This window comes from Calonectris borealis, chromosome Z (assembly GCF_964195595.1).
Source record: "Calonectris borealis chromosome Z, bCalBor7.hap1.2, whole genome shotgun sequence".
Lineage (NCBI taxonomy): Eukaryota > Metazoa > Chordata > Aves > Procellariiformes > Procellariidae > Calonectris > Calonectris borealis.
The window spans coordinates 21861179-21933093 of record NC_134352.1 but is presented as its reverse complement, the minus strand read 5'-3'; the positions used below and the strand labels follow the sequence as shown (position 1 = coordinate 21933093).

Here is a 71915-nt window from a genome sequence, read left to right as displayed (position 1 = left end):
TTTAAGCAGCACATGTGCTTTTCCTCAACAGTAACTTCAAGCAACTCGACATGCCATATTGGGACCAAACTGTGGCAGGATATAAACTTCCTTTGAAAGTGGCGTTCTGTAGTGCAGTACTATCCACTAGAAATGTTTTGAGTTGCATCCGGAAGCTTTTCTGTGGCGTTTGTTTTGGGGGTTTGGTTTTCCTAACTTTTTCTTTGACATGCTTCTTCATGTAGGCTAGTTTGGAGGATTATGAAGAAACAGTAAAGGCGGCTAAAGAGGCATGGAAGGTCTGGGCTGATGTAAGTTAAAAGAGACTTATCTTTTATAACATATCTCTGGCAGGTAAAGGCCATTAAATTGTCCTGTCATGTGGAGGTGTAAAAACATGTTCATATTGTGTATGTTGCATTAAAGCAAACATCTGCAATGAGGACCTCAAGAAACAAACCCAGACAACTTGCGCACGTTACCATTGAGGTACAAAGATGAGGGCATTGACTTGTGGAAAAATGTTTGTTTTGAAAAGACTGGCAAATTTACCCAGGTTTGTGCCTGTAAGCCATTGCCAACAGGTCTGCTGAAGTTCAGAAACCTTGTAGCGAGCAAATTATCCCTGTGGGTGTGTTTAATTTCGTGTTGCCGCATGCTTTTTCCTGCGAGAACTCTGCAGAATATTTGGATACCTAACTTGTGGTGATAAGTCTTGTTCTCATGGGGTGAGGAAGACTGCTGGTTTTAAGTGTGCTTTTTTTGTTCACCAGCTGTCCTGGTATTTCACAAAACATCTACATTATTCCAAAACTTTAGTGTTACGTGGTTGTGTCAGACAATAGCTAAGCTATTTTTCCTTATTAAGCTGTAGTTCTCAGTGTCCCTGTACAAGCTATGTCTAGTCATCATCCATTCTCCTGCTGGCCATGCCAGGCTTGGTTTTTGTAACTACCTGCCACTTCTTTGATACAAGCTGAAACCTGAATTTTGTAAGGTATTCGGCATTCTGTGTTTTATCCAGCAAAGTAGTTTGCCTTCCCTGAAGAGAGTAAAGTTTAGGACAAACACACCAGCTTCCTCAGCTTCCTCAGGATATATTAGTATGTGTTCTTTTGTTACAATTTGTGAATACAATGTTGGTGAGTGCATGCCAGCTCCTAATGTGTTTGGAAATAATCTGAAAGCAGTCTAACAGATGTCAAAGAATCAACAGATCAAATGCTTTAAAGTCTTGTCTCAAAGCTCTTTGTTTTTAGTTTGTGAATTTTGGTTTTTTTAATGAGCTTATCTGAAGGATTTTGCCTGTAAAGAGGTATGCTTGCATGGTTTATCTGTTCATCACTTCTGTCTTTCCAGCTGCCTGTTCATCAGCAGTTTCTAATCCTGTAAATCCTGTTACATGTGTATGGTTTGTTGTTGATCCTGGCTATTGATTATCATCTAACATACTGATATCCCATTAAAAAAAACCCTAATAATATTTGGTATATGGGTTTAATTTTTCCATGATTTAGGCTTCTGTGTGTCTCAGCATCTGCTAATAAAATAAATGTCAGCAGCCATTGTCATACTGAAACAAAAAGTTTGAAAATGCTTTTACAAAAAATGCTTGTTTCTTGAGGTGCAGCTAATTGTTTGGGGGCATTGTGTGTAGTGTAGCTGGACAACAGTAGCAGAACTAATAATCTGAATGTTTCTGGCAATATTCAGTGGGACTGAAGTTTTGAACAGACATAAATGTGTGCAGTGTTACTAGTCTCTGTGAGGCAGGAAACAGTCTCTTGTAAAGCGGCGCGCATGATAAAAATGAATGAGTAACGATGTCTTGGGAAGATAGGGGAAAAAGCGCAGCAATCGGTGGTTTCTTACTTCAGGGGTAGAAAAGTAGCAGTATATATGCAGCAGAAGTCACAGGTGTTCAATCTCAAATAGATTCTTCTGTTTTCTGTTGTTTTGACTAGATTCCTGCACCTAAGCGTGGAGAAATAGTGCGACAGATTGGTGATGCCCTGAGACAAAAAATCAAAGTTCTAGGAAGCTTGGTAAGGTGTTTTAAGAAGCAGCTTGACTTCGTGGGGGTGGGGGGGACAGGTGGGAGGGTGTGTGTCAAAACTGTTTTTCTTGGTTTTTAAAGTACCACTCTGCAATACTAGCCTTAGTAATTGTTAAAATGGTGTTAGTTCTGTTAGCTTGCTTAAAGAAATTTTAATTAAAAAAAAGGAAAAGGAAAAAAAAAAAGTGAGATTGCATTCTGGAATCATACACTGAAAATGATAATGTATAACAGGAAAAGAAAGTGTAATTCATTCTGAGCCTGTACTCTGGCCGGGAGGAGTGTCACAACTGTTGCCCCGCTGTTTTCCCGGTTGCCTGTCAGATAGAGCACTGTCTGATGCTAAAAGTGTCCTGAAAAAGACCTTCCTCTAATACAGAGCTTTTAACCTTGAGCTCTTTCTGGTGATCCGCAGGATTTTGCGAACTGACATGTGGAGGTATAAGGCTTCAGAAGGTGAGATGGTCTTAATGAGACCTTCTTGCAGTGCTGTGCAGGACATAAAGGTTGAAGCACCACTCCTTTAAAACACTTGTTAGTTGCTAGGGAAGAAAAGGAGGCAAGTGGAGAACTTGCCACTTTCCTTTTACAGGGCTTGCCTATATGGGCTGCTATTCAGAAACAGCTGTCAGTGAATAAATCTATGTGTAGTCAAGCCCATATTGTTAACCTACAAAACTTTGTTCTGCTGTTTCCCTTGATGTTCCCTCATCAGCAGAGTTTCTGGGGTGGAATTAGAGTGCTAACATACTTTGTATTCCAAAATGGTACAGCTTCCCTGGTGAGTGAGGACAGTCAGAAGTTTGCTGTATGTTCCTCGGGCAAAACCTGTTGCTCATTGCCAGAGCATTTTTGTAGTTTTCACAAACAGATAATAAGTCTGTTCAGCTCTTCCAGGATAGGGGGTGAACTTCAGGATGAAAGTTGTGCAGTAGGTATCCAGATTGTAGGACTTTTCCTGGCATTAGGATATGTAAAAGAGAACGGTATAGCAACTCACCTTTTCATTTGCTGTTGGAAATTTCCAGCCTTGCCTCACAATGTCCTTGTCAAGTATCCAGATGTATCTCTACTGCACTTACAGACTCACTGCTCTGTTTCTTAGTAAATATGTCTGATGCCCCTCCATTTCTGGTCACAGATAGGGGCTATTCCTTCTGTCTCGAGATTACCACGGACATCATAGAAATAACTAGAAATATATTTAGTCACCTTTGTTTTAACCTTTGCATGGGGAATAAAATCTTGTGGCAATCTTTCGAACCTCATTCCTCACTTAACAGCTTTTTCAAGGTACTATCATCAATCTAAAGTGGTAGGTGATACGTGCGTGGAAGTTGCACCTAGGTATCAGAGCACGACTGCAAAATTAAGTGGAGTAAATGAGTGACTTCTCAGTTCCTAAGTTAGTGAGTTTTCTCAATTTTGGAGGAAAATGTCTTCGAATACCAGCTTATTCTCATTGATAATCTGTCTGCTGTGTACATCTAATATGCTTTTAACAGAAGGACATAGTTTAGGATTGACTTCAGCTAAAAAAAAAAAAAAAAGATCCTAAATGTCCCAGGTTACTAAAATACTAAAGATGTGTAGACATTTTCAGTGTATGAAAAATGTAAATGACCGTTTTCTTTTGCTGGAGCAGAGTAATCCCTCTTTTCCAATTTATTTCACGCCTGGTCCACAAATGTGTGCAAACATCCTGATGGAAATTCAGTGTTTCATTGATCTAAACCTATGAACCTCATTACTGTGGATATTCCTTTCAGTAGATTATTTTTAATTTCCTCTGTTAATTAATTTCCTCTTCTAATTTCCTCTTATTGTATGGGAGTGTGACTCCTATCTAGTGTTCTTTCTTTAAGCTGTGAATAACTCAGGAAGAAATGAATCCCTTCTAATGAACAAAATGTGTATTAAATCTTACTTGGTGTACAGATATACCTGACATCAGTGGGAGACAAAATGTATTGGGGCTGCAAGGGAATTTTTTAGAAAAGAATTTTGTGTTGCTCTTCATTTTTTCAGGTCTCTTTGGAAATGGGAAAGATTTTTGTTGAGGGTGTTGGGGAAGTGCAGGAGTATGTTGATGTCTGCGACTATGCTGTTGGTTTGTCCCGAATGATTGGTGGACCTATTTTGCCTTCAGAAAGTAAGTATGTGTGTATGTTTGCTTTTTTTTTTCTTTCGTACAAATGTAGAGATGGAGATGTATCTTAAATATACAGTGATGTAGTGCAGCAAAATCCCTTTACTGTGAGTTATTTAGGAAGCATGTTGTCTAGGAATAGATGTGCTGGTAGGCAGTAGCGCTACCTAATGAAGTATCTAGCCTGTGGTATATAGCAAGAGAGGCAGTAGATTTTTCTCTGCACTTTTTGAAGCATTAGGTTCTCCTTGACTTATTTGTTAATGAAGGTGCCAGAAGAAAGTATGTAAAAAGTTCAGCAGTGTACTTAGAAATGAGAGACCGTTTTGTCGGTTATTGATTAGCAAACAATCACCATTCTGTTAACCAAAGTTAAAATAGTAAAACTTCATGTTGTCATGTTATTAGGTTTTTCCACGATCTAGCGAACGTTGTTCCAGTAAGCTGCAGAGCACATATAATACAGCTTTCCACAAGGTAATGCTCTGATAGACAGAGGAGTGATGCTAGGCCCCTTGCTCACATGGTTTCCTTTTTAAAAAAACATTAAATGGATGCAAATTACATGATGTTGTGTCTTTGCCTTCAGGACCCGGCCATGCCCTTATAGAGCAGTGGAATCCCGTTGGGTTAGTAGGAATCATCACGGCCTTTAACTTCCCCGTAGCGGTTTATGGGTGGAACAGTGCAATTGCAATGATCTGTGGAAACGCTTGCCTCTGGTAAGATATAGCTCTCCAGTGTGCTAACAGTATTTTAAAGTTAGAGAGCTATTATCTCAGGCATGAAATTGTTATCAAATATATGGTGTTTCTGTATATCTGATGCTATTTCATGTAGGCTTAATTTCTATTTATTTTTGGGTTCACTTGCAGTGAAAGAGCTTTGTTTTATTTTGTGGTAACCTCTTTTATGAGGTATTGAGATTCAGACCTGTCCAGGACTTAGCCAAATGGCCCTTTAATAAAGAACCCAGCTTGATGTCCTCCAGCAGTGGTAGCGAACAGTTAATATTTTCAGAATTGGTACAGCTAAAATTAAGAATAAAACAAGTAGCTTTACTTCCTCTCCCTGCTGTTGCTTCGTTTTCTTGTACCTGCTTCACTCTAATGTCTGGCATAGCTCTTGTTCATGTGGATTTCAGTAGAAGCTCTGAATGCTCAGCTGTGGAAAGAAACGCTTGAGTTCCTGTCTTAACATGCACCTGAAAACCAGCCTAACCAAAGTGTACTTTATTTGAGATACCATAAAAATTGCAAATTTGAATTATTTCTTATTCTTGAAGAATTGAAAAGAAAATAATGTCTTTTCTTTTTTTTTTTCTTTTCAGGAAGGGTGCTCCTACAACATCCCTCATTAGTGTTGCTGTTACAAAGTAAGTTCTGATTTCTTTGCTTTCTGTTTTGCTTTTTAAACAACTTCTTTTGTGTTTGAAGTAGTGCTGAGTGGTCAGACGAGCTGCTTTCCCCGTGTTACCTAAAAAGTAACAGTATATATAGGATGTTACTTATACTGTTGGCCAGTTTTTTCTGGGACCAGGGCTCTGCTTTTGCTGAAGTATGGCTAGCTATGTGGTTTGCTTCCTTGTAGAAGATTAATTGCTGACGAAATTCAGCTTCCCTCAATCACACACTCATGTTTCAGATTCATCCCTTTTTTTGGGAGTCTCAGCCCAACATCAGCACCCAGTTTCTTGGCAGATTCTTCTGGCTGGCTGTGTAGACCTATGTCCTGAAGATGCCTTCACACAATCTTTATTATCCAAACTTTGTAACACCTTAGCATGTGTTTCCAGCATTCAAAACTCATTCTTGATAAAAAGGAGAACTCCGAAGAATAAGTGTTATAGTGATACTTACTCTAGGCTTATTGTTATTTTGCTTACTATATTAGCATTTTAAATACTTAATCTATTGTGTTCTACGAATACCATTTATTTTTAAATGCTAAGTATAAGGCCCCTTCAAAATAACTAATTAGTAAATCTGTAGCTTTAGTATTAACTCCTGAGAACAATGGCCCCAAACTACTTATGAGTATTTTATGTAACTCCATGAAGCTATATCAATGTCTCTTCCTAATGGTGAAAGACTGTATGGCCAAGGTTTTTACATGCTGATCTAATGCTTGTCTGTGCCAGTTGTGTGGACACATAGTGAATACTTTTGAGAGTTTTACTTCTGTGTGAGCTATGATTGTAACACCAAAGTCCTTGATGAGAGAAGCGTGTTATTTATTGTACAAACTACATGTCAATTAACTGCAAGACTCCTGCTTTTTAAAAATCTGTAGTTTTCATGTACATGGTCAGACAGTTTTAATAGTTCATTCCCTATTATATGCACCTGTCGGAAATCTCTGAAATTTTTACGTCTTTGATTCTAGGATAATTGCCAAAGTCTTGGAGGATAACAAACTGCCTGGAGCAATCTGTTCTCTGGTTTGTGGTGGAGCAGACATTGGGTACGTAACATTTCTTGTGCTTTGTGAAGATGTATAGAGGATAAAGAATATTCTTTGAGGTACTTCTCATAAAGTTATTCTGATCTCCAGGAGTTCCCAGTACATGCATGTACCTGTTGCCATGGTTTTTATCAACTGCTCTGGAACTCTGGCCTTGCTGTAAACATAATACATATTCCTAATTGCTGTTGTGAGATCAGCTGCTAACAAATAACTTATCAGATAGTTAACGAAGAGACATGACTAGGTTTATATTCTACTTCTGCATATGCTTACACCTAAAGAATACAGCTAATATTAAATTCTACTCGTCATGTTCTTAAGAGTTTTCAATTTCTAGCCTGCTGGCCTTTTGGACCACTTGTGGAGGAGAATACTTCCCCATTTTCCATGCTTACCTAGGACTCTGCACTTGCTCATAGATGCATACCTGTGCTTGGCAGCTGTACAAATCAAGTTGTTTTGTTTGATTATTACAATGTGGAAATTCCCAGTACAAATATATATTCAGATGTATCTTTTGAGCATTTCAAGAGAAGACAAAACAGATGATAAGCATAAAAAAAAGTCATAGGTATGCATATTTTCTTAGGCAACATAACAATTGGAGCTGATCTCACTACGTACTAGGCATTGAATTTCAAAATTGGTACAAGTGATGCTCTTATGGTCTGAAAAGGGGGAGGAAAACAGCCTTGGTCCTCTTTTCTGGTGAAGAAGAAGCTTTCCCGCCATCTGCTCAGTCACTTACCTGATGTTTTCAGAGAAGTGGCTCTGACTTTAAAAGATCTCCCTGGTTGAAGTTGGTTTGTGTGGAAGGTGCAAGCAGCTTTTCCAGCTGTCTGCTCTTCTGCTGAACATGGTGGTATGTCTCCCGTTGTGCAGGACAGCAATGGCGAGAGATGAGAGAATGGACCTGTTGTCCTTCACTGGCAGCACGAAAGTGGGCAAGCAGGTAGCCCTCATGGTTCAGGAGAGATTTGGTGAGTGTGTGGGGTCTCCTTCACTTCATTTCTTTCCATGGTTGGCAAAGGCAGGGGAGCCCCGTAGGATTCTAAAACACTTAACTCTTGTGTTTTAACTTGGTGGAAATAGGATGTTGAAACTGCTTAGAGGTAGGTACAGCATTTTTCAGTTAGTTCTGTCACAACTCAGCGTTTTTCCAGGGTATCCACAAATCCATGGTCCTACAGGTAATTCCTGGGGGGGGCGTTGCACGAATATAGTTGTATGGAGATTGTCAAGATGAGCAGCCAGGCCTGTGGTCTTTTGGCAATGTGTTCATGGAGAAATGCCCCTTCGCCTTTTACTCCTTATAAATATGGAAGAAAAGTTATTATTTTGAAGGTGCTGTTTTTGTTGCAAATTTAAAAGGGTACAGGCATGAGTCCGTGCACAGCTGCTGGATTCTAACTTTTTAGTTCTAAACAGAAAACCTTGTGAACAGGATTTTCTCATTTTATACATTTGAAATTTAAAAAAATAAAAAAAATCAGAACAGATTGCAAAGGTTCATCCAGAGGTAGATGGTGATTCCTTCTCTCAGATTTGAGGTAAAAGAGGTGCCAGAGAAATAAACAGGCCTGGTTAAATTTTATGTATGCATTTTGATCTCTGTAGCACCTCCTCCTCTTCTTTGTCTGCATCATCCTACCTGTGCTGCAACTTATTCTGTTTTCATCTTTTCCTTTCCAGTGGTATTTTTGTCTATTCTTTTAAGCTTCTTTCTGCCCTAACTGCTCTCCAGGTATCTTTCTTCACAGTATGTGACAAATGTAGTATTCGGTATAATTTTCTGCTTTGGCTAGAGTGATTAGTTGACAGGGATGCCTAAAACTTCTTGTCTATCCAGAAAAATACGTTTAATGAAACTTAGCTCTAGTTAGAGGTGACCTCTCTGAATGAGGTGCAGTGAATACACGTGATATAACTTGTTTTCTGTGTTTTTATTAGGTCGAAGTCTGCTGGAACTGGGAGGAAACAATGCCATTATTGGTAATATGCACTGTACAAATTTAGTCCTATAGATATTTGGAAGTTACTATACAAATGTTTGTAGCAAATTGTCGCTTTTTTTCTTTTTCTTTCCATGCTAGGGGTTTAAAAAGTATGTAGTAGAATGTTGGTTTTTTTCTGTCTTCAGTATTGTGGAGGAGTAGTGTATTAAATAAAAAAATGAAAGTTCAAGCTCTTACATGTATTCATCGTTGAAGTGAAGAAGGGAATGGGAGAAGCAGGAAGCTTCAGTAATGGGATGTGGACAATGCTAAATAAATTTATTTTAGGATAGTTCTAATCTTGTGAACACCACATCTTTAGCATTTTAGAATATAAGTACATCTATATAAAGTCTACATACTTGAAAGCAAAGCATGTAGGTATTTATTTTAGTCACACATTTTACAGGTTTAAATAGCTTAGGGTATGATCTAGTTCCCAGATAAACATTAAACATAAGTACTGTGAAGCTGAGCAATGTGGCAGAAAAAAAATATAAGCTAGATAAATACCTGAACTGTTGTCTGTTGTGTTGTAGCCTTCTGTTTCACCTTTCTCATATTAGGAACAAATATAATTGCCTATCTAGAATATTAAGCTCTTTTGAAAACCACATTTGAGCAGGTCTTTCTCTTTTCCTGTGCTGCTTTGCAGCCAGTAGCATAAACTTGTTTTATACTTAGAGAATTGTTTCCTTTTTTGTATGAAAGTCTTGCTTTTTCTGTAATTGGCTTTGAATGATGGCATAAAGATTGTTTGGTTGGAATCTGTCCCAAATTTGATAATAATTTTGGGTACTTAGAGAATTGTGTGGGACTGGTTAAGCTGAGTGATATTTTGGGGATCCTTTGAGGCTTATACATACTGGCTTTGCTTTAAACGTCCCAATGTCTTCTAGGCAGATGAATCTGTTCAGCTCATTTATATTTGACATTATTGTGTATCTGTGTGTTTTAGCTATTTTTTTTGCATGCCATCTGGATACACCTTACCATTGTTTCTTTATGCTGCTAGATGTCTTCTCAGTCAGAGAGGGACAAGGTGATGAAACGGCAAGAAATTGCTTGTAGTTTCTTGAATTAAGGTGAAGCTGAGGTTCTTTGCAACCTTTGTTGCAAAAGGCTCTCTTCACTTGTCCAGACCTACATTTATGTCCAATTGTGTTTGTCTAATTCCAAGTGTAAAATCAATAGGAGTTTTGAGGTGTTTCTGTGTATCTTAGTGTGCTATGCTAGTGCGACTATTCCTAATGCTTCTTGACCAACCTGTCAGTTTATTATATTGTTTAGTGTCTTATGTCTTGCGAACTGCCTGTTTACTTCAGTAACAGTTTTAATTTTTGCTAAGTATTTGAAGATGCAGATCTGAACCTAGTCATCCCATCTGCTCTATTTGCCGCTGTGGGAACAGCGGGTCAGAGGTGCACAACTGCTAGAAGGCTGGTGAGTAAATGTGTTGTCTGGTTTGGGTAGCTCAGAATTTAAACTTAATTCCAAATTAGCTCAGAAAATGCCTAACAATTCCTAATATTATGGAGAGCAACAAATAATCTTTGAAACACATTTTTACTTTGTCAAAAATCAGTATGATGGGAAAATAAGATGGTAGTTTGTCGTTTCACTACAATTCTAGCTCTAAAGAGTTTCTTTGTATGTGTTGCTAAATGTACCTGGTGCTAAAACTCAGGAAGATAAAACTTACCATACTTCCTGTATTTCTCTCTGTTTTCACTGCCAGAGCTTCTTTGCTTGTGCCTGCCACAAATTTTGATGTAGGGTTTAGATTTCAGCAAAGCAAGGGTGTGTGTGTTGCTTACTTTATTATGGATTTTTAACCAATCATTTTCAACAAGTTTAAAGATGTTATACTGTCAGCCTATGTCTGTATAATCTTTTCAGAGTTGGGTTGATTGGGTAAATACTCATCAAAATTGTTGTGCGCTAACTTTGGGTGCATAGGAGGGGCAATGATTCCTCAAACTATAGCAATAAAAATCACTTAAGTATTTGTCTTAAAACACTTAACTGAAGAGTTTACAGAACACATTGATCTGAGATGGGCTAAAATTAAAACAGGTTTTTGTTTCTTTGCTTCTTTTAAATCTTTGTGGTGAAGATTTTAAATCTTCATTTCATGGCATTGGTGCTGTTTCGAGGACTTGCTCACGTGTTTATTTTTAACTTTGGGATTTGCTGAATATGAGCCACACTATCTCCATACTTCATTCAGCCCTCTTCAAAGTGCAGTAGTACTTCAGGAATATTTACATAGGCTGACATGTCTTACAACCTTCTTACCACATTTTGTTTAGTTCCTCCATGAAAGCATCCATGATGAGGTGGTGGCGAAGCTTGCTAAGGCCTATGCCCAGGTCCGCATCGGTGATCCGTGGGATTGTAAGTAGCTATTTCCAACTCATGGGTTTAGGAGACAAGTTTCTGTTTGTTTCCTTCTGTTTAAATTCCAAAGAGATTATAGATCAAAACTACCTAATTTTAGTAGTTGACGAGGGAGTGGGCATGGCTGGTTTCGTTTAGAATAGAAACTCTGAAAGGGAGATGAAGAATCCAGCTCATCTTGGACTGATTAAATAATTACTTCCAAAATGTCATGATAAGAATATTTGCAAATGTATACAGTTTTGTTGAAAGTATGTCTTTGGATCTTTTGGTTTTAGCTGACACTCTGTATGGGCCTCTTCATACCAAAGAAGCAGTGAAAATGTTCCTTGATGCAATAGAACAAGCAAAACAACAGGGTGGCTCTGTGGTCTATGGTGGAAAGGTAACTTGTATTCTCCCTCATACATTTAGTGCTCTAGGAAAAAAATACTGTAAATGGTGGCTTAGGCCAAGATTGTACCTCAGTTTGTTCTGTCAGCCATTACAGGATGTTAAGTTAGTCAGTCTGAGAATGTTTGAATTGCAATCCTGTCTTTAAGATAAAGATGGGTCTACTTAGAAGCTACCTTCTCCTCCAAGAAATGGCTTAAGAGCTTTTGGCTGTTCCTTGCACTGCTCCCTAGTTGCAGGTGATGGTGAAAATACAAACAGCAATGTAAGTGGTGAATATCAAACACATAACAATGAAAAATCGCTGTTCTGTCCCTGGATTCACAATATTCAACTTCAGGAAATACTGAAGATTCAAGTAAGCCACTTGCAGATCTTCATCATATTTATCATATGCGGTATTTAATTCTCATGGACTTAACGTTCTGGCAATTCTTTCACTGGCACTTTATTTATTCCTAATACCTTCAAAGTTCTGATCGGCTTACTAATCAACTTAAAAGTAGGAGAAAGGAGGTGGTGTTTGTCAGCTGCTAAACTTTGAGATTTGATTACCCGCTTAGTAGACTAAGTTATTCTTCTGTATTTTAAATACTTAAATGAGTAAAATTTAATTTATCTACTCAGATAATCTGACCTTCTATTTCTGATTGCTAGGCAGAACTATAGTAATCAGACCATGAAGGATTCACTTCCTACACTAGTACTAAGCAGGATGCTGGTTTGAACTTACTCAGTTGTTCCTTCTTTTATGTGTTTTGAAGGTTATAAATCGCCCTGGAAACTATGTTGAACCAACCATTGTGACTGGCCTTCCTCATAATGCACCCATTGTCCACACTGAGACATTTGCCCCCATACTGTATGTGCTGAAATTTAAGGTAAAATAACAATGGGGAATTAGTCAAGTGTCAAGGATGCTAACAGAAGAGTCAGGAGAGAGGTTTCAGATGTACGTCGTGTTCATGTAATTGTCCCGGCACTTGAAGAAGTGGTAACTGTTGTTCTGCGCTGAGGGATATCCACTGTAATAGCTTACCTCACTGTGTAGCTACATTTATGCATTTTCTGTGAAGAGCACTGGAGTTAAAATGAGAGACTGTACAGGAATAGATTTCTGTTGTTCATGTCAACCTGCTCAAAAGCAGGTTGTGTGTTTTGTGCAGTGGCGGTATCCTACCCCTGACTTGGTGCATGTGTCTTTGCCAAGTAGCATTCACGTTATTTGCATTATGGCTGTGGTACGTTGGGTTTTTTCTCGCAGTGCTTTGTAACTGCTTTGCTTTGAATGGTCATGGTTTAACCATTGGCACATGATCCTTTTAGGAGGAAGAGGAGGTTTTTGCCTGGAATAATGAAGTAAAACAAGGTCTTTCCAGCAGTATCTTTACCAAGGATTTGGGAAGGATTTTCCGCTGGCTTGGGTATAATTTAAATTATTTTTCTACCTTCCTGAAGCATAAGATCAGTCTTTCACATCTTTTGTAAACCTATGCACAATGCTAGTTGAGTGTTTTATAACCCTCATTTTAGGGAAGGAGCCTTTCCTGATCCTGAGGAGTAACTGTGTCTTATTCTGTTTGTAGGCCAAAGGGATCTGACTGTGGCATTGTGAATGTCAACATCCCAACCAGTGGAGCTGAGATTGGAGGTGCTTTTGGTATGTTACTTATGCTTTTTTCTTTATCCTGTAAGTGATGAAATCCTCTAGCATCAGGTCTAGAGACTTGGTATTATTCCTCAGGCTTCATTTTTTTTAAAGCTCGGGGGATGTTTTTTTCTAATGCTTCTGGAAGAGAATAAAGCATTACCACTGTAAAACCAGTGTAATTTAGGTCTCCTCATCTTATTTTTAAAGGTTTTTATCAGTCAATTTAAATTACTAAATCTGAATAAATCAATGAAGTTAATTTTGAATTATACTGCTTTAGCAGAAAACAGAAATTGACTAGAGGTAGTTGGATTTCAGCTTTTAAAATTACCTGTATTTTTAAAATTTTACCAAAAATATTTGGTATCATTCCTGCCCTTCCCCCCAAGGGAATGTAACTCAGAAGTATGTTCTGAATGTGTTTAGAGATGTGGCTGAGTGGAAAACTGTTTAAAACAGTTTTAATTAAAACAATTGAGCATTTTTGTTGTGTATGTTTGCATGTGTATATAAAAATCACAGCATGAACTATTTTTATGAGAAAGTCTTTAAATACATTTTTGCCTTTATTTCTATTTTTTGTATATACTGAAGGAAGTGAGGGGAGGGAAGAAGAAATATTCACCTTACCATTTAAACAGTACAAGAATCAGCACATTCTTGTACTCTTGTCTCACGTTAAACCAAAATATCTTTAAAACAAGATCCTCTGGTGCCAGCAGGATGAGACTTTCAACTCCAGCCAGATGTTTTTTGGATTGAGCATGAGGATAGAGCTAGCTGTGTGAGTTGTATGTGGTGGTGTTCTGGTAATTATTTCAGATATAGAACAAAGGCAAAGGAAATAGTTTTTCCCATGAGTTTTTATAAAATGTCTCACCTTCTGGACTTAGTCCAGATTCGTGTGCTCCAAAAAAATGTCAAGTTTTCATTTATAACCTTTTTCCTACAGGTGGTGAAAAGCACACTGGTGGGGGAAGAGAATCTGGAAGTGATTCATGGAAACTTTATATGAGACGGTCTACTTGGTAAGAGAGTCTTTTTAAATTCCAAATAAATGTAAATTATGGATAAACTTGCAAAAGTTCAAAATGTATAAAGCCTCGACTACACGAGGCTACCTTTGCTAAATGTGAGATAACCATGTATGAATGTAATTGCCTTTTTTTCATGCAAGAATTTACATCTGTGTTTCTAGTAGAAGACGATTTGAAGGGTCTAGATAAAGACCTTTCTTTACTCACTGTTCCTCAGAAGGAAAAAAAAAAATCCTCTTGCCTGATTTTAAACTCAGCTAAAAATTAAATTACTGAAACTTGTCAGGAAATACGTGAAATAACAACCACAGTGAGAGGGCCACTATGCCAGTGGTGGGTGATTTAGCTACATGTTGGGTGTCTATCCATAAATCTCCTGTAGCGGTTGACCATTCCCACTCTCTGCTGGCCTCCCTAGCCTTTACCTGTGCTAACTTTGGTTTCCATGCAAAGACTTATGAATGTCTTGGTTCTCACCTTGGTTCTTCTGTATGGACATTCTCCTAGTAAGAGATTAAATAATGATACTTCACTTTCTCCTTGATTTATCAAGGAAGAGATAATGGGGAATATGGTCTTCCCCGTACATACTTACTATATTGAAAACCAGAGTAAAGTCAATTCATAACTTTAAATAGGCAAACTGCTTACAGAAGTCTTTCGTATATGTGTGACAGAAATCAGAAGCCTTGTACATAGGAAATGGACTGCATAATTTGTCTTAGTGATCACACCTGGTCTCTGAATACTTGTTTCTCTTCCAGTACAATCAACTACAGCAAGGATTTACCTTTGGCTCAAGGAATCAAGTTTCAGTAACAGCCTTATGAACGGCCGTGCCTGAACTCTCCTAGCATTTCAGAACCAAGCACCTTCTAAGCCTCATGGTGAAAAAAATTAATTATCTGAAACTTACGTGCAGCAAGGATACTAATTCTGTCAAAAAATCAGCTACTCTTAAATTGCTTCACTTTCCGTGATTGAAATTACTACTTCGATCTTCAAATGAGAAGAATGTGGTCTTTGGGAAGAAGGGAGGGTGACTGAAACTAACAAACTTGGATTCAGGTGGCATGGATGACCTTCTGTTGCCCTACCGCTGTATTTCAGTATCAACACTATTTTGTCCCCTGCCTCCCCGCCATTCACTGATACTTCCAGCTAGTAGGTCTATGCTTCAAACTACGTGTTGAGTTTCCTACAGATACCTGGTGCTATGGGGGGTGGGCAGTACAGGGCTATTTTTCAATGCGTAAATAAAGGTACATTTTGTGAGATACCTTGGGCTTCTTGGTTTTTTTGTTCGTTGTTTTGGAGCAGGAACATTCAACTCACTGTCCATTTTCACACACTGAGCTGCTAGCTGTGAGAAGTATCACTGGGCTAAAAGGACCGCTTTAGTTTTCCTGCCTCTCCTTCAGAAAGGAGACTGTCACCCTATGTGTTGGGAGATAAGGGGTAAGGCCAAGGGCTACTCTCGTCTCCTGGAACCCCCTCTTAACGCTAGGAGGAGTAACAGCCAATTCAGGTTGACACAGCCCTTGTGACACCCAACAACCAAACCAGCTGAAGAATTGGAGATGCACCCAGGAGGGAATACGCTTCCAGAGGGAATTTGCTGGGGAAAGACAAATTGTTTGTGTGTGTTTCACCTTAGCTAGGAGTGTCTCACGGCCACTGAAGGCTACAGCCGTCGGCAGCTCATTTAGGAGCCTTGGTCAGAGTCCATGATGAGAAAAGGCACGGTGCTACTAGGCTGATTATAGCCTTCCACAGAGTAACTTCTGAGGTTTTTAATGTACCATTTTTGAAGGAGATTTCTTTTCCTCTCAATCTTATGTACCAAATTCCCACAATCTCCGAACAACGCCAAGCTGTTCATTTTGGGTTTAGATTCTAAGACTCTGATTTGGCTTTTGATTTATTTTGACTCTAAGATCATATAATAGCAATGTCATCCAAATTGTGTTAAAGATCCAACATACCGCAATGCTAGCTGGTTGTCTTTCATCTTAATACTTAGTTTTAAAATACATAGTGTTTTGAATTTTACATCTGTATCACAGGAAGTATTTTGGGTGTCACTTTCTACAGAACAAGCAGTAGGCAGCCAAAGTTTTTTCCTACCGAGTCTCTTACAGCCAGGTGAACTCCCTCCTGTAGTTCTTTGTGCTTGGCCGTTTAACTAGGAAACAGATTTCATGAAAGAATGTTGCGTATTTGCACACAGAAAGAACTGAAATCCCCTAAGCAGACAGATAAATCACTGGCAGATAGAGGGCAAAGAAACAATCCAATTCCTAAATGTAATTATTCTGAAAATAGCACAAGTTACAGAAGCTCTATTCTTTAACACTGTTCTGTGACACTGAATGTCACTATGAAACTCTCTCATCAATGCAAGGTAAGTCCAAGAACTTCTCTCCTTCCCCTTTTTGCTGCTTATTAATAGTTTTTTGATAGCCGCATTATGTCACATCTGTTGTTCTAGAAAATTAAGGCCTTTTTACTCTTTTTTGATAAAATAATTTCACAAGTCCCGTGGCTTAATTTACAGGAATAAGGTTAACTCTGCCATCTGGCTTTAGGTATGTGAACTCGGGCCACAGAACAGAACAAAAATGGGATGGTGAGTTTGATATTTGGCTGGTCTTCAAATCATTATCTGAAAATGAGTATGAATGGAAAAAATGTAGGAATATAATCAAGAGGGTGACTGTAGAGCAAACATGCTAAACTTTTCTTAAAGGTTAACTTGACGTTTTGATATATAACAATTCCTTCTTCAACACAAACTTTTGAGTAGTCTTGCAGAGGATCAGCTTGAAATACTTGTGTAACTATCTGCATATTAATGAGTAAGCGCATTAGATGCACTTTATGTAGACAAATAACAGGCTCTTTCTGTAAGTAGATTACAGATTCATCCTGACTTTTGCTGAGTACATGAAATTCTATTCCAAAAGGCCGTGTTATCTGCATTGTCATTGAACTGCTGGTAATGGCATTACAGCAGGTAATCATAGCACTTCATCTGCTTCCCAGACAGCTTTGAATTCCTTAGAAGATTTTTTCAATTTGCTTCTCTCCACCCTTCTATTTATTTAGTTACCTGTTGTTGAAGAATCCTACCTGAATTGACTAGCTGAATGAATTCCAGTGAAGTGGCTCTGGGGAGAGTGCTGCAGATGTAGTAGGTTTTGGCAAGGATTTACGTGCCTATAAGCAGTTATGATTATAATGAAGTATTAAACTAAGGAGTTTAAAGATACTGTAACCACCCCGTTTCTCAATTTCTGCTTTAGTTTGGAAAGTCCACTCAGGAGATTGTAAACTTGGGTTATCTCACCCAAGGAAAGCAATTTGAGAATTCATAAAATGTGTCTTGGAGCTACTGGTATGTGCAACATAATGGAACTTGCAGTTCTAATACAAATGCTATCAGCGGCTTCCACTGTTGCATAAACTTAATTACCACTGTGTGTGTAACACCAGTGAATAACAAGTGTTAAACGACACGTGATCAATAATTCATTTGTTAGCACAGTATTGCTTACTGTGAAATGACCTTGATGGGAACAGTCCTGCAAGTAACTTCCTTTCTTTTTGCTGTATTATTTTTAACTGAAGAAAAACGCAAATTCTACTAATGTCATTTTTACTTATAAACAAACAGAGCAATTGCTTTTTTAATGAACGGTGAAAAATCAAACCTGCAGGCTGTGAGCTGCAGGCTACTACTTTTCCGTTCTGTCGCATCCTATCACAGGAACACTACTTGCCCATAGTAGGTCTCAACTTGGGTTTTTGCAAATAGCTGCCTTGCAGTGCTCACTATTATCTTTCAGTACTAAAAGACCAACCCATTCATATTATATCACGTTGTTTTCTCATGGTATTTCCATCATTCAGTTCTATGCATTGTTTCTGGATGGGTTCAAAACCATGAGGCTGTCAGAACTTTTAATTTGTGGCAGCTGGCTGTGTTTCTGTATGACATATTATATATATAGTTGCTGCATGCGGGACTCATTAGCCTGTACTAATCCATTCAAGTCTCTGCATTAATCTCAACAGGAGCTATGTAAAAAAAGAACGTGTAAATTACAGGAGAGCGCTTTGTCTGGATCGTCTTCTGAATCATTTGCCATGTTGGTGCTGCACCAGTGTGTTGGGCATGTATTGCACAAGTGTATAGTCTTATTTTCCTATGTGGAAAAGGACAAAAATTTTTAAGGCTTATACATAGGTAAAATGACTTAATCACATAGAATTAAATTATTGAGTAAAAACAATGGCTTGGCAAGAACTTTTTTAATGTCTTGTGTTTGGTATTCTCAAATGTGTATTCCTTGATCAGCAAAACATGCTGTCATTTGCTACATGCCTAGTGTTTGAAAACTAATGGATTAATTGCGTTCAGTTGTTTGCAAACTTCTGCTCACTGAAGTGCTTCTTGCAGTGCAAAATGTCTCGTCTAACCTTGCATTTTGAACATGGCTGCCTGCGGGTACCTGGTACAAACGTACGTACTTGTTCACAGTCTTTCTTTCTTCTACTAAATTATTAGCATTGATTTTCCATACAGCTTATTGCTTTCCTCCAGATAATAGAGAAATGTTTCTGCGTTTTGGGACAGGGACCTGCACAGTAAGGTGTAGCAGAGCCTCTTTTTTAATCATCGTGTTCCTCCCGGTGTCGCTGTTGGTCAGGCTAAAGCCGGCCGATGGGCACAGAGCAGGAATCCCTCCTGGGCAGAGCAGGCTTTGGGTTCGCCAGCCAGCTGTGTAAAACACAAACCTCTTCTTCTGAATGTCTTTTATACTCTAGCACATCTGGCAACACTACTTCTGGTAATTAAATACACTTTATTCTGCAAAAGCCTCAGCTGATTAGTGCAATTGTTATATAAAACACTAACTCCAAAAGCCAAAGGATAAAAATAATAGTGTTTCAGCCGGGTACTCATCTCCAGGGAAGAACAAATTGTTTAATGCATACTTTACCCAGTATGTTACTGTTCTCCGGCATTACAGCTCTGTTTTCCTGCAGCCTGATTTCAAGGAGGTGTTAAAGGGAACACACAGCGCAACCTAGATCTCTGAATTTTAGAGGAAGGCACATCCTTTCATTATGATAAAATCTGGAAAGATGGAAGTTGGTGGTAATTGTGTTTCACACTTCCCTGGCACTATCCTTACACGTGTCCCAAACGTCCTTAGGAGAGGTAGTGAAGTTAGCATCACCCATTCACTTATTCAGGGGAGTGTTACAGAGGTAATGAAATGACAGCACGCAAGTTTAAAAATGAGAGACTGAGGAAGAACAGAGGATAAATACCATCTCTCTTGCTCCTAAGGCTTTTATTTAATCCCCAAACTATTACTGAGCACTTACCATGTCCTGTGTTTTGTGGATTTTGAGAGGCTACTCACTCATTGGGCTGTGATATAGATTGACCTATAATGATATAAACCTCCCAGTCCCATTGAAAAGTATCTAAGAAGTGCATGCAGCACATAGCTCTTCTTTGAGTTGCATTTCTTCTAACTACATTTTCTACCACAATTGCTGGTATTTTTATATTTTTAACACATTTATCACCAGAAGTATGCAGGATACTCATATAACCCCAGAATATAAACCTCTTTCTAGCTCATATGTGACTGTATTCACTTACGACTATATGTGCTCACGATTATGTGTTTGAGAAATGAGGGTTATCTGTTTGCCCCATAAAGAGTAAAGACGTTCCTTCACTTCTCAATTTGACCCTGGCAGCACTTGATTTATGGTCTTGGTTTAAGGCAGAACAAATAGCAGAGTAAGGTTATGGTGATGTTTCATGCTACAGCACAAGTCGAACTATCCCCCTAAGCTTTGCTATGGTATTAAATCTTTGTAGGTTGAAAAAACACTGTGAGGATCTTAGCTGAAGGAGAGGGTATGTAGAATCACCGAGTGACAGCAAAGGAGACAGAAATTTAAAACGATAAGAAAAAAGTCAGGGATGGAGCACAAGGCAGGAAATATAAAAATGGGGAGTCAAGCATTGCTATTCCAAAGCAGGCTTAACCAACACCGGTTGCTGTGACCCTGTCTTGCCCGCTGATTTCCTTTCCATATTTTTTTGGTTAGCTGTGTTACTGATTTTTTTTTCCCTGCCAATTTAAGCTGAAGTGACTCCCTGCAAAGCCTGACAAGCACCATAGCTGTGCGAGGGAACCTGTAGGAAGGTGGCAACTGGTCACTGGCTTCAGAGAAAGGAAGGGCCTTGAAAGTGAGGATGAGGAATTCAAAACCACCAGCAAATGAGGTGGTGAAGCCACGGTGAAAGATACAGGCAGTATTGCAGAGAGAGAACGCAGTACCAGGCTTTTAGATGCTGGATATTACATGGGGAACGCTGGGGAAGATAAGGTTGGACTATTGCAAATGGAAGGTGGGGCAGGGTGTACAAAACAGATTGAAAGAGCATGTTTTTGAATATTGTATAATGGAACAAAAGAAAAAGAATTACTGGATGAGGAGAACAGGGAAAGGAGCCAGATGTAGACTAGGCTAACACATAAGGCTGCAATTAGGGCAGATAAAACATACACAGACATATTCACTATGGAACAATATCATTCTAAACCTCCAAATCTGTTAAGAGTTCATTGATTGGAGCTTGAAAATGGCAGTAGGACAGGCTCTGAAAACTGTCTATTATGATTAAGGAAAAAAACAACACCACCACAAAGGAAAGCATCTGAGAACAGAAGAAACATTCCTGTTTTGATGGTTGTGTTTCTCTTAATGTTTTCTTTACTGTAAAAATTGTCCCAATGTCATTGAGCATGTTTTGTGTAAAAAAAAAAATTAAACCCCCCCAACCAATCTCTTTGTTCCATGTTTTTTAAAATCAGATGTATTAATCCATGCGTTTCAAATCTCTGTATTTCTTAGATTTATGTCAGCCAGTGTTTGTCTAAGTACTCTAGCTTGCATGCTGATCGTATCATTTACTCTTATGGCTGTTCACTGCCGCCTTCTTTCTGAACAGTAAGTTCTGAAAGTTCACAGAAAGGCTAACCAGTACTGGTATTTAGCCTGTGTTATTCCATGTTGTGTTGTTCCTACATGATATAGCAAATATGAACCATACTTTGCACAACTCTTTTTATGACTTCGTCAAATCGCAAGTTTCTTAATTACTGTGAGAAGTTTGTCATTCCTCAGAGTGTTAGCTTGTTTCTTTAGGGCTTTTTTGAAACTGGGTTAAAACATTGGTATTTCAGAGTCTGCTGGATTTGCAAAGAATAAGTGATTTGCTTGGCTTACAATGGCCCTCAGCTAATCAGAAAACATATTTTGAATTCTGTATTTAAGCTGCTAAGAAAACTCGTTTTGCAATGTGGGTTAAAATACCAGGAAATCATGGTGTCTCATTATTTCCCTACCAGAGATCAAAATGAGTTCTGGCATAGAATTACAGCGGATATGACCAAAGTCAAACCAGTCAATTTTTCCCTTAAATACCTGTAGACCAACATGTATTTTCTATAGCATCTCCATGACTTTGCATTTGTTTTAATTGTTTATCTAGTTCATCATTCTGTAGCTTCTCATTCCTCAGCGCTGAGGTGAGATTAGTCAACCTTTGTTACGGTTCAGTAAATCAACACAGCAGAGCAGAAAATATTTGTGCTCTTCTTTTCTCATTATTCTGGTTTAGTACTGTTTCTGTTTGAACTCTGTATAATTCTGTAATTACTCCAGAGTCATATTTGCTGGGAGTGGAGAATCTGGATTTGCATGAGTCTTTACCAGGCCACTTAATTAAGACTCGAGGTATTAATTTTTGCTTTCTTCCACCGAGACAGGATGAATACAGTGAGCGCTGCCAAGGCACAGGTCGAGTTGTGAACTACTATTGTTCAGCTTTTGTTTCCTTCACAGTTCTTCCCCAGGAGAGAGGGTGCGAGAAGCTGTATTTTTCTGCAATATGCTATTCTGCGGCTCTACTTGTCCAAGAGATGAGAAAAGCTGTCTGCCCTTTCTTGCATCCTGAGCCACCCCGCCGTGAACGCCTGCACCCAGCAGGGCAGTGGGCAGAGCTGGGGAGCGAGCAGGCGGGCATGGCCCCCAGCCCTGTCCTACCGCTTTCCCATCAGCAGAGCTGGCTGCCGGGGGTCAGGGGCCTCACACTGTATGAGGCACAAACTGACGGCCTGACTGCGGCGTTTCCGAGGGTGAGAGCAATGGATGCTCACAGCAGCGCATCGGCGTCTCAGACTGGGAGAGGTCTGCTCCTGTCTACAAGATTTCTAGAGGAATTATTATTGCTCTACCATTACCCGGTGCAGTGACTGGAAGGTAAAAGCCCAGCGATTTCAATATGAAGGGAGCTTCCTTCACACAGTTGTGGCCAGAGCACTCCAAAGCAGGATTTTGGCTTGTGCATAGAATTAGGGGCTGAACAGAATCTTGGTGAAATGGCTGCCTGGTGCCGGTGGTTCCCCGGCAGGACTTGTGCTGCTCTCTGCGACACTGCTGTTTTCTCTGTGTCCCGCTGAACTGCCTGGCAGTGAATCATCTGCTGTCCCGCAGCCTTTGGCTGCCTGATGGTTTTCTGTGAGCCAGGCCAGGGAATCTCACAAGAACTAGTTGTAACTGTTTTCTTTTATGATCAGGGCTATATATGTGTGTATATGACGGTCCTATCCAAGCTCACTCTTAAATATAGGTAAGTGCTGCCAAAAGGAAATTAGACATCCAAAGCAACATCTTCCACATCTACCCATAGGAGATAAATGTGTTTTTACCCTGGACACTCATCAGTTCCAGCTCCACCTTCCTGTGCCAAACTGGTTCCTCACATGCTCTGCTCTATCTAGCAGAGCTGATGCAGCAGAGGTGATGCAACACACCTTTGCACTCTGGCCTTTGCACAAAATAACCCCAGCTGATTTTCCTGGAAGCAAATTAGAGATACTGACGGCACTGCACCACAGGCGTACTGGTGGGGACGGGAAGCAACAGCATGTGACCAAGAAGGGGGGTGACAGTGAGGTGGCAACAGGACTGGTCTTTATAGAAGGCAACAGCTGGCAAGTTGGACAGCTGTCACAGTCTGCCTCCCTTAAGTGCTTAATGGTAGAGGAGATAGAAATGCGCATGTGTCTGTAGTGACTTGGGCAGCTGTATGACTAAACCCTTAAAGATCAGGCAATGCTGATTTCTTTACACTCATTTTTAGTCTCGGGAAAGGCACCAGGCACTGAACCTTATGAGTGGTGCAATAAATAATAATAATGTAGCTGGCCACAAGCGTTTTGTGAGGGATTGCTCATTGCAAGTGCTAGAGAGGTGGCGGAAAGACAGGTAGTGTAGGTTATTTAAAAAGCCCTGCACACCTGTGGCCTAGCTCATGGTGCATGTTATTGCCAATAAATCCCCAGGTGAGCAACTTCCCGTTCTCATTAACCAGCCCCAGGAGAGAAACAGGCTGATTGCACGTGGCTTAGAGGAACAAGGAGAACCACTGAGTTTACAACAGAGGTGTGAATGCATATGTTTTTTTGTTTGGCTCATTTGCACTTCCTGAACTGTGCCCTCACTAGGCCAACTAGATTTTGGTAGTAAAATTATTGACTTTTTCTTCCTCAAGAAGCCTGTATTGAAAGTAGCAACTTGGCCGTAACTTGCACAGTGCTGCTTCTTGGGTGGTGTTATTTGCGCTGCTGCCAAAAGGCTGTCAGTGCCCTGAGCCAGAAGCCAGTGTTGCCTCACACCTCTGAGCCAGTACATAGCTACCCACTGCAGCAATTCACACTTAAATTGCATTATCATATGTGTTATACAATTGTATGTGATGCAAAGTAGTGGGGAAATGCCCTGGGAGTCCAAATAAAGACCATCACAATACCTAGACTTTCTCCTTTGGACAATTTGTTGATCATAAATTGATTAGATAATCTAGGCTGCTAATATTTATTTTGATGGGGCAGATTTTCTACCTACTTTCTTAATAAGGTTGCCCAAATTTGTTCTAGACTGATGACAGCTACGAGGACAAATATGTTGGAGGAAACATCGAGACTTCATTTCAGCTCATAAAAGATCTGTGTTTCATTTGCTCAAATTGCACATCCTCATTACTCTGCAATGATGGCAAAACTTTTGCGGCACTTGATATTACACTTTTCATTGCAGCATGATTGATAAGAATGCTACAGTCTCTGGTCATGAGGCTGCAGCTGTTGGCCTGTGTGCAAGCTTATTTGCTTATGAAATTTTTGTGTCAAGTTCAATGTAGGGAGGAATAGTTCTCTCCTCCTAGGGCTTCCACCGTCCCTGATGGAATCCCAGTGTGGGATGAGCATCCCGTAGAAGCGCATCCCCTCGTCCAACAACAGCAGTGGCACATAGCTTGAAGTGGTGGTATCACCAGGAGAAGTCACAGCTAGCAAAAGTGGTGAAATAGCTGGAGATTTAAAATATTCCCAGTGAAGGTACATAATGGAAGGACTTTGCCGGGGGGCGATTGGAGCAGAGCTGTTCTGCTGCATGGGGCATTTCCCCAGGCAGAGCCAGGAAAAGGCAGCAGGGGAAATCCCATACTGCTCCGAGCTTTCCAAGTCCAGGCTCCCAAGCACCCTTCTAGGATGGCCCAGGACACCACACAACAATAATTTAGTGGCTAAAGCAGCATAGCTGTTACATGCTCACTCATCCATGCTTGGGGTGTATTGTAACAAGTTTTTATTATTTGTTGGAAAAACTGTCAGAGAAAAAAAAAAAGCCTGTTCTGTGATTTAGATATTAACATCTCTGTTTTTCCAGTGCGATTTGAATGTTTTTGCAGTACATTCTTGCACATTGTAAACAAAAGAATGGATCAATTCAGACCAAAATAAATACCCACACTCTGGAAATCAAACTAGCTTAAAGATCTCAGCCTGAGAGCTGAAAAAAAAAACCCGGTAGGTTTCAGAAAGACAGAAAAAAGGTTTTGAAAGGAACACTGTATAGTAAACTGTACAGTTGTTACTCTGTCTCCAACAAAAAGAACCACATTTTTTCACCAAATGCAGAAACATAAATTTCTAGTATTAGCTTAAAGAGCTTATTATAAACATTAAAACAGACCTAGGATTTGCTGGCTCGGCTTCTTACAGCTGAATAGAGCTGATTCATGAAAAAGAAGTGAATGGGAAAAAAAACTGGTAAGCAGAGAAAGTAAGAGATGAGGGAGATAATTTCTGTTTGGTGTTGGTGCCTGGAGACTAATTTCACTATTCAAAACAACAAGTAAAAAAATCCAGTGAAGCGTGTCAACATATTAATTTGCTTTTGCAGGGGAAAAATTAATATTGCACTTAGCTTACAGTCCATCTTATCCTGAGGCATACTTGCTATGACAGACATACTACCAACTTTAATATTAAAGGCTGTCACAACTTTTAAAGAAATCTGATTTCCATACGTTGGAAATAGTAATACAGGTCTGATTGCCCTAGGTAACTCTACCTGCTTCCTGAGGGAACACAAACCAAAAAGAAAAAATCATCACAGGCCAAATACGTTATTGTTTGATAATCCTCCATCGTCATATATTAAGAGGAGTTTTCTCTGATAGTTACAGTTGAGAAGTGCAACCAGAGTTGCATGGAAGCCTAAGTTATTGCTGCTGACACATTTGGTCCATCTCACTTGCGTGTGCCCATGGTTCCTTGGGGAAGCACAGAGGTACAGGGCAGGTGTACAGAGAAAATGCCTCAGAATATTCTTGCAGTTTCCAATGTTGTTTCACTTTGCATGGAATAAAATTACAGAAAACAATAGAGGGAAAAAAGTAGCAGTGTAAGGAAAACTCCTAAAATATGATTTCAGGCATTGTTCAACAGGCCTGTTCTTGATACTGGGCTGCTTACAGACTCTTATTCATATATTTGGTGGAAAATTAACTGGTTTTGGATGAGTTACTTTTTAGCAGATCAACATTTGGATCCGGGTTACATCTGGTAAGATGGTAAGAATGGAGGCAGAGGATGGGCTATAAGCAGAAGGAGGGATTAATTAAGTGTGGGAACTCTCAATAGCCAGCTCTGAGCACCCTCATTTCTTTAGTCCTAACCCTAATCCAACTCTTGTGCTTTCATTAGTTCAATTAGACCCCAAACCACGAATTGTTTTCATGGGATGAGTTGCTGTGATGGTCAACGTGTGACTTCAGAACCAGAAGTATATGAAGGGACTTGGAAGAGGAGTGTGGAAGATGTGTTCCCACAATCAAGAAGTTTAAGTCTTTCAGCTCAACAACCATCTTCCTTACAGCCATTACCATTGATCAGAGTTTTAGAAGGCTGACCATTTCCAAATCAGCTAATGTGGATTTTTTTTTTTCATGTGTGCTCTTAGTGGCATCGCTTAGAACTATTTTGGGGGAAAAAATAGAAGGACATCTCTTCACGCTAGTATCATAAGACAGTGTCATAAAGCATTTATTTCACATGATTTATCTGTGAGAGAAGGTTCATGGTTCATTACATACGTTGTGGAAACAGCTGTTAGTACAAGTTGACTTTCTTTCCACCTTGCCCCTGCTCCAGAACGCGGCCACGTGTGCATATTGCCATGATAGCAAGCTGTAAGTGTGGAAAGGATTCAGAGCTATATTTTGCCTTGCGTGCCAGGTCCAGCATGTAAGGTTATAATTAAGTTACTCATTACCTTTTCTTCTTGGAAGGAGCCCTTATCTACCTATCTGTAGATAGTGCGAAGAGCTGGTTTTTAATTTTGTACTTGACAGCACATTGGAATGATTTTCCTTTAATCTCCTGCTAAGCGCTGCTAAAATGCCTACTCAGTGGAAAATTACCTTATCAATACCATTAAGTGAGAACAGCAGTTGAAAAGGCCTTTATTGTACAGTCCAAACGACCTGCATTGCCAAAGACTAATAAATCCTTGTTACGAAGCTTAATATAGAACGTCATACCTCCAGAACAGGAGGCACTTACTACATCATCATGCATCATGACATGAGCTTGCTGTTTGTTATGTAAAGCCTGGGAAACAATATCTTTTCAACTTTAGGAACATAATGAACTTTTAAGCAGTATCCAAATGAATTCAATGCAGAAATTGGCAAGGCAAGAAGGTCACATACACAATAAAGTACATTGGCACAGGCTCCACACACAATGGACAAAAGGAAAAAAAAATGGGAGGGGGAAAGAGCTATCTAGACTGAATTCACAGAGGCTGGCAGCTAGCGAGCCTCGTCAGTATGAAATGTATATGGAGGGCAGTAATTTCTAGGACACTCTCTTCAAGCAGCTAATTTCCAAGTTTTTTGGCATAGATGTCTACTTAGTAAACAGACATCCAACTCCTTCCACCAACAGTAACACTCTTGGAAGGGTGTTTGGACCTTCCAGGAGAGGGAAGATTTTTGGCACAAATACTGCCCATAGAGGGGAAAAAGGTAAAGCGGTTCATGCAAAGCGTTTGTAACTTCATTAGGGGATAGCTGGAATATTCCTATACTCTTTGTATTAGAAACACGAGCTTGGGGAAGGCTTCACTAACATACGATTGCCTTGAATTTCTGCTTGAAATCTGCTTGCTAAGATGCTGCAGCCTGACCACTTGTTTGTAAATTATAATAGAGATGACAGCAAGTACGGAAGAAAGACAAAAGCTTCTGATTATTATACCAATCCTGCTCGTATCCTCTCAAAGCACTTTTCTAACCAGTTCCTTCTTGGGATCATCCCCTTTGAGGGTCCTACCAATTGCAGGTGTAGACAAGGGCTCCTAACCACGCTGCCGTAAGGATGTAGGCCTAGTCACCCAAATAATTTTAGATTTAATCTAAAATTAAATAGATTAAATAGATTAAATACTGTGCTGTATTTAATTGCTGGCCAGTTTGACTAAAAGGAAACTTGAGGGTCAGTAGAAACCACCAGGAGGAAAACCAGAAGGTCTGAAAAACTATGTACTTATCAGTGAAATGCCTGTATTTTGGACAGGAATGGTTATAGGCATCATAACATTGTGTGAAGCTCAGGGATTAACGCTTGTAAGTGCTGCTGAGTTAGTACATATAGTATAGATTGTTTTACTATACGCATTTGACTGATTTTTTGTTAAAATCCAGGAAGGCTACTGATAAACATGGAATAACTTAAGAGAAAATTAAATGAAATTTACTGGCTATCATGAAGCTATACAATTATAAAATTGTATTACGCTGATTTTATAACCAAAGAAAGTACAAAAACCCATCTCTTTTGTAAAGTCTCAATACATGCAACCATGTTTAGCAGAAAGCTCCACAGGGTTCAAACCATAAACCTGGAAGCGTCAAATGAGATTAGCCAATTTTCCCACTTGAGCAAATTTGCATGTCAGACTCCAATAGTCTCACCAGGCAAACTGAAAGCAGGTGCTGGCAAAATCCTTTCAAACGACATTATTCCTCTGCTGTTTACAGAAGCACACACAGAGGCACTGAGCACAGAAGAAACTGTTTGCTCAGTTTTCTGTTTAAATAGCCAGCTTTTTCATGATCTTTATTGCATGTCATACCTGCTCTATAAATGCAAAATCTCCTATGTTCTTGGGAGTAACACCTCACTAGCAGCTGCAGCTGAACCTGCTGAGCAATAGCCCACAAAGGCCGGGGATAGCACCAACCCGGAGATTTATTTAGCATTTATCAGCTGACTATGAGCTGGAAACTTGGAAACGAAAGTGCAGGCATAGCAGGAAGCGGAGAGTATTGCTACGCACCTGCATGAAGGTTCAGGTGAAAGCAGCGATAGTATTATAATAAACACATGCACACACACACGAAACTGTTCGTCTTTTCTGCAAATGCTAACAGGAGTTAGTATCTTTCATGCTCTGCTGAGAGGGGGCTTTATAACGCTTCCCTTTCTTGGAGTACTAGCTGCATCCTTCACATCAACAGTATCATAAACTTGATACCCCCCAGCCCAAGCCAGTTCAGGCCACTAATGTGGTAGAAAACTAATTCAACCCCTCAACCCAACCAGCCTCTCAAAACCCACATTATTTTTTTCCCCTCCATTCTATCTGTGAGAACACAGAAGAAAATAACAACTGGGAATATGGAAGAGGGGAGAAATGGAAAAGACTCTTCCTCTTGACAGCAGCCTGAAGATAGATGAATTCCCAAACATCAGAAAATCATGTCTATAAGATACCTCCATGTTTCCTCCCCCTGCCCCCCCGACTATTAGCTGGTACATGTTCATACCAGTGAAGTGGAGAAAACACCTTAAATTATTCACGCCAGGCCAGGATGTAAGGACTCCACTGGCTGGACATTGGCAGAATGTATGTGAAAAAGTCAGGTCTTGTGTATGACTCCTACCCACAACCACCAAAGTGTCTTGGGAGTTTCCTCAAAATTCATTTTCTGAGAAAGAAAATCAAGCAGCTGTTTGTTTGTGTTTTTTTCTCCCTTAGAATAAGCACTCACATGAAGTGAAGAAAGTTGGGCTAAATCTGTTAAGAAAAAGTAATTGGGTCACCAACTACAACTAGAGAAAACCCTAGTGATGTGCCCCTGTTGCCTTCCATACATCTGCAGTTTCAAAGCATCTTGCCAGAACTCAGTACTACTACTAGGTCCTTCACGGCTGGTGGAACCAAGTTGTTTTTTCAGCCTCTGTGCTGTGAGGGACAACAGATAGACAAAATTTGAAAAAAAAAAAACCAAAAAGAAATAAGAAAATCAGCTTTTAAAATCAGATTTCCGGGCAACCTATGCAGCAAATTTTAAGTGATCGTTATTAACACCCTGTGCTAAACATCTGGTGTAGATTTCTGACTTCCCCAAAGTTGCACATCTTTCCTATTTCTGCAGACTAGCACTTCACCTTTGCCAAACAGCAAAACCCCTCTTTGTGGCCTTTGTTTGCACTACCTACCACGGATGCTGCGAGGAGAAGCCCCCTTACTCCTCGCTTGACTCCCACCCTCACAGGAAGCAGCTTTTCCTTGCTCATCACTGCTGGTTTTACTTCCATCCCAAACAGGATTGGGGCAAACCCCTCCTCTTCAGTCACCAGACTGAATCGCAGGATTGAAACCACTCCACTCACACTTCTAAGCTTTGCCCCCACAGGGTCTTGCATGCGCTCTGTCTCCCGGTTTGGAAGTACCGCAGTACTACACCCTGCCCAGCTGCGCACTGAGTTCTGAACAGCATGACATCCTCGAGACATCCTCCTTCTCCCTCTAGGAAAAAGAGGAGCGAGGGTACCAACTGAAAAGCAGAGAAGAGCTGGCCACATTGAATTGCGTTGGTGAGCTGAGGTGACCACAGAGTCACAAACGCCAAGTGCCACTTCTTTCTTTGGAGCGTAATTTTCTTCTCCTGCGTTTGAAAGACGCTATTACACCTTTGCCCAGGCTCGCCTTCCCCGGCATGCTGCCACAACGGGCTAAAGGGCATGCATCCGCCTCTGATTACTCATTCACTCCGGTAATTATTCTGTCCGCTTATGGCTGATGATAAGGCTGCCTGCTTTACATAAGGCACATGCCAAATATTCTCTCCCTCCCCTTGTTTTCCTACAGCAAAGCACATCCTTGCTGATGTAATGGAGTAACAGTCTAACTCAGTTCAGCTGCTGGATATAATCAAGTTTCCTTGAAGTTCCTTTGATAAAGGGGACTTGTGGCATCAATTCTTAAACCATAAACAGAACTACAGACTTCTGTGACTGATACAGAATTAAAGGAAGGGAAGCAGAGAAGGGAGAGGATGAGATCAGAGTCCAAAACGTTGCGTAAGCTGTGTAACTGTGGAAGGAGAGTAGGGAAAAGGATGGAAAAAGAAGAAGAAAAAATAACTTATTTCAATGGTTTTCCTGTGAAACCAAGATTACGATAATCTCAGGATAGCTGAGGAAGGAAAGGCAGAGGGGAGAACAGGGAGAACAGTCAAATCTCACAGATTTCTGACAGACGTGCTCAGATGGAAATGTGAGCCAGGCAGGCATGTCAGAAAGCACAGAGGGCTCTCTCAGCTGCCTCAACATTACAATACTCATCCAATATCCTTCAAGGAGGAACCACCTGAGAAAACTATTAACATTTCCTCAAAAGTCTGGGGTCCAGATTTGCTCCTACTGTTGCAGTCTGGGAAGACCTTGAGTACAGCTGAGTAAGAGGAAGCACTTCAGCAAGATGCAGTTGCTAACCCTTTCTGTTGGGTACTGGGTTTTGCACAAACTTTGTACTGTGAGGTATAAGCCTACTCAGATCATGAGGATCGTGTTTGATTAAAACTGATGCATGGAATTGGATTCATCCAAATTATAGTACTGAGTTGCGTGTTTTAAAAAAGTTTATTTAAATAAAGTAGGTACATTTCACAGAAATGGTTATAAAATGCATAGCATATTATAAACAATACTGTTACTTTACAGATACTAGTTGTTATTATCCTAAATACTGCTTTTTAAAAACTAACCAGAAATGAGAAAGCTAAAATCCCCAGTTATCCTATCTTAGGCACTGTGAAAAAAACAGTACGATATAAGCAGGTGTCCACCTTTTCATTCACTCTACTGATTGTATTGCTCCGACACTAATTTGCAAGTTCCTATGATGTGGAAATATCTGGCCCCTGGAGTCACATACCAAGACTAGATTTCCATTAACTGGAACACAAATTGCACTTGCTCAGCCAACCAAAACCCCATGCAACTCCAAGGGAAGCCGACTGAGGGTCTTCACACCAATTAACTTAATGGACAGAGACCCTATGAGTAGACAAAATACCTAGCAGTTCTAAGTTGTGCAGGTATGTCACACCCATACTTTATTCATAAGCAACTTGATTGTAAGTTGGTGAGTCCATACATATTTCAAGCTTGACTTCAATGGAAACTGAATGCCCAGTAGAAACAGACCTTGCCCTCAGTGATGATGCAATGCCACAGAGTGGAATTGAATCTTTTTACAGCACCGGAAAACTGAGCGCACCTCAAACATCCAGAACTTCACATAACCAAATCCAGAGGCGTCTGTTTTCTGATCTTTGGGATGCCAGGGCACAAATAAGCACAAATGAAGAGCACAGCACCAATCCATCACCACAGCTGAGAAAGACACCAGCTCATTCACACAACACTTCAGCACATGAGTCATGACTGAAATTCTTCCCATTTACACTTCAATGACAATAGGCAGAAAGCAAATGCTGAGGTAAAAGGAGTTGCACCAAGTTTGCACTGGTGTAAGCAAGTCTAAAATCAAGCAAGCTATAAAATCCATTAATTCACATACAATAGAGAAGGAAAAATCCCCTTATTTTCAAAACATATAGATACATGTAGATCAAAACATATATGTTTTCAAAACATGCTCAAGAATAAACTGATTTTCTACATCATGACATGAGGTTTACAGTAGTTTAAGCTTGGCTTGGACTGAAAATATAGAAGCTTGAACTCTGGCCAGCAGAGCTCCTTTGGAACTGTTTGTCAAGAAAGAAGAATGAGGTCTGAAGCAGTCTAAGAACATTGACGTTTCATTCACCATCTTCAAGTAGTTTTTGTAAGTTGTTCTGTATCTTAGAAAAAGAGAAAAACACAATTGGGAGGCAAAAAATGTTATACTACATTTAAAAAAAAAATCAAGTCATACTCTTCAATAGACTCTTTGTGTGCACGTTAATTCTGTCACAACTATTCATACCAATGGTATTCATGTTAAGTGCTTTCTGCACTAGAGTCAAAGGAAACATCTGGATACTATCAGCCAGCAGCACACCTAGCTTTCGTATTACCAGTATCTCCTGCAATTTCCTCCTATAGATTCTCTTCTTCATTAGGTATGAGAAAATAAGACAGAAGAAACCCTATAGCTAGAAAGGGACAAGAAACCCAATTATTTTGAACTTGATCAAAACCCAATAAAAGCCTCAAACTTCAAAGTTGCAGCTCTTAGGTTTAAGTGGATAATTCAAATAGTTTTTTAACAGCTTCAGCTACACAGCTGGCTAAGGCATGTACGCAGCAAAATAAGGTCTTCTAGCCATTAGTAGACATGTCCCATTTGCCAAATTTAATGTATTGATTACAGGTTATCTTCCCTTAGTTACACTGAAGGCAATGCCAGCCAGTCGCATCCTCAAGGATGATTTGCACAGACCTATTTTACACAGCCTATTTATCTACTCTTCACCTCCTTGTCCTTAAAAGCAGAGAGCGGGGAATATAGCGGGTCATATCCCCTGGCACACGTGTTCTCTGTATCTTAGTAACCAGCAGTCACTGGTTATAGAAGGTTTAGTCACAGCTACTTTCAGACTTTAATTTGAGAAGCCATTCTACTTCCTGTTCAAGGACACCACTTCTTAATCCTACCTCATGATTTCTAGCCCAGATGCACAGCTTTTTCAAGGGGGGCATTCTAGGGGAAGGGAAAGTAAAAAGCACCAAATTTCATGAGTGACTTAATGCATACACAGGAATTTCCTTTTCACAAGCTACTTTAGAATAAGGGAATGAGTAACATTAGGCCACGTTTTCCCTCTCCTAATTTAATGCTTTATCTTCTGATAGATCTGGTGCATTTTAACAACTTGTTAAATACACTTAAATGCCAAAGCAAAATTCTGCTAAGGCATGGTAATTCCTTGGCTCCAAGTATGAAGTAGAGCTTGTAAAAATCACAAGGTCACACTGAAAAAGTCATTGCAACATACTCTTGCACTGAACATTTTTTAATTGGAGATTAATTTTTAGTTTTTAACCTAGATAATTTCTGTGCTCTACTTTACAATGCTGCAGTTGCACAGGAAGTGAGGGGAGAGATGACAAGTTAAGCTGCTACCTTTGCTGCTGAAGCCAGCTGCTGCCAATTACTAACACTTTTCACAAAGGCAAATGAATCAGTTACGCAACTGCAGGAACGTTGCTCAGAAAACACAAAGCTGTTAGATTTCTACCAGCTTCGCAGTATAAGAGTAGGGTAAAACATCCTGTTCTAACAACTGCTCATCTCGATTAGAGAGGACTGGGATGTGGCAATATGCAGCTACCAGCAATGCTCATTTGCTTGTATGCACAGCAGTTGATTGTCTTGAGTATTTCGCAAATACAAAAGAAGACTTTAAGGGTCCAATACTGTAGACACTAACTGAAAAAAGCACATGACTTAAGACTCTAATTCAGGACAGAAGGTCACTTCTCTGGGAATGAATGATCCAACCATCCAGCTGCCTTTTACTGTGTCTCCAAGCAGAGACTATATAAGGGAATAGGAAAGTGCCTAGCCCTGCTGCAAAGCGCTGGCTGGCTGGCTTCCCACTTAAATGAAGGTCTCCTATGATCCATCTTGCCAGCCTGTCCCAGACAGCTAGAAAGCAGTAACCTCTTAAATGACCTAATTTAGCTAAAGATTGTATCTGCTAATCATCTGGTAAGCATTTTCCCCTTGTATTCATATTGTTATTATCCAGTGCATACAAAGGTGTTATACTAGCATTACTCTAGACTTCCACAGCCGAGGGGGTGGAGATGTGGGGGAAGAAACCTCTTTTTGGCAGTCTTTGTAAAACCTATGCCACATAGGTAAAAAGTGATATTATATAATCCTAGCTTTATGCTATTTGAGAAACTTGGGAAAAAAAAGTGTTGACCTTGGCATGCACTCAGTTTTAGAAACAGAGGCAAAACCATCCCATGTGACTTAAGCACGTAGGAATTCAAGCACCTTTTTTTCATGCTTGGCCAGCGTATGTGTTCCCAGCACATAACATTTCATACACCTGTACTGGGTGCAGTTGTCAAGGTTTGGGGGCAGGAGCAGGACAGGGTGCTGCAGGGGCAGCTGCTGTGGGAAGAGGCCAGGGGCTGCCCTGTGCTGAAAACTGCTGTTCCCGCAGCCTCCCGTGGACCCACCGCAGGGCACAGCTGAGCCCCTCAGCCAAGATGGGGGCGGAGCCTCTGGGAAAGTGTATTTAAGAAAGGGGAAAAACACCAAACAGAGAGAAGAGGAGAGTAAGAAGGTGAGAAACAGCAGAAGGAACACCCAAGTCTGAGAAGGAGAAGAAGGAGGGGCAGGAGGAGGTGCTCCATGGCAGAGAAGATGTCCACACTGCAGCCCATGGAGAGCCCACGCCAGAGCAGGCGGTGATTTCCTGAAGAACTGAAGCCCTTGGGGGAGCTCATACTGCAGCAGAGGGAAAATGGGGGAAAAAAGGACTAGCAGAGAGAAAATTGTTATGTACTGACTGTAACCCCCCACCAGCCCCACTTGGGGAGCATGGAGTGGGGTGAGGAGTTGGGAGCAAAGGAGTGAACTTGAGCCTGGGAGAGGGCAGAGGAAAGGAATTCTTCTATCATTTGTCCTTGTTTCTCACTACTGAAATCTATTTTAACTGGTACTATATTAAGCTGATTTTCCCCAAGTTGAGTCTGTTTTGCCTGTGATGGTAACTGGTAAGCAATCTCCCTGCCTTTATCTTGATTCACGAGCTTTCTTACCCTATTTTCTCCCCCTGTCCTGCTAGGAAGAGTGGCTGGGTGGGCATCTGACTGCTGGCCAAGGTTAGCCCACCATAACACCTAAAGTAGAAATAAGGCCTGCACACCCACTCTTGTTTTGCATAGGTTTTAAGTCAGCAAATGCATTTAGTTTTGCAATTAGAGAATGGTAAAAAGTAAAGGTCAGGTATAGGGAATTACACAACTGGTGCAGCAGCATTTTTGTTACTAAAGTGAAACAGGCAAATTCCAGCCACTTCATATGAAGAGGCTGACTACATATGAAAGCCAGCATCATTTTTATTAATCAAAAAACCAAAACTAAAACAAAAGTCCCAAACAGAAAATTTCATCAAATAGTAATAAAGGTTAAGAATCCTTAGCCTTGATGAACAAAAAAAAAAATACTGAGATCATTGCATGCAATAATTACCCCTGAAGTGCCCAGTTTATTAGTATTCCTGGTTGTAAGCCTCAGCTCAAGGCAAAACATTTGCGCATACCAATGCTTGTACTTGGGCTAATTTACAGTCCAAAAACCAGTCCTTTGTCTAGGAAAACATGACAGCTTCTAGCATCAAATCTGAGGGTAGCTTGGCACTTTTCAAAATAACAGACCATAGATTCAGCAAGAACCTAATTAGAGTATCAGCATTTGCCTTATATCATAGGAAATTACCTTTTCCAATTTTATAAGATTAGCAGTTAACTCATCACAAAGGGCATCAGCATTAATTTGCAGATGAGATCCCAAACCTTGGCGCGCTGGATGTCTGTCAAACAGAATGAAGAAGTGAGTGTGACAGAAGTGAAAAAGAGGAAAACAGAACTGAGAGAAACATGTAGATGGGAACACAATGGTGACATTGTGAACTGTACTCGTTTACAGAAACAAAGGCCTAAGTCACTTTAGCACTCTTGACTACATTCTTTATGTGGTCTCATTCTCCAGAAGTTTGGATGGAAAACTTTACAGCTATTTCCACTGGAAATAAGATGCAAAGTTCTTAGAACTTAGTTGCCTAAATTCCATGTCCTGTGACTTGCAGGGAATCAAAAAGCCCAACCCCTTGACACTGTAGAAGGCACATTAGATCATCCTGTATCTTGTACTGTTTGGGATCAGAGCAACAGAAATCAGGACTTTATCATATAAGAGTGCTACAGAAGAAGGACACAGCGTCCTGCTAATTAAAACATGCCAAAAGTGGGAAAATGGCTTTTGACATTGCCTACTATTAGAGATAAGTTTACCTCTCTCCTTGCATTATTGCCAAAATGTAAATGCAAGCCTGTTTAAGATAAAGAACCATTTCCTCCCTATTCCTTTTTTATCAAGAACCTAGCTCTGTCTTCTGACACACGCATACAAGTCCTACTGCTTTCCGCAGAAGACAGTTGACAGCAGGTGGATCCCAAGCAGCACGGTCATTGTTCAATATGACCACAAGTGCATTGTCAGAGTGACCTGTTCGTCATGGGTGGGTCATCAAAGAAAGCTGAATTAAGAAGCACTCTTATTCAAGAACTTGCTACAGGTTTGAAACGCTTTGCAGACAGTTCCACCCAGCCTGGGTACAGCTCTGGCTTGAATTTTACTTTCCCCCTCTGTTTTTCAGGTGGTGCTTCTTCAGCTGCCAGCACTCCCGCTCACGCTGCATGTAGCTGCAGGTTTTGCAGTGAGATTTATAAATTACTTTTTAAGCCATGTTTCTCAGAGCAGCTCAGAAAAAAATCAGTTATAAGAAGGGGAGAAGAGTTAATGCATAATTTAATGCTGAATAAACTGTTTAATATTCTCAGCAGTATCCAGTTAACTACCTTCTGTCTTAAGAGAGGAAAAAGAAGCTGATACAACTTACAGTGGCATACGACTGTGGTGTTTGCCCCTGCACTGCCTCTCCATTTGCCATTGCATATTTCCTATCCATGCAACATGGAGATCAAAAAAAAATAAATGCAGGGGCAGATGACATCCACAACTTTAACTACAGAATGGAACTATCAATAGAGCTATGGCCCCTTTCCCTATTTCCTCTTCAAATACACAAAGAATCTTCCCTTGATATGTTTGGACTTTTTTGTTTTGTTTTGTTTTGGTTTTGTGTTGGGTTTTTTTTTGTTGTTTTTTTTTTTTGTTTGTTTGTTTTTTTATTTTAGCAGGACAGGATATCAATTTCTAAAGAGGATGTAGGCACGCCAAAGCTTTAGAAAACATTCTACAAGCAAGTCAGATGTATTAGCCCAAATGGAGTACCTTCTGTCATCTTAGGCTAATCAAATGACATTAAGACTGAAGACAGAAGTTACACCTTTTCCACAGAATCATTGCTCTGGAAAGGAACTGCTCACTTCAGCAGTTTACGCTTAAGTTACTCACAGCTATCTGAAACATTCTCAAGGCAGTAGTACACCATGATATATCACATTTGTACTAAAAGTCTTAAACAGAAAGCTGTGAGATGAGGCCAGTACAGATACAAGAACTACAGGACACTAAAGTATCACAAGGGCACTTTAGTATCACAGTGGTTTCTGAAGAAAATAGATGAGCATGGCAGATACTGGAAAAAGATTTTAAACCCCCCAAATTTTACAGAGTGTATCTTACTCCTTAATATGTGATTCAAAGGATGTGATGGAAATAAGACGTTCCTCCAGGACACTGATTTTGTATCTCATGTAGAAGGTAGAAAATATTAATACACAAACGCTGTAAAAGAGAAAAATAAGGTACACCACTTAATAAAAACTTCAGAGGTACCTGACAAATTTAATATTAAAAGCCATTTAAATTGTTACTTTTACATGTTGAATAATAAAGGTCTCATTCTTAGAAACACCTCAGGAATACCCATCAGTGGCATTCAGACAGTTATGAAAATCTCAGCCTTCAGTACGGCTTTGCTAAGTGTCATGTAAAATGAACTTGCAAGTAGTTAATCTCTTGTAACATTTCCTGAACCAAAAGACCCTTTGCTTTTAAAAGTAAAAGGCCTGATAAGTAAGCCTGCCCCAGCATTTCTACTTCTGAAAAGTAAAATTTTCTTTCAAGTGAAGCTTGGATTATATTAATCTATGTAAACACAAGAAAATCCTAGTATTCTGACAATCTTGGCATTAATTGCTAACTTACAGAACTGCGTAAAATATAAGTACATGGTTCAGAGATAAGAGCTTCTGGGACTTCACTTTGTGGAAGAACCTGAAGGCTTCAGAATTGCCTGTGAGAAGAAGAACTAAGTGTTACTTTGATCAAAGCAGACCACAGCACACAAACGGTGTTTTGAATATAAACAGAAAAACGAGATCTTCCACATTACGTGAGCTGACATAACTATACAAACTTATCTCAACTAAGTCCAGCTGAAGATCTGCCCTTGAGCCCTTACCGTTTCGAGGACTGTTTTGGGCTTTTCCGTCAGGTCCGCGTTTACTGTGTGCATCTGAACGGACAGACTTTGCCTCAGTCTTGGAAACTTTCAAGTGAGTCTCTGTCTCAACGACGTGGTAATCTGTCAAAAGCAAGACTTTTAATAAAGCTGAAATATGAAGTCAAAGGAAGCTGTTAGCAGTTTAAGATAGTCAAGGAGTAGGGGAAGAGGATGATTTTAAAAGGCGGATTTCTGGACTTGGATAGAAAGCAGCAGTTGGTTTAGTAGCCTTAAAACAGTTTGCATAGTAATTCCACATAATCACAAAATATAAAGAAGCACCTGAACTGGAAGAGGAGGATGTATTCTGCATTTACATTTCCAGATCCTTGGAAAGATGGCAACCTGTGCAAACTTTGAAGGTTATCACTCAATTTCCAGTCAGAAGATTATACAGACACAAAAGTAATCTCTTAAACGGACTGAATATGCTAGCGTAATGATTCCAAATGACTTTAATAGCAACATCAAATGGAGATATTGCATTGTTACTTTAAAAAGCTCCCTTTCCTGGCTGTTTTTTAAATGCAGACGATGTCTTGAAAGAGATGGGACAGAAAAATGCAGTCACACTCAGTTTTGTTCATGCTTTACTTGCACACCGTGGACTGCTCTAACAATGCACACGAAACAGAATCACAAGTGACAAATGTGTTCCCCCCCCCCCCAATTCCTTTAACTGGATATTGTTTTTTTAATTGTGAAAAAGGAAAACAGAAAGGTTTGAAGTAGTTATTAGCTGTAAGGAAGTAAGACAGCGACTTAAATCATTATTCAGAAGCATTCAAGTGGCAAGTGATGACAACACAATTTAGTTACTGCTTCACAAACACCACCAAACAATTAAAAATACACGCACAGTAAATACCAAAGACCAATGAAAGCAAATAGCCCCAAATCATACCACTGAACAAAAGACACATAGGAAAAAAGAAGAGTTAATTAAACTAACGCGACAGAAAATGGCGATAAAAAAAAATGATAGCATTTCATTTAAAAGTAATGGTAAAAGTTTCTTATTATACAAATTATTTTCTAGTCAAGACGGGAACCTGGAGTAATAACAGCATAACAACACGTTAATATGTTAATATCTATTAATTGTACAGCAGAATAATACCGTAGGTTTTGCTAATAACATTCAGCATGTGCTACACAAAACAAGTTCTGCTGTACTTATGAACTTATATGGAATGAGTTTCTACACAGCATTCCTGGTAATTAGGTAAAGAACTTGAGGCATATGAGACTACAAACAGTAGTGTTAAGAAAGAACAACTTTCCACAGTATCTTCAAGTGTCTTAATAACTGCAAAGAATAAAATGAGGGTTTAAAAAACAAACCCACAAAAACACATGTCAAAAATAACTTTTTTCATGACCAAAAGCCACCACAGTACAGAACATTACTTGTTTAGATTAGAAGTAGTTACACTGTGACTTGGACGACTTTAGAATAGGGGTTTTCGTTTGTTTCTTTTCCTTTTTTTTTAAAGGAGGAACATCTCCTACATTTTATCTCTGCTAGCATAACTGACGGGGGATGTGGGGAACAGATAGTACATGAATAAGCAGCTGGAGGTAGTAGTGACAACTCAGATCTGCTGCTGACCAAGTCATTGCCTGAGTCCGGATTGCAAAGGAATATAATAATGGAAAGACAGATATTGTCGCTTTGAGAAAGACCTTAAAAAACATGTAATTCTGCAGGACTGAGGAGAATGTAGGTTCCACACCAGAAGGGGATTACTGAGGCAAACCTGAGAGCTAAGCCATTCTCATTTTCTTGGTGTCCGCCGATCCCACTCACCTTGGAAGCATTCCAGCTCTGGGGTCTGTGAACCTGTGCTGCTGGACTCTTCCATCTCTTGTCTCCGCTGCTGCACTATTCCATCCAGATCAGAATAGTCTTCATTGAAATCCTGATGGGGAGAAAGAGTCACAAGAAAGCTCAGCCCTGTTCTAAATCTAAACAACCTTATTTCCTCTGACCTCCCTCTAGAAACTGAACCAACAATTACAGATTTAAAACTGTTTAACCAGGAACAATCTCTGATATCAAGATGTTGAGATCAAGTTAGCAAATGAGCCCTGTATGATCACCAGAATTCAAGCCTCATCCCTTGCCTTCATTTAAGAGATTAAGTCTGTGTGCAAAGAAAGAGACTGTTAAGTTAGACAAACTGAGAAGTCCAGGACAGGCATTACTAGAATAAGACTCTGGTCATCATGTGAGTCTACACAGCTCTTTCAGATGTCTGATCTGCCTCACAGAGGAAGGACTGCAACTAGAAACACTTCAAAAACTGCTCATGGCAGAGGAAGAAGCAACTTTCAGTCAGTACAGAGCGCTGTGAAACCTGACTGCTAAAGAGAGATATATAGAGCATACAGACCTTGGAATATATCCAAAGCATACGCATGTATATATACTGCATGTGAGCAGATCAAATTACACCTATGCCAATCATTCCCACTGCTTCCTAATGTTAAAAAAATGGAAGTTTTAGAAACAGATGTCATGATTTCCTTCAGTTTCCTTTCTTCAGACATTGTAAGTAGTACTTGCAATGAAAGATGCAATGCAACAAACAACAAACATCTAAGTCATTTACCAAGGGCAGAGTTGTAGGACGATCAGCCCTGAAGCTGTTTTCTGCAGAAGAAGGATTTGGGCTGTTGCCCATGCTTGTATCCTGAAAAAAGCAGCAGTGTTAACAAGGAACACACTCAGAAACTACCTAGCATTTAAAAGCAGGAAAGCAGTAATAATGAACACAAAGCTGCATACCATTTTCACTCCCATTAGTACTTACCTCAAGATGTCTACAGATAGATTTTAACAGCTTGTAGGTGGTATCTCTGGACAGTAAGGAGACAAACATGTACTAAAAAACAAAAGTTCCAAAACTGTTTGAGAAAAGGCATACAGAACAAGCTTCCTTTTATCTAAATAAAACTGATAGGTGGTTTTGCTGATCAAGTAACTACTTTCAAGAACTTCCATATAGCAGGAAAAACCTCCACTCCTTCTAAGCCTATGATCCGAGGTTAATCACAAGGAACAGAGAACATAAAAGTTACCATGTTCTGCTGCAGGAATCAGAGCATAGTCCAAATCTGTTCTTTTTTTTTAGAAAGACTTTGCATACTATGTTTTAGCTACCCTTTAAAAAAAAAACCAAAACCAAACCACAACTCGTTTTTTGTACAGTCTTCTGCATCCACAAAATATTTGTGCAATGAAAATGGGCTGGTTCTAAAGCTGCTCTTAGGATAATCACATTTTCTACTGATTGATGCAATTATTATTCCAGAGTATCACTGTAAGCAACTGTATTTTGTGCATCTAAGGTATTGCTGGTCAGGTAAGAGACCCAAGAAAATGAAAGAATACTGTCAGAACTGTCAACAAGGCAGGTAACCCTCTGTGCATCCACTTCCTGACCCAGCTGTTTTCAGTTCCCCCAGTCCTACTACACAGCAGTCTTGGGACAACGGGGAGTGACAGATTACAGAGAGCAGGTGGCAACCAGAGATTCCGTTTCTTATTTTCTCACCAAATTCTACACAGCCTTGTTTACTGCAGATCCAAAGAAAAAAGACAGGGAGTTAGTAGGAGGAATAAAAATGGTCCTTGCCTGTCACAAGAGAGGAGGCAGAAGAAACTAGAATCATCCCTTAAGAAACCAGATCCCCCAGGGTCCTAAGTCTAAATGCCCATAGGCGACCAATTCCTATAGCTGTTTAAATGGCCACTTAGCACCTTCAAGAATCTCTCATATTACTGCCAACAAGTAGGGAGAAAAAAAACAAGTAGAAAAAAAAAATGAAAAAGCAAGCAGGCAGAGTGGAATAGTTTCACCCTCTACCAGCACTTACCCTATCTGTGACTGTTGCTATGATCAGAGCATTTGGCACAAGAAGGGCAGTTTTGGTTTTCTTCAAAAGTGTCACCGAGAGTACAGGTATACTAATCTGAAACAAGATCAATGTAGTGTTAGAGTCCCCATATGCACATACAAACCTGCATGCTCTTTCACAAGGAGCCAGCCTATCAACTCTGATAAGTCAGACCTTCAACATTCTTCACTTAAAGATTTCTCCACCAAATCCCTGATTACTAATATTTCATATGGAACAGGTATGGTTTCTGATTATTACTATTTCTTAACTATTTTTACTTCTATTTTTATCAGATGCAAATCCAGGCTTTTGTTTGTGTCTTCCTTTCCTGATCCCTTCCGGCTCTTACAAGACTGCAGGCTTAGTTCACTGTAGATCTGCAGAACAAACCAGTCTTAAAGCTAGGCTTCTTTGTTTAGAAACAAAATGTTTCAGAACACATCAGACAAGAGAGGCTTGTTGAACAATGAACATAAAAGTCTTCTCACCACTTACAGATCCTTTAGTCTGCAACAAGCAGCTGAGTAAACAGCTTGTCCTTCAGTAATGTTGCAAGACCCAATACCCACATGCCCACTGACTTACTGAAACTGAGTCCTGTGTGTGCCATCCAGACTGCCTACATTTACATTGAAAAGTTCTCAATTTTCCTTCCTGCTTTGTGTTTACATCCAACCCCATTAGCCTGATGCCTGCTAAGTTTCAGAGTATTTCACTTCAGATATTCTGTATGAGCTCTTCTTGTAAACCCCTGTATTACACAGGACCAAATACCTGCTTTGACTTTCAGTTGAAAAGCCTAGAGCTTAGTGAGTTAGGTAAATATAATAATCCTGGATACACATGATTAGGATACAGTTCCTGTTAAGAATTCCTTTGGCACACCTGTCACAACTACCTGAGAAATTTGGAAGCAAGATTAAAAGTGTCCAAAGATTGTTCAACGAGTGATCACAGCACTGAATTAAAAACACATCAGTGCAGAAGGACGTTACTCTGTGCAGGGTTTCATAAAACCTTGTTAACTTTTGTTCAGAACAGCAACACAAAGTCATGAAATGAAAATTTGTTTCAGGTAACAAAAAACGTATTTGTGTACATTAGTCTGGGTGCAACATTGCCAGCCGCTGATTAAGCATGGCTAATCAAGTATCTGCTTGTCATCCAAGGGCTAGAAACTCGCTCTTCAGTTGGTACTTAGTTTCGTTAAAAAAGCGTGCTAGCAGAAAAAAACCAACCCAACCCAAGCCAACCCAAATCATATAATCTTAATTATTCTTAGTCCCAGGTCTGGGTCTAAGAATCTGTAGATCTGGTCATCACTTGTCTATTGATTTTTTAACATGTCGACTGTATTTGTCCTGCCTCAGAAGCCATGTCTTTTGAAAATGGGTAATCAAACAGGTCCTTCACTGTATCTTTTCTTCTTAAACTGGATATTGTATTGTCCCACAAAGTTTTTGCAACACTTTTCAAAATATTTTTTTCTGGGAGTGGAGAGAAGGGAGCAGCTACGATGTGTGTTTTATGGGAAAAACCCAGAATCCTCAGGTAGTCAGAATAGAATCTGCAACACTTTTTAAAAAACAAACAAACAAACAAACAACAAACCAAACCAAAACCAAACCAGAAGATTTTTCAGCAGAAATGCTGCCAATAGTAGTGATAAAAAAAGCAGCTTGGAAGTTTTCTAATTGGTTCAGTTGACCTCAAAGAACCTTAAATCAGAGCTATCAATGGCATTCTACTGAATGCTATTTTGATGGATAACATTACTGTAATCAAGACTAAAGTGTTCTTAAGTGGAATTAAGTACTTGGTTACTGCACTGTTACCTGAGCAATAGGTTAAAAAGGTAAAATCACTGCAAAGTACCTTATTTCTATCTGGAGTAATAATTATTTCTGGAAACAAGGTTTACCTGCAGGCAACTTGGAACGCAACTAAAATGCGTAAGATAATGCTTAGCTCCAGGAAAGACTCAAGGTCAATATATATAGCTAAACCAGAACTACCTGGAATGACAGTGATGTCTTTCAAAGCCTATTCAGTCCTGCAGAAGCTATCTTTTGTTTTTGAATATGCACAGTGTTTACACTGCAGATTCAAATCTCCTGACTTGCATGGCTATTTTCTCCACCAAAGCTTTCAATAAAAAAATTCTGCAGGTAGAAGAATTCATGTTGAAAAATTTATTAGAACGTGTAGACCTGCTATTTCTTACAATAAAACACTTTATCACTAAGCTTAAATTGTTTTACAAGTTCTAACTAATAGAGGTTTCGTGTCTTGGAAACTTTGTCAGTGTATCTGCGTGCTAAGAAGGTTCCTCTTCCTGTCAAGCTTGATATCCTTCTCCCCCTCCCATTACATTATTTTTCATTATATCCCTGATTTTCCTGCTTTTTTGTGGATGGTATTCCTAAAAGTTTGTGCATGCTGTATGTGACTGAACAAAGCTTTAAGTGTGTGTTGCAGGGGTAGGGGAAGATAGCTGGAAATAAATGACCAGGCCTCTCCCCTTCATTCTTCGTTTTCCCCACAATGTTTCCTGAAAACAATGACCCAGAATTGAATAATTTGGACTATCACTATAGCCATTTTCACAAATACTGTCCACTCTACCCTACCTTGTCATATGTTTTCCCTTTTCGTCATATACATAAATATGTATATATTCCTGCATTTAAAACCCTGTTGACAAAGATAATTTCCTAGTACTACATCATTATCATTCTGCATCTTTTTTTCCAGGTCCTTCTAGTCAACTTGGTAGATTTCACTAGATTTTTGTATATATTTAGCTTAGCTTGAATTTAGAAAACTGTCCCACAGTTTGAAGTAGTCTCATTTGTTTGTGATGAACAGGAGATTGCTAATACAGCAGCTTCAATTTTGAAGAAATTAATTGCCAAGATAGCTGTTACTAATTATGAATGACAGTATCCAAACATTTGTTGATTTTGATTTCCTTGTTTGTGCCACGTGGCTTTCACTGACATGCACACCATCTGCATTAATGTACTGCCTATGACTAATAGGATCCATTAACTAGGAATCAGTAACAACTCAGTTTCTTGGGCCAAGCAGTAAAACACAATAACCCATAAGGTCACTATGAACGATGTGTTGTTAATAATTTTAAGCATTCTTTAAACCTATTCCACCTTCTTAAAAGCCATTTCAGAGGTAGATGCTGTTCAGTCGAAATGGTTGACAGCACAGAAATGAGATACTGTCAACTCCTAAACTGGTTTCAGCACCCAGTTCACTGACAAAGGGTCTGGATGTAACCAGGAGCTTTGTTTAAGGAAGTACTCAAGAAAGAAGACAAAGAAATCCTCACAGCAAATCAAGCTGTTTCCCACTAGAAGCTCAAAAATAAAGCAGAGTTTATCTAAGCAAAGAAAACCACTCCAAAAGCTCTGAATCAATAGAACCAGAACACAAATCTTTTTGGAAAGGCTTTATTTTTATCTATACACATATCATTCACCACAGGGGGCCCAAGCCTTAGGTGGGTCATATTAGCACCGCAAAAGAGTAAATGATGGTCTTGTAGATTAGGGTCTTCCCGACTGTTCATGTCCTATTTCTGCTCTTCATACTAAGCTCACAAGTGAAAACCTAGCAAACTGGTTTTTCTTTCCCTGTTCTCTGTTTATGCAGAAAAGAAGGAGTGCTAGAAAATCCCTCAAAGACCTTTGCCACTCAACTCAGAAGCCAGTTTTAGTTCTTCCTCTTTAATTGTCTTAATATGCTTAATCCTCCCCTCCCGTTCCCCAACTAGTCTTGTAGTCCTTACACTTTTCAGCCTTCCTCCTCCTCCTCCTCCTCTTTTCCGTACTTACCCCAAGAGAGACATTTTTGTACAGTTTGTGCTACATAGGCTTGGCAATGCCCTCACCGCTGCATGTCAGATCCTTTCCTTTCATCCTTTTTTCAGACAGGAAGTCCTTAAGAGAGAGACTCTATCTTTAATAATAATAGTGCTCCAGTTCTGGAGTGACTTTTGGGCATTGCTTCTGAACAGTGATTGTATTCAATAATACTTAGAAGTAGTAGTAGTATTCTAGCCTTGCATAATGTGAACTTCTGGTGATGAATAAACTGTTAAGGAATAGCATTATTGTTCTGTACATAAAGATTTTACTAACCTTAGTGTCTTTACCAAAAACCTTGGAATGAAAGCAAATCCAGTTTTCAGAAAGGAATAACTTTCCTTGGTACAGAATTTCTTTCTGCAGAGCACAGGTAAAACCTGAAACAAATAGATACTCTATAATCTTTCCGGTAACCACAACCCAAGCCAACTGTTACCTGTTTGGCTTTTGTTTTGCTCCTTTTTCAAAGCCATAATATGTTTAGGTTTATGCCTTTTGATAAACGCTATCAAACCTTGAAATATTCAGTAAGTTTAAGTAAGAATGACAAGGTCAGAAGATTTCACAGGGCTAAGTTTAGACTCAAAATATCTTAAGGACAAAGAATGAAATGCATAATAACATGCAACATCCCAGAAGCCAAGAATCTTTCTGAGAGAGTACCACCCAGCTTCCTATAAACTTTTTGACTAGCTTTCAGGTAACTATATTATGTAAATGTAAAGAGCTTAATGAAAGGTTTTAGCTTTAAACTTCTAGCTCTATAGCAGTCATCTGGACTAGATGACCAACAGAGGTACAACACACGTAAAGTAATATTGCTTTTACTTCACAGCCATTGAGCAAACCATTTCTCACTCATGAACCGCTTTCCTTGTATTCCTTTCAAGAAACATTTGTTATACATATCTATGTAGGAAAAAAGAGGATGGTTTCGATCCATCGACCTCTGGACTGTCGTGGTTTAACCCAGTAGGCAGCCAAACACCACAGAGACGCTCGCTCACTCCCCCGCGCCCAGTGGGACGGGGAGAGAATCGGAAGGACAAGAGTGAAAAAAAACCTCGCGGGCTGAGATAAAGACAGTTTAATAGAACAGAAAAGGAAGCGAAAATAATCATCATCATCATCATCATCATGATAGAATATACCAAATGAGTGATGCACAATGCAATTGCTGACCACCCGCGCTGACTGATAACCAAGTAGCGATCGCTACTTCTGGGAATGCCTACCATTCCTATACTGAGCATGACGTCACATGGTATGGAATACCCCGTTGGCCAGCTGGGCCAGCTGTCCCGGCTATGCTCCCCCCCGTTCTCTTCTGCACTTGGCAGAGCATGGAAGCTAAATGTCCTTGACTAGTAGGGTACTCGGCAACAACTAAAAACATCAGTGTGTTATCAACATTCTTCTCATACTAAATCCAAAACACAGCACTAGGAAAAAATTTAACTCTATCCCAGCCGAAACCAGGACAACTTATTGCAACTACCACAAAGAACAGTAGAATCTTTAAACATTTTAAGTCCTTCTCCTACCAGTGTTTTTAAATCTTAAAGCATCATCAACAGCAAAAACTCAAGCTAGTCACTTGACCAGTGCTGTCTCAATTAAGTAGTGCCTTTAGTAAGGAAGCTTCAGTACCAAAACCACGTTGCACTAGGTTACTCTGTTAAGAAGTGCAAAGCAGGCTACAATTCCCAAAGATGCCCAACACCTGAAGATTTAAGTTTTGTACGATTACAACAAAAATACCCACTGCATGCAGATGAAGGCCTTGTAGCTCTAGGCAGCTGGAGTTTAAGGTTTTTAAAATTTAGGTAGTCCCCTTGTACATCACCACAGTTGGTGGGTAACATTATCTTAGACCCACAGCCAGCAATGACAAGGGGGTTAATACTTACTTTGTTTCAGTGGCTCATCAATGGGAACATCTAGAAACAGCTTATGAAAGTGTGCATTTGCCTTCAGCTAAAAAACAAAAAGCCCCACACCCAGAGACACATACCTTATTAGATATTCTTACAACCAAGACCCATTTCACTTCCTGTCCTCCCAGTACCTTCTCATTTTGCCCACTTGTTTTACAATAAAACCTCATTTTTGCTGTGGCGATTAAGTCTGTATCTTGCTTTACCCAGATTCTAACACACTGATGAAAAAGGAATCTATGTCCTTATACAACCATGAACTATAATATTGCTAAACAAGGGGGCTCTCATGGTAGTTATGTATTTACTGTTACCATATATAAACAAATAAGTCCATCCTCTGCCCTACCTGATTTGAGGCACGTTTTTTCCTTTCAATCTTGGAGTCATTCTTGATATCCATTGTCAGGAGTGGACTATCTACGTTGCTCTTTGTCCTGAAGATTAAAAAAGGCATCCCATATAAGCTTGCCCTCAATTCATTAGTCTTGGTAAGTTATCAACAGGACGTGCTTTTCCATAAAACATATTAATCCTTTAATAACTACTATCTGATTCATCAAGGATTATGAAGCAATAAAGAGGAGTATATCTTATTCTTAAACCATACCAGCCCTCACTGTAGGTCTTCTTTTAATTTAGAAGGAATATTCTAAATTACTAGTTGTAAGGAAGTAAAAAAAAAGTTCAAGAAATTTTTACAACTTAATGAATTATCACAGTGCTTAGCTCCATGTTCATTTGTTTCTGAGCAACATGTGAAATACTATCACTAAGCATGTTACTTACTAATGCAAGAGAAAGTAAGATAAAACTTAGTAACTGAGAGTGCAAGGTAGTGTACTGAAAGCTATGAACTTGTACTACAAAATGTGAGATCATATGGAAAGTGCAACAGAGAAGAAACATAGGTGCACAAGTCAGAGGATGGCTATGAACTGTGTAGTGTAGTGTAATGAAATCATTAAGACAGCCAGCAATCCTAGAGGAGATGAAAGGGAATTGTGGGTGCCAGTTTTATAGGAAGCTGTGCCTGTACAGCTCTAGCCATTCACATTGGAAGAAGAAAATCAACCAAAAACGCAACAACTCTAGAGTAGAACAAGTACAGAGGAAAGTCTCCGCAGATAGCTGGGAAAATAAGTTTTGTTTGTTTTATACAGGAGAAATTAATGCTACGGACTGTTAAGAAGAACAAAAACAGAGGTGGGATAGCAGCGTTTCATAAATCAGGAAGAGAAGAACATTATCGCTGAGAGCTATTTAGCACAGAACAAAAGCATATCAACAGGCTATAAAAATAAGGTAGCTCTTTTTTAGAGGCCTTCAGATGCAGACTGAAGAACGGAAGGAAAAACACAACACAGGACTCCTATACTGAATGACCTGAAGAACATGTTGTGCTAAAGACTCAATGCGGAAAGAAAGGTGCTACAGAAGTTTCCATTACTGCACCTTATCCTGCACAGTAAGTCTTCTTTACTTTCCTAAACTTGAGAGGTTCAGTATTTCCAGTAAAAACTGTAAGGGTGGGAGGAAGAGAACCCCTACATGTAATGAAGATATAGCTGGACTTAGGAAAGAGATCGTACAGCAGGACTGATTTAGATAGCAGGGGACTGGCTGCATATCTCAAGTGGTCCATCACAAAAGAAACTCTAAAATACATGTGTATATGTATTTGTGTGCCTATGTAAAGTACAGGGCAAACTGAAATGAACAGTGAGCATTACAAAAAACTTAGGTCAATCCCTCCCCAGCACACAGTCAATTACATTGCATGTGAGAGGTAAGACTGGAAGGAGAGTTTGGGGGGGGGGGGGGAAGGTGGGAAGTAATCACATATTTCTTCAATTCAGAGATGCTTCAGGAAGTTAAGTGATGTTTTTTAAATATCTACCTTGTGACTGAAACCACAGTGTCAGGTTGAGTTCTGACTTCTGCATTGGCTGCTCAGTTGACAAAGTGAAAGTGATGCAAAATTTGTATTCAAGCCCTCCAAGTGGAATTTTAGTATTATTTAATTTTCTTTTAGAAGAGTTTCAAATGCATTCCAGTTCTCCAACAAAGGAAGAATGACTCTTTTGGCAGAGGCATTGCAATAATCTGATGCAATATACAGCAGAGTCCAAAATTAAAACTTTTGTCATAGCTTTACCACGGACAATCAATATTCCAGCACGAAAGTGTTCTGGAAACAGCCCAGGACTCAAACTGCAGTTCAGTTTGACTGTCTGTCAAATTGACCGTGAAAGGGATGTAACTAGCAATGACACCAAACAGTGCAATATATTTTTTCCTGGAACAGGGAAGCTAAGCCAGCCCAAAGTCTAAATTCCCACTACTGTGACTGCTTGTGGTGGGTAACAGAGCAACTCCTGGAAGGTGGCTCTGATTCCTGTTCACTTGCATAGCATGCAAGCTAACCCACAACTGGGATGTCTAATAAATCTTGCTACGCAGCGTAGCTTCTTGAATGGGTTGTAGCCATTCTGATTATCTGAATAGAAGAAAACTGACAGCATTTCTGACATTACCTAGCAACATCTACTTTTTTCCGGTCATCAAAATATTCCATTTCACTGGTAGGGGTCTGCGGCAACAGAGCAGGTGATTTTCCTGCCTTTCTTTTTTCATCTGTTCCATTTTCTCCATCTGAACTGCAGAGGGGGGAAAAAAAAAAAGAGATAGAAATGTGTATTGCAGGATTCACACTGATGTCAAATGCCACTGCAACATGTTGATAATACAGCACATATTAAAGAACAAAATTATGACATATCTTTTATATTAAGGTCCTGAAAAGTATTCATCTACTGACGTGACAATATTATACATCTGAACAGTATTCTGAGCTCCAGTACTGGAATTTCAGCAATGAAGAGAGGAAAACTGAAATACTGCCATGGATATTTAAGTGCTGATAAAATTTGTAGCTCTAGCTTCCAATCCAAAGAGAATGTCTCGTTTAGGAAAAGTGCATTCCATGTTCAGTACTCAGACCCGATGACTAATGGAAATTAATTTGATTGGCAAGTTGGGAGAAAAACATCCTGCATGACAGTACCTAACGCCTAGCAGATTATTTGTGGCTCAATGTTGCAAGGGGAAGCTGGGTCCTATTTTGCCTCTCACTTACCCCTTCTGTGAGAGTCCACCTGCAGGATTTTCACAACTTAAAGGGTCCTCTCAAAGTATCGAAAGTGCTGGTTTTATTTTACAAAAATAGCACTGCCACCACAGTGCATTGCCCTTTCACAACGCATGCCACTGCCTCAGGAATATATGTTAAGGAACTAGAGTCTGAGGGCTAAAAGATGTGCCATCAGAGCCCTTCCCTGGCCTCCCTTTTCATAATCTTCTAACAAAATGTGAACTCAGAAAATTTAGAGGAAAAAAGCTGTCATTAATAGCAGGGTCTGAAGAATGACGATACTTTAAAATAAGACAGGACAAATACATGCACAGACCCTCCTTCAGAAGACTAAAGCCTCAGAAAGACTACTGGATGCTCTTAGCATTAAAGAAGAAAGCCAAACTATGTTGCCTGTTAATTTAATGCCTGGCCTGAATGACTCCATTTACAGAAGCTTTCCATTGTAATGTTTAATTTCTGCAATTTTACGGCAACAACGCAGCCACTGCTGTCATGTAAACAGTTTCTTTTCCTACTAAGACAAAAGTTTTGCTGACAGAGGTTCCCAGACTAATTTAATCTCCATTTTCTTTTAAGAAGGGCATAAAAAATCCATTGGTTTGATTACACTTTGGTGAATAGGATCAGAAGATACAAGTCACAACATCTGAACTGACATCTAATGAGATGGTATCCTACCTTGAAGTTTTGCCTTACTGGTGCTGGGTCTTGTTTTCAAGGGTCTTATATTTACATACAGGAACTATTCCCCTATCTAGTCCTTCCTCAATCCTTAGCACTCCCCACCACAGGGGCACTGAATTGACACTTCGTAAGTCACACTTTGTGCATACTTGAAAGGGTTACAGCACTAATAAAGTCAATGAGGAAAAAGCCAATTGTTTCCCCATTGCTTCACTCTTGAGTCGGCCCTGCCTGACCACAACACACCAGCTTTTATTTTCGGCCAACACAAACTAGAATTAAATGGGCAATTCAAGAGATTTAAGTGGAACCCAATCTTTTGTCTGAAAAACCCAAATAAGCAGTTTTATGCTGTTTGAGATTTTAAGCAGAGAGGACTGCCAACCCAAGGTGCTTCCCACAAGCATAGGGGAGCTTGTATTCCAAAAGTCCATAAATCCTGCAAATGTCTTAGTCACAGTCTTGCTATCTGTTACTTTTCTGTTCCCCAAATTCTTGGGCTTCAAGGGAGGCCAGAGAATACCAGACATGAGTGGGACGAGCAACAGGGTGAGGCAAAATTGTCAGTTCCAATAACACCTGCATTTCAAAAGAGCAGTGCAGTATGGAAACTCCCAAGTGAATGAGACTACATGTCACAGCAGTATTTTTAAGATGTAGTTGCTTGAGCCTGCAGCCTGACTAGTGTCCATCATTGCCTTGGGCAGCCTTCTATTCTTACACAGCAATGCTATCAACTGATCAGCCTGTATCACACCCACACTTCCGTACTACAAATTTGTTTCAAAAATACGTATAACACAGGTTTTAGTGTTCACTTACACCTGCCAGCATGGTTAGATGTTTTGTTGCTCTTAAACGCTCTATTTACTTACCACTCATATTCCCTTTTCCCTCATGCATAAATTAATCCCTACTTTGCAGTTAAACCTACAAGCCTGTTCTATCCTGTCTGTCTTCCCTATTAATCACTATTATTCCTGAACCTCTACTGTCTGAACTCATTCCCTCTAGCTGCTTTCAGATGGCGGAGAGCTAGGCCATCTCAACACGTTAACTCTGCTGACTGTTGTGTGTGGCAATGCTGAGGTATCTCATGCCAGTCTGGTCACCTCTCCAGGATCGTCTTCTGCAGCTGAGAACAGGGAGGACGTACCCAAACACAGCAAGTTTGCCCCAAAACATCTCAGGCGTGAGGAGACTCACCCGTGTAACACATGCCACTGACAGTACCAATTAGGTGTGTTCCTACTAGCTAATATGGTCTTGCTATGTCTACCCTTCACCCTACCTTCCATATGCCCTCTTCACATAATGAAAAACTACGTAAGGATTTGTCCTTACACTTCTGATAACTATAGCTTCACACAGCAGCTAAGTTCCTAGTAGGTGTCTTTAAAGTATCAGAAGAATCTCAGCTGACCATCTGGAGAAGGAAAGATCACAGGTATGGCCTAAAAATAGTACAATATTGTTCATCAAGTCACAAGCAAATTAAACCACTCCTTACATTTTCATGTGTGAGTCAGGATTCATAAATGCTTTGTAAAAAGAGCATTAAAGTCAGCAATCCATGAAAAAAAATTAGCTCAACTGCACTTAAGAAACAAAGTGACGCTCACTACAACTGTGAGCAATAGTTGCATATAAGTGAACTGTATTTGCAAATATCAGGGCAAAGCATGTAAACTTTGTGACATCAGGACTTTGTTGATATGAAAAGAAACATTTTTCTAATTGAACATATATTGTGTATTTGGTACTAGTACTAAGTCTATTTAAAAATAACAGCTAAAAGAAAAAAAGAAAAAAGTTGTCTCTAGTTTCCAAATAAAGAACGGTTGTCATAGGGAGTATTTTCAAAGCCAAGGCTTGCGCTTACTATGGGATCATATCTTGTATCTAAGCAAATTAAAATAGACATTGGTTGCAAGCACTCTAACTAAACTTCTTGCAATATTTCCTTTCCTTTTTTAAATACACACCAATAACTGAACTGAATTTAATTTAAGATTAAATCACAGAAAATGGAAAGTGCTATGAAATACATTGACGAAGGCAGTGGACTAAGTTTTATTCTAATGAAGTGTTGAGCAGTACATTATTCATCAATGTATTTTAAAAGTCAGAGGAACTTATCTCTTCTGATTTGAATGGTTTCTGTGAAACAAAAACTTTCTGACAGACAGGCGTGTCCAGTTCCTTGTACTGCAGAAAGTTTTCTGAACTTCAGAAGGTTTTCTTGTTTGATGCTAATCTTCTCCAGGATCTGAAAAATTCAGATTTCCTGTGAAAATTATGCTATGTCACATTAATGGGGTTTTTTCAAGAGGAAAAAAATTAAAGACAGTAATCTAAAATATAAACTTTTTCCCTGTTCCCTTCAAAACTAGTTTAAACAAGAAGCACTGAACAGAAATAACGTGAGAGCGGCATGCTAATAGGCCACAGTTTGAAAAGTGAGCCTTAAAGAACAACAGTTGTCTTTGACAACCCCAATATAGTCTTACCATTCATGAACACTCCTCAGACATAGTAAGAGATATCAAAAACTCCAGAACTGTACAGTGGTTACTGTCTTTAGTTCCCCACAACCACACAAACCTTTCTACAAAGCTTCCTCAAATCTGCCCCAAAAGACATCGCTACTTGGGTCTGCCTGATAACAGGTCTAAAAACTTCAGAAGCCACAATAAGTTGCGACAAACCAGTCCCCCAGTCCACAAACTGCAGATCAGTTATGTAGGAGGAAAAAGGCGTCTTGAATAACCAGAGATGTTAGCTACAACTTCAATTGTTTGCAAAACTGCAGCCAAACCAATACTTCTCTAGGGTTTAACATTGAGTCAGCATTGCTGCAACATTCCCTCTGTGGATGGAGCCTACATATTGTTGATCATCACGTTACCTTAAAAGCCCTGTTATCCTGCTTCGTCTCTTTTATACAAAAAGGATTAACTTTGCAACAGCAGTTAGACGTCTGTATTACCGCAAATGATCAACCAAAAGAGTGTGGGGTAATTTCTCCCCTACTGTCCACAACCATGCTTGGTACAATCTATGTGGAAATATCTGTCATAAATACAATGACATTTTGTATCTTTTGATTCTGTTGGGTAGCTATTGGATTTACTGGGTAGCTGTTAGCAGACTGAAAGGATTTGACAAAGGAATCAAAGTAATGTGAAAAGCCCAAATACTAAGAGGTATACTTATTTAAGCTATTCTTACTCCCAGACATGAGTTTATTCAGATAAAGGAACTGGTTATTCTTTCAGGAACTAAAAGCCAAAGGGAGAGGCTCAAAATGTTTCAGGATCCCAAATCAAGATGAATTATTTCACCCCTGGACTGAAGAAAATACCTTTTCCATTGTAAACTCTCCTACTGTCCTCTTCATAGCAGATTAGAGTGGTCTCTGTACTGGATAAACTAACAACAGTGCTCAAGTCAAGGATTTAGCTGTTGTCTGTCTCTACAAAGACTGGTCACTCAGAGGCAAAATGCCTCCAGTAGCTCTACAGCCATGCTCCAGTGTTATGTTTATGGGAGAAAATACATCTCCTAAAAACACATGCCTCAGAATAATGCTATAACCAAGTATCACTTTTACTATGCAAATGGAAAGCCAAATATTGGCTATCATTGAGACTCCAGAACTACCAAAACAGGCAGAAAATGAGCTACAGCTACCCTAATCACAAAGGAGCAGAGAGCTGCTTAACAGCTGCTATGATAGATGTTAAGGATAGCCATAATGTATGCATTTGGTATTTGTATAATTCCATATACTTAGTACACAGCCTGTATTTAAGGCTGAAAAGTGAAGGAAGTAAAGCAGCTGATTCTGAAGTACGGCATTTCTTAGGTATTTTGTACGACAGACATACAGCTAGCAGATGTACTTCTACCAAATATGGAGAGCTGCAAAGCATTAATGAAGGAGCAGAGATATGAAACACTGCATGAGGGAAAGGGTTAGTTTGTCAATATGAATAGGTATGAACCACACTGAGATTTAACTACCTCAGGTTGTTCAAGGAGCAGGCTAATTCTCTTCTCGTGAGATCACAGCCAAACACAGCATAATGGAGGCAAAGTTATACAGCTGCACATTAATTTAATATCATATGCATATGGATGGGCATACATGCATATACACCATGTGTTTCTCTATGCATTTCTAGGATGAAACAGGTCTGCAGGCACAGGTGGAATCTTGATGTCAGCTAGCACTGAAAGAGGAACCAATCCAATTGTTAAAGACTTTTTTTTATTGTGAATCTTATTTTATATATAAAAGTAATTAATTTCAGAAATATTTACTGTGTTCTATTTCACAGCTACCTCTTGCAACACAATTACTCATGTGTGAGTAGTTTCATATATCTGTGTTGCTGTATCTTTATTAAAAGGATGAACGAAATTTTTGAGTTGAACAGAAACCCCTCCAATACTGTTAAGGACAGAGGAAGTCAGTTTTTTTCCTCAACTGAATAGACGTTTCACTTAATAACCAGATCAAGTTTCACACTTGGAAATCAGCAAGATCACTGTGACACTGCAGACATCATTAGCAAGTATGTAAATTCTCTGCTTTAAATACCATCTATTATTAACTGGCGGTATTCCCTGTCTAATCAAAACCAGACTGCTATCAAGTTCCATAGAAAAAAACACAACACAGAAGAATTCCCTGTGCTCTGAAACATGAGACACTATAACAAGACATTTTATTAAGCGAACACTGGAACAGGAATATAAGCCTTTTAGCTCTCTTGTCTTTTCAAGAGTTTCCGTTTCAGATAGCCACTTCAAAAAGTAAGCGCCCTCTAGTATGTATCTTCACTTAACCCCACAAGAATCCTATGATGCAGTTTTCATGGGAGTCTCAGCAGGGTGTCCAACAACTATTTATCTGAACATAGGCAGGGCCAAATCCAGCACACAACACAAATCTTCTCGACAGAGTTATTTCTGAAAAAAATGTGAAGCAAAAGATCTTGGGGGAGACACTCATTAACATCTACTTTGGACTGGAGCCTGTTCTTTGCATTCTCCGACTCGCTGGCAGCCTTTAGGGGAAAGGTTTTCCTATCTCCTAATTCTAGCCTACCTTATCTTCTAAAACAGAAGACAAAAATCAGGATCACAATTCCTGAAGAGGAAGCATGCAGCCTTATATCAGATAACGTTTTTATCTTTAGCTTCCAGAGGTAACAGGAAAAAGGGAAAAGAAAGAAGAATTCCTGATCTTGTTCAGGGTGCAGAAAAGAGGACAAAGGCACTTAAGTGTCAGGTCTACCAATTGTTCTATACCAAATTCCATAAAACACATAAATACCACATCTATACACAATCCATGTGTTCAGTATGACCTCATAGGCATCTAATTAGATCTGCTCTGTAACTCGGGCAGAAACAACACAAATCTCTCTCTAGAACAACACAAGCATCTTTACAAATGAGGCCTGATCACCAGAGCATAAGCATAAAGGTTTGGCCTCGTTACCTGAAGCTACATCTCTGGTTTTTGCAGGAAGAACTCCAGAGCAACATGCCTCCACATGATACAAGACTTGGCTGCCAGTTTCCCAGCATTAATTGTGTTTTTGAAAAAAACTGAGTAGTTACATCAGACTGAATTAGGATTAAAAAAAAAGAAAAAAAAAAGCAGACACCAGCAATTATATTAACAGCTGCTATTACGAATGGAGAACAGTTAGAGATGATAGCAGAGGTTTGGGAGCAGTCTTACCAACACCTTTATTCCTTTCTCTGTTGCTTAAGAAAAACAAAGTTAAAAAATGAAGCTGCCACTAATTACTTGATCAGAAGTTTCTGTTTTATGGCACTTTTAGAAATAATGACTCAATATGCTGCATAGAAGTAATGACTTAATATGCTGCACAGAAACTGTTTTAATTAATGTACCGGGGAAAAATAATTTCGGTTCTTCAGACAGGATACACACACAGAGAAAGATGGTTGGGTTTGATCATGCAGCAGTTTCTTTGAACTGGCATTGACAACAGATAATCCACAATCATTAGTAAGATTTCTCTGCTTAAAGGGCAACACTAATTCAGCAGAGAAAATTTGAAGTAGATATTTCAAGGGATGCCTAAGTACAACTTTTTTGTAGGCTGCCCAGCAAGAACAGTGCCCAACAAGGCCTAATGCAAAACACTGAGATGAAAATGAACATCTAATTATGTCCATCTACACTGTTTCATCACACCTTCCATCAAGGACAGAAGCGGATCAAAGTGAAATCACTGTTGGAGGCTCACTGTTCACCTAGGCAGTGCTGAATTTCCCATAATTATCTTTGCAACCTATGATTTTTCTTACAGAACCATCTATGTGTTCATGGAAAAGACCAGAACAACGTAGATAATCTAATACAAAAACTATTATTTCACAATAGGAAGTATTAGCTTCCAACAACAGGTCTAACCGACACCAATCACAACAGTGCCTTTGACTGCGACACTGCATATAAGGGACCATTTTCCTTCCACTTTCCTTCCGTCTTGGAAAAAGATATTCTTATTAGAATCAGATGTGACACATGGTGGCCAGATCCCTGCTAGGGCCAGCTTGACTTTTTATTTTCTGCGTCACCAGGACACTGAGTCTGAATGCTCTGTAAGCCTCCTTCTTTAGTATGAGCCTTTCCACTGTCAACATGCTGTCCTCCATGGCAACACCTACTCTCTCCTACACTGGCCATAGCATATTTACATGTATTGTAAAATTGCACAAAACCAATGGGGATATATATAATTTTGTTACTCACTGGACTTTTGTACTGTACCATTCCTTCTTGTCCAGAAGAAGGCTGAACAAACCTTAATAGCTCTTCTTGAACTAGTGTAGCATAAATGGTAGCTATAAGATTACCATCAGGAGTCTTTTGCCTAGGTGGTCTATCTTTCATAAACAGCCTAAACTAAGATTCCCAAAGGGCTAAACCACTGAAGCCTAGGTACGGTTTTGGAGGGATATCAGGAACTGTTGTTTCATAGAAAGGTAACTAGAAGGCTTCCCCCATCTAGCCACCGAGAAGGAAGGCTTCAGTCTGCCTCCACATCCTCTACCCTGCTGAGTTTCTCTGCTGCCTATCTGCAACCTGCACATTATTTCCTGCCACTATTTCTGGAAGCTTATTAACCTCCCTCACCTTAGTGTGCTATTTTTTGGGGATGGAAGCAGAAGCCAGTCAGTGCCAGGTAGAAGTTTAGTTAAAGGTAGTTAATACTTCAGTACAGCGCTGAAGCTCAGTTACCAGGGAACTGAGAAGAAGCAACTGTGTTCTCCTCGTATGTTCCCTACAACCCCTGGTTCTCCCTTTTCTTCAGTACCTCCAGTACTTAATTCCATTACTGTAACAATCAACCCAGCATGAGACAGCACACTATGCCATTTTACAAAGAGGACACAAGGGCCCTATAGAGTGGGCTGGCAGGGAGCAGTTGCCCATGTCCTCCTGGAATCTCCCACTGACCCTTGCATTATGGAAAAATAGATGTTGCAAATATTTGATTACAGCTTTTTGGCAGGAAAACATAATCTCTCTGTAATTTTGGGTAGCTCAGAGATCTTCTAGATAAAGCAAGAAGTTTATTTTCAAGGAAAAGTGGAGAAACAGGGAAAGACAACTTGTCCTGATGTATTCCTATTGTCTGCAGAGAAATGATTTGCTCTGCGATGACAATAGTTGAAGGACTTTTGCTGATCAGCCTAGCTGATCCTAGCTGGATCCAGATAGCTACCCATGAATTTTGATTAAAATAAGTACTACAAAAGAGCTCTGTAAGGACTGCTAGACCAAACACAAGTTCCCTCTGGCATAACAGTAACACAAGTCTAAAAACGTTAACTGGAAAGGATATATATGGACTTGGCAACGACTATGTACAGAGCATGAAGATCATTAATCCCAGTAGTGATATCATTAGATAAGCACATAATTTCTAAGCACATGACTGCAACATTTATGGAAATGGTGGTAAGAAGACAATACTATGTTTATGCATCACCTGTCAAATACCAACAACAAATCCTGCTGCCCAAAGCTTATCTGTAGTATTATGTTGCCTAACAAGCATTTCCCACAGACTGCATATAACCAGTTAGCCACTGAGAACACAAAGAAAAGGCTGTTCAAATTCATGGCATGCATTTACACATGGCACAATTATTTTTAAAAAGCTGCTTTTATAACTTAAGCATGTATATACAGTGAACAAAGTAAGAATGACAGGAAAAAGTGAAAAACCAGGAGCAATTAAATAACATCATCATGAACAAATGGAGGTCATCCAGATTGGAAACCTCTTTTCTGTCACACCTCAAATTTAAACGTTTCACTTTGCAAGCCTATCCTCCTTTTCAGACCACGCATTACAACTTTTGCTATAAAAACAGGGAAGAACTACCAGGGAAGAATTAAAAAATATGATACTTAATGTGTGTTACTAACTTCATCCACTGAAAGTACAGAACAGGAATAACATAGGCACATACCTAGATCTTTTTCCATTCACAGAAAACCAGTAGAAGTTGGCTGCTGGAAAGGAGTTAACCTGAACCAAAGCTGAAATAAATCTTTGAATCAGTAATAAATAACCGCCCCCTTCTTCTCTCCATTTTGTATTCCTCTCAAGTAAGAGAATTTAGGAAAAAAAGTTACTGAGTTGTGATTATGCACAGGTCAGTCAATTACTTGTCTTTTAACTTATCAACTGATAAACAGTTATCAGGAAACATCTGTTACGGCAGCATAACACGTCACACAAACAAACCACAAAAATCACATTCTCTCTTTTTCCAGAAGTACATAATTTGCCTGTAAGCATTTTCCACTGCTTTCAGTAGTGTATCTTCCCCAATACCTGCAATGTATTTTTGTTAAAAAAAAAAAAAAAAAGCTAAAACTTTCCATATCTTTCAGAGTCTTAAGTCCCAGCCTCCTCATTTCTTTAAGTTACACTCAGTAACTGGACATCACCTTATGCTGTAACTGTAAGGGGGCAGAATGTGCCACTTAATGTTAGCGGTATCTTACCATATGGTAAGTCAGCACATTGCCCTACTACAGACAGATTTAATGGTACGTGGCCAAATACTGTCTGTGGAAATGCTATATTGACTTCAATAGAAGCAAGCGTGTGTGAAAGCAGAAGGATGCCAACATGGAATATGAACTGCTCGTTATTACATCTCTGCCATTTCTTCTTAATGTACCACACTTGTTTCCAACAATACAACAAGTGTTCCACCAGCTGTCCCTGTCGTAGGGCTGACAACTTCTGAGGCAGGTCCAGCGCCACCACAAACATAACACACTCCATTTTCAAGTCAGAAAAATAAATATCCTCTAAATACAATGGAAGGGTTAATTCCTTTTTGGTCTGAGGCCACATCAGCTTGTTCAGCTGAACAACACCCCCATCTAATAGTCAGGGAACACCACTCGGAAGGTGTTTTCTGTCCAGGAACTTTTGATTTGCTTGGAAGGAACTCCATGCAGTTACAAACTTTTGGCACATCACTATTTTGGGTCTGCATAATAACAGTCCCCATCTTCCACAGAGAGTTATCTCTGGGGTTGTACCCAGAGATGTACTGCAAACTTCACAAAGATATAACTACTGCTAAACGTGCCAGAGAAGCCCGTTTTCTTATTTAGTGTGAACATACTTAACTCTTTCTGTATAAAATTTCCTGAATCACTGGCAGATAAATATAACCTTCTCAGGTCTAATCTTGAAACAATTAAAAAAAGAAAAATCCAACAAAAAAAAACCCCCAAAAAACCTTCTACAGCTTCAACCCTTCAGAAGCACCTATCCCCCTGGGACACCTTTATGGTAGCAGCAGAAGCATATTGAGCTATGTCCATCTCTAAACTGAACAGCATTTTAAGCATACCTCCAGGAAGTACAGATTACAGTACACACATAAATCTCTCTCCCCTGAGCTTTGGAAAACACTAAAAGATTCCCTAAGCCTCTGCAACTTTGCTAGGATTTTTTTCAAGTAAAGGTCAGCATGAGCTCTGTTCATTGCATATTGTTCCCTGGAAGTACATGAAGGGAATGAAACTCCACCACAACCACACTTACTTACAAAATTTTCTAAAAACAAATCTTCAACAATCCAACTTTTAGTGAGTTCACTTCTAACTGAATCAAAGCTAAGATTCTCTTCGTGTTCTTCAGCTGAACAATCCCTGCTGTAGCTTCACGTTAGTCAAACCAAAGTTACTTGGTTTCTCAGGTTAACTCACAGTCAAATGAACACGACAGTTTCTCAGAAGGATCCAGCTACCAGTTAAATGCGATTGGCAAATAAATTCCAACTTCGTTTCCAGCCAGCAAATGCTTAAACAATTTTCTAGTTTAAGACAAAGCATTTCAACTCTTTTGCCTACCCGAGTCTTTTCACCCTCCTGCTGCCCAGGCTAATATTGCTAAACACTGTAGCTTGCAGCATAACAGACCACCTAGCTTTTGCCTGCATGACACCTACCTTCTACTGAACAGCAAAAATTGACAGCTAAAAAAAGGAGAGTCATAGCGAGTGAGACTTCTCCATTTTTCTGGAGATAAGACAAACCTCACGTCTACAACTGTAGCTGATTCAGCACTGAAAGACTAAACACCTAGGGACAAAACAGAGAGTCAGTTGGTGCATGTGCGATGTCTCTGGCATCAAGCTGTCTTGGACTTCTAGTCCTGTTCTCAAGAGAAAAATCAGATACAGATCTTGCATACCTGAACAACTTCATTAAGTTCATTGGCATAATTCTGCGTAGGGAATCATGACCCAAGGCTGGAAGTCAGAATGCTCTAGAGAAGGTCGGGGAATTATGTCTCATTCGAAATACGAAGTCACTGATGTGACTACACCATACAGGATAAAGGACACTTAGAAGACACTTTGATTCCCAGTGCTCTCTAACAAGCAAGTTATTTCTGGCAACAGATTTCACTGCGATACATGCTTTGGGAATACAACTGCTTAGAGCTCAGGGATACAACAGTTGGGGAAAAAAAAGAAAAAAACCCACAGACCTTCTCAGAGTTTCTTTCCAGAGAAAGAGCTAGTTGCTGGTAACTTGTTCTCCTTTCTCCTGGAGGCTGTTTAAGATTAAATCTTTGTGAAGAAAAATCCTTTGGGGAGGGGAATCATCCCAGATTAAGAGAAAGTAACTTTTGTTGTTGTTTTTTTTGTGAGGAGAAAGCCCCAAATTTTTTAGTTTCTTCTTTCACAGATGCTTAACTTCTCAAACGGCATCCTTGGGACTGTCAAGTCCCATTTGAATTGGGAGCCCAGTATGGAACCAGACAGCTGCTTGATTCCAGCAAGATTTTCACATGATGGTCATTACCATGGCACACAAGCATCTAAACAACTTGAGACCTCCACAGGAAGCTAAAGACCAATGCAGGAGATGCAGCCTTTAACCCTGACATTCCCAGCCACCACCAGAGGCTGGGAAGTTCAGTAGCCTTGGGGAAGTGCAGGGAGTCCTCCCGCCCACGGAAGGGGAAGCCCTCTGACTTCCCTACTTTCCATCACTTAGCCTAAGCAGCCTTTACCAGCCAGCAAGGCCTCCTCTTCCTCCTGAAGAATATTAAGTATTTTTGATCTCTTCATCTGCTCACTTTTTACAGTTCCTCTCTGGTTAAAAAGCAGAAGGAGGCTGGGTATGGGTATGGCTGCACTGGGTGAGAAGCGCAGTGGGGAACCACGCGAAGGCAGGCGAGCGCCCACCACCTTGCTGGAGTGGCCTGGCCCGTCGCTGTGTGGGACAGAAGTCAGCCTGAACTCCCATTTTACTGCACCTTGCCTGTATCAAAGTTTGTGAACTTTTGACAAAGTTCTGGGTTTTCTTGGCATCCAGAGGAGAGGATCACAGCTTCCCACTGGAGCCCATGCACAATTCTGTAAGTGATAAAGCACAGCTGCTGGATTTCTGTGCCACGGCAGAGAAGAATTTCCATGCTGTTGCGTGAAATTACTAGCAGCAATATTTAAACGCCTTGCTCCTAGAAGTACGACATCCGAGTTTAACGCTGTGCTCGGGGCCGCCTCCTGAACAGTGCAGACCTCGGCTGTGCGGAGATGTTCGTGCTTAATTTAAGCCTGGACGCGGAGACCCCTTGGCGACTCTTCCCTATGAATTTCAAATCAAAGCCAACGCCCTGAACAGCGAAGCCCCCACTGCACCGCCGAGCCCAATGCCCGCCGCCCCGGGGGGCTCGCCCCGCCGCCGCTGCCGTCACCCCGACGAGTAACTCTCCGCGACCGCCTCTCCCCTGCGGGGCAGCCCGGGCACGAGCCGCGACCCCCGCAGGGCCGCCGGCCGCCCCTCCCGGCCCGGGCAGTACTCACAGCCGCAGGGCGCCCCTGTTTTCCCGCCTGCCGGCAGCTCGCCCAGCCTTCGGCTCCTCCGCATCGCACCGCTGCTCGGTCATCAGCACCATTGGCACCGCACCGCACGACGCAGCCCGCCACCGCCGCCGCCACCGCACGGCACTCAATCGGCGGGCCGGGCCGCACCGCCCCGGCCCCGGCCCCGGCCGCCCCGCCCCGCCCCGGCCCTTCCCGTCCCGTCCCGTCCCGCTCCGCCCCGCCGCCGCCGTCGTCGTCCTGGGCTCGCTGGAGCCGGAGCGCGGGCCCGCGGCGGGAAGCCGCTAAAAACCGGTTCCGCCGGTCCGTCCAGGGCCTGGCTGCCGCCCCGGACCGCGGCGGGGAGGTCGGCCCCGGCTGCGGCCGCGAAGTGACCGACGCGGCCGCGGCCCCGGCGGCGGGAGTCCGCGCTCCGCGCGTGGCCGATCCGTTACGCGCCTTAAATTATTCAGTCAGGACGTTGTCGCGGGAGACGCTGCCTGCCGCTGGCTCGAACAAAAGGTGTCTTGAATGTTTTATGCGGGGGACAGGAGATGCGGTCTCACACACGCACGGTCTGAGGAGGGGAGGCGCCGGGGGCCAGGGCCCTGAGGCGAAGGCAGCCGGGCCGGACAGCCTGTGGCGCGGCCCTCCGGCTGACGGGCCCAGCCGGGGACAGAGTTGGCAGGCCGATAGTAACTCACAGAAAACGGCGTTCCGCAGGTTTCTGTCAGCATTTCCCTGGTGTCTCTTTGACGTAGGCGGTAGTCCAAATACCGATGCTGGCCTCCAGACAGCGGTACCAACGTGAACTTCTGTGGCGATGAGCTGATAATTTCCATCTGTGGCTGCCTCGGGTGGTTTTTTATTTCCTTTCTCTCCAGCAGCGCCCCAGGCTGCTTTGTCTGCCCAGGAAACGGCCTAATGTTGCGCAAAAACCAGAGCGAGCGTAGCCTTCCCCCAGCTTGCGCTGGTGGGGCTGTGGGGAAGTTGCTTGCCCTCAGAAAGGTTAAATGGCAGCATTTGGCACAAGTCCTCTCGCATGGCTGACGCAAACTGTCAACGTGCGTATTGAAAATGGTTTTTTACCTGGTTAATACCCGAGGCGGGGTTCAGTTGGGTGAACTAATATTTTCACAAAGCAAAGATGGAGAATGTGGCTATAGTGATACAATCTAAGGAAGGCCAACCTTGGGATGAGAGTTCAAAGTAGCATCTCTCGAAAAAGGCCTATTTTCGTCGTTTAATGTGTGAGAATGTATTAATAGAATTAATAATAGAATATGTTAAGTTTTCTTCCTAACTGTCAGACTGTTCACAGAAGGTAAGGGGAGTTTATGTGCAGGAGAGTGGTCTCTCTTAGTGGACATCAGGGTAGGAGATAGGTACTAATGTACATTTCAGATTAAAGGATGTACGAAGCAAATCAATCAACCTTCCAGTGGCAGTGTTAGGATTGCTTGATACTTACACAGTATTTTGAAGGTGCAAGAACTAAGTATTGTGTATTGCTACAATGTATCAGGAAATAAGTAAAAAGAAAGCTGTGTTAATGGTGCAAAGGCTCAGGACTGCCATAGCTGCTTGGGCACACGGATCCTGCAGAAAATGAGATTGCTGTATGGTCTTAGCTAGACCAGGTGGATTTCATTAGCTGCAGTCCAAGAAAATTTAAAGACTGTGTGCCAAGCTGCATAGGAAGGAAGACATTTAAAATGGCTGTGTTTCTGGGAGACACCATTAACTAATGTTTATGTATTATTTAACATGAAAACCAAAGCACATGTGGAAAAGAAATGAGATGTAATTTACAAGAAGGATTCTCCAGACCTGGTAGGTCCTGCACCTGTGAAACTTTCAATTGCTGCCTTATGCACCCCTGTGAAGCACCTGAGCAGGTTCGGCACTGCATTGCAGACTCTCTCCCATCCCCTTATGCCAGATGCAACCTGTGGCTATATAGCGGCATCCCATTTATCCAAGGGATAACAGAATAGGCCCCATTTCAGCTGTCTGGGCTGCGAATAGAGCTGGAACTGAAAAAATCAGGGAAGGCAGGCTTGGCATCCTGTGTCTGTTTGGATCCAGGACCCTTTGCTGGGCTGCAGCAACCTGTGTGAGGTTTTGGGTTCCCTGGGAATTGTTCTCATCTCAGTATGCATTTCCAAGGCATGCACGGTATGTCTGGAATCAGTAGGAAAAGTGACTGCCCACCCTTCTACTCATTTCTGGATGCCTTTCGTTACTCTAGAAAGGTATCAGTTGCTATTTTAGTCCTAATTTTGAGGCTGAAGGCAAACTCATGGTTGAATAACTCCTGTGTAGCTCTACCCACTCCAGCAGAACAATGCTGTTTTACAGTAGGTGAGAATCTGACTTCTGGCTATTTAACAGATAAAATCAGCTGCCTTTTGAGTGCTTAGATTTTCAGTCTCTGGCAGATTTAACTACAGGAGATAAATGCTACCGCTGACTGTTTTGTTCACTCATCTCCAGAGATTCCTACCTCTACCACAGTGGTGCAAGAACTGGAAAGGAGCTGCTTAGTCCCTGGAGCTCAGTCTCTGTTTTAGTTTTGTCTGGCTCCATTCTCAAGGTATGCAAAGCTCTCTGTTTTAATTAGTTAAGGTATTCACTGGAGAAGAAACTTACATGCAAAGAAATGGATGCCTGCAGCCTAGACACTAAAAATGAATCCTTACTAAATACTGTTCCATATCATGATATCTTAATTCTTGACAGATATTTGGTTCTGGCAAATTTTCAATACATGCCTCTTTAGTACATTTTGTTATTATTTGTTAGTGACAGTGGAAGTAATAAGCAATTACTATGGCTTGTGTTTTTTGGAGGATTTGAAAAGGAAACTCTTTGGCCAAGCTTTGTCAAACTGTGCATGGTGCAGAAACTCCAGAGCGCGAAGGCACACTCCTGGGTGATAAAAGTCCTGAATGCCAGGATTCTCAGTAATATGTATGAGGAGTGCCTTATATTAAACAATCAAATGTGCAGCTGCTCATGTGGGTGGAATATACTTGAAAACCTTATGCTTTTATTTTGATATGCTGTGGCAAGTCTTACATATGCAAAAAAAGCAGAAAGGACCTTTTACTGTACACTTATAATTGCTCATGTATACAGGTACAGTAAAGCAAGTATGTGAAGATCAAGCTGTCACCAACAGACAACCATTGTTGTGTGAAAATCTGGACCATGTTTTTCTCTAATTGGTGAAGTGCAGATTGGGGGGAGAAAGAGAAATTGGTGTACTATAGAATTACTGATTACTGTTTAATGCCTGCAGTACTGGTGATGCCATGTAGGCAAAAATTGACATCTTCCCACTCTGAAGAGACTACATTAAGCCTCAGAGAGGGTTGAGGATTTTTGATAATCAGGACCTTCAACATTATGTGTAACACAGGAAAGGATATAAAACTAGAGATGAAATAATAGGAAAAACTGTCATTGTAAAAAAAGATTTAAGATACCTATGAAATCACAGAAAAGCAGAATGGAGAGAGACTCACTGAGTCATCAAGTTCATTCCCTATCCCAAGGCAAGGCCTGCTATTCCTGTGTCATTCCTGACAAGACACTTGTCTAAGTTGTTGCTAAAAGTCAGCAATGTATCCAGGCAATCAGTTCCAGTGTTTGCTGGAAGAGGAGGTCCTCCTTAATCTCTAACATGATCCTGAATCCTTCTTGCTGAAATTTAAAGCCATTGCTTCTTAGTTTATTCAATATGAAGAACAGTGAAAAAGTCTCCCATTTTCTTCTTCTCTTTCACCTAAGATAAAAGGTATAAATTGTGTTTTCTGGACTTCTTTTTTTCCTATGAACTGTCTCTGATAGGTTCAGATGCTTTCGGAAGTGCAGTGCCTGAAGCTGGACACCAGAAGCCTTACAAAGGCTGAATAGAGGCAAGATTAAAAGATTACTTTAACTGTCCTATACACACTACCATTGTTTATGTGTCGTAGCAAAGTGCTTACGTGTTTCACAGCAGTGTGAGGCTGGCTAAGGTTTAATTTTTGAACCACTATGACCTGGTGAAGCTTTTATAAAGGACAACTGAGATGTTTTCCTCTAGTATATTAGCAGCTGATTGTTAGATTTGACTAAATATGACCTTCTACATATCCTTTTTGAATTTCAGTCTTGTTTTTTTCAGACTGTTTCTTCAATTTGTCAGAATAATTATGAACCCTGTCTTGAATGATATGAGAAAAGGAAGAGTAAAGGAGCCCAATGAGACACACTGGAAAGGTGAGTATAAAAACCAGTAGGACTGCTACCCATGCCTAGAGATTCTTGGATAGGATATTGCTGATGAATGATAAAAAAGACAACCTAGCTGGAAGTAAACAGGGTTAGAGATTGTCTTAACAGTATTTATGTATCTTGGGGGTTTATTTCAGTACAGTCATCAAGGTCATTCATAAAAGTATTTCTCAAGCTTATATGGTGAGTATCAGTATCACATGCTTAAATGTGAGGAAATATCCTTGGGAAGGAATAAAGCAGAAAATGAGTACAGTGATTTCTGGCATTCTGTGTACTTTGAGCACATTTCTCCTCAGTAGAGAATTCTTCTGTACTTCTTTGCAGGTACGAAAAGATACAAAGAGATACAGCCTTAACAGTACCTGAATACAGATACTTTTGGATTATAGGTTATTATATGTCGTCTTCAGTTTTCTATATGGTATTATGCATTGGTAGGATTCTGTGAAAGCTACTTAAATGCCTTGGAAGCCATTAAGTGTTGAAAGACCCGCTAAATAAGTCCTTATATTACTCTGTTGAAATATGATAGGAAAGCACACTTATGTTAGATACCATAGAAATAGGAGCTGTGATAGTATGAAACTAATAGAAACCAACAGACATTTGGAAACATGTTGAAACAGTGAAAAATGTTGATTTCTAGAATATGTGCAAGTTAGTCACAAGTCAGCGTGAAATGGCTTACCGCTTGGGAGGTGCAGACTAGAAAAGACAAAAAAACTGCACTAAAAGAGTGGTGCAGCATTGGAAGAAGTTGCCCAGAGAGGCTGTAGACTCTGTCTTTGGAGGTTACAAGACCCAGCTAGACAAAGCCACACCTGATCTGATCTGGTGTTGGTGATACTCCTGCCCCGAGCAGGAATGTTCAGAAATATCTGCAAGTCAGTCAGTATACTTGAAGTATGCTCAAAATAAATGGAGTAAACCAAGGTCCTAAATAGCGTGTAGAAGATAACTAGAGCCAGAACGCAGTGAGTGGTGCAATTTTGTAAGGTGTGAAAAGCAGTTTTGTCCAATTGATCCCCGTTCTTTGCCTGGATTAAGAATTTAGTAATTAATCTGTTTCTAAAAGTGTGAGATTGCTTTATAGAGACCTATATCAGGTGCTTGATTTCTTCTGAGCAGTTTGCTAGACGTCCTATCTGCCTATCCAATCCTGTTTTTTGTTTAAAGGAGCCTGGATTACTGTATTGGTTGAACACCCCTTTGGACAGGGAAATGCATAAGGCATGTGAAATAAGCTGGGCTAGTTAGAGCATTTCTCACCACAAATGGTGAGGCATACTGAGGCTGTTCGTTGTGGCTGAATACTGAAGCAATTGGATGAAACAGACTACACTACAATTATGTGCTGTAGCACCCAGCAAGAAAAACGTGAGAAATTCTCACACAAAACTTCTGGGGTATTAGTAATGTAGTGTCCCCCTCACAGTGAATGTGTAACACATGGTATGTGCACTCCATCAGCACATTTACTGCCATTTTGACACTGATGACTTTCACACAACTTACTGTGTAGAGTCACAGAAGACACACTGCATACTGTGTGTCTTACTGTGTGTCATGCTGATCAAAAGAACAGTATGGGAAGGAGGGTTAATGGCAAAACACAGTGGAACTGATGAAGTAAAGGGACATTCATCTCTCTCCAAATTGTTCATGGCAACTTTCTTATATTCTGAAAAAAGCAACCTTGTGACATGTAATAGTTCAGTTCTGCTACCTATGAGGTGGCACTTAGCCAGTTGGCACTTTACTGAAAAACACAGGTCAGTGTCTCTTCTTAGTTCATGAGAAAAAGAGCAGTCATGGCATACTTCCTAAGCAATATATTGCCCTGGATGCGTCATGGAAGGCATTGTTAGAATGCTGTGATGCCTAGATCTTGTCATTTATAATGGAAGTACCAAATCCCATGGCAATGAAATACATTTTTCTGCATTTATAACCATCATTTAATATATTGGCCAGCTAGGCAGGAAAAGATAAATACAAATATCGCTTGTTCTGCCCTGGTGGATCAGCTTCGCTTGATTTGTCATCCTGTGCTTATAAATGTCCAAAGGAAATCCTGGGTGACATCCAGGTATGACATCTCTGTATACAGATTACATGGACAAAAATGTCAATCCAGGTGCACCAGTATGTGTAAGACATCAAACAGATTACGTGCATCTAATGAATAATGTGCATGCATATATGTAATTATTGAATCTGTGTATCATAAAGGAATATACATGAATACTTCTTTGAACTAGATATGTATGCATGCAAATGTTCGTGGTATATCTAATATTGGTGATCATTTTGTTGAGAGAAACCTTTAGTCATCTGGCAGTCTCTGAAGAGCAGCGGTATAGTATGTTAAGTATGTAAGAAAGTGAAAGTTAGCACAGCTTCTTTGAGGATAAATTGAATCTTCCACAAGAAAACATAGTGCCCAGACTTTCAGGGAGCTTAGGAAAGAATTGTTCTTACTCTGAGGAGAGGAAGGTTAAAATGAGGGACACAAGATAATGTGAAGGAATGAGTCATGCTATCGGTTCTTTCACAGATGGGGTTGTGA

General features: G+C 40.3%; 2 protein-coding genes across 4 annotated transcripts in view; one reads left to right on the top strand and one right to left on the bottom strand.

Moving 5' to 3' along the window:
• ALDH7A1 (aldehyde dehydrogenase 7 family member A1) overlaps positions 1–15404 on the top strand; it is a 16600-nt gene extending 1196 nt beyond the window's left edge. Inside the window, exons 3-18 of one of the 3 annotated variants that reach the window (XM_075137950.1) lie at positions 225–290; positions 1944–2024; positions 4064–4187; positions 4774–4906; positions 5515–5559; positions 6570–6647; positions 7533–7630; positions 8601–8642; positions 9993–10087; positions 10957–11041; positions 11323–11429; positions 12202–12318; positions 12764–12861; positions 13024–13097; positions 14041–14116; positions 14890–15404. In XM_075137950.1, coding sequence (XP_074994051.1) covers positions 225–290; positions 1944–2024; positions 4064–4187; positions 4774–4906; positions 5515–5559; positions 6570–6647; positions 7533–7630; positions 8601–8642; positions 9993–10087; positions 10957–11041; positions 11323–11429; positions 12202–12318; positions 12764–12861; positions 13024–13097; positions 14041–14116; positions 14890–14944 — 1374 coding nt within the window. In that variant the 3' untranslated portion in view covers positions 14945–15404. Of the gene's footprint in view, positions 1–224; positions 291–1943; positions 2025–4063; positions 4188–4773; positions 4907–5514; positions 5560–6569; positions 6648–7532; positions 7631–8600; positions 8643–9992; positions 10088–10956; positions 11042–11322; positions 11430–12201; positions 12319–12763; positions 12862–13023; positions 13098–13792; positions 13893–14040; positions 14117–14889 lie in introns of those variants that run through there. The other 2 variants (XM_075137951.1, XM_075137952.1) reach the window with 2 other exon arrangements.
• A 16080-nt stretch (positions 15405–31484) lies between these two features.
• On the bottom strand, positions 31485–65926 carry GRAMD2B (GRAM domain containing 2B). The gene is made up of 14 exons (XM_075136466.1): positions 65764–65926; positions 51351–51473; positions 49163–49250; positions 48787–48853; positions 47150–47253; positions 42969–43064; positions 41903–41974; positions 41702–41782; positions 40897–41008; positions 39045–39167; positions 38789–38876; positions 38264–38365; positions 36332–36425; positions 31485–32732 (listed from the first exon to the last, which is right to left on the bottom strand). The coding sequence occupies exons 2-14, from the start codon at positions 51389–51391 to the stop codon at positions 32691–32693; spliced, it is 1110 nt and encodes a 369-aa protein (XP_074992567.1). The 5' UTR covers positions 51392–51473; positions 65764–65926; the 3' UTR covers positions 31485–32690.
• Between the last annotated feature and the right edge of the window lie 5989 nt (positions 65927–71915).

Coding starts and splice junctions, on each gene's coding strand:
- GRAMD2B (XM_075136466.1), bottom strand. CDS start 51,391: ATGGAATATTTTGATGACCGGAAAAAAGTAGATGTTGCTAG. Junction 41,975..42,968: donor TAGCAACAGTCACAGATAGG/GTAAGTGCTGGT, acceptor TTTGTTTTTTAG/TACATGTTTGTCTCCTTACT. Junction 38,877..39,044: donor CCAAAACAGTCCTCGAAACG/GTAAGGGCTCAA, acceptor TTCTTCTCACAG/GCAATTCTGAAGCCTTCAGG.